Source organism: Henckelia pumila, chromosome 2, assembly GCF_033568475.1.
Source record: "Henckelia pumila isolate YLH828 chromosome 2, ASM3356847v2, whole genome shotgun sequence".
Taxonomy (NCBI): Eukaryota; Viridiplantae; Streptophyta; class Magnoliopsida; order Lamiales; family Gesneriaceae; genus Henckelia; species Henckelia pumila.
Genome location: NC_133121.1, coordinates 155,525,728 through 155,597,816, shown reverse-complemented (window position 1 = coordinate 155,597,816; position 72,089 = coordinate 155,525,728). Strand labels below are relative to the sequence as shown.

At 36.5% G+C, this 72,089-nt stretch overlaps 2 protein-coding genes across 6 annotated transcripts; both read right to left on the bottom strand.

Annotated features, from left to right (window-relative positions):
- Positions 1-13,330: 13,330 nt before the first annotated feature.
- LOC140882360 (uncharacterized) lies at positions 13,331-41,451 on the bottom strand. Of its 5 annotated transcripts, XR_012150203.1 has the most exons (14): positions 41,281-41,451; positions 40,969-41,061; positions 40,461-40,592; positions 38,912-39,751; positions 38,697-38,778; positions 38,530-38,606; positions 30,682-31,597; positions 30,310-30,599; positions 29,469-29,575; positions 23,631-23,781; positions 17,681-17,833; positions 17,356-17,512; positions 16,813-17,082; positions 13,331-13,442 (listed from the first exon to the last, which is right to left on the bottom strand). XR_012150203.1 is itself a non-coding variant. In XM_073288316.1 (13 exons), the coding sequence occupies exons 1-12, from the start codon at positions 41,320-41,322 to the stop codon at positions 17,378-17,380; spliced, it is 3,018 nt and encodes a 1,005-aa protein (XP_073144417.1). In that variant the 5' UTR covers positions 41,323-41,451; the 3' UTR covers positions 16,718-17,082; positions 17,356-17,377. The 5 variants fall into 5 exon arrangements, 4 of the variants coding, with proteins under 4 accessions (XP_073144417.1, XP_073144418.1, XP_073144419.1 ...); XM_073288316.1 differs by lacking the exon at positions 13,331-13,442 and having other exon boundaries at positions 16,718-17,082; XM_073288317.1 differs by lacking the exon at positions 13,331-13,442 and having other exon boundaries at positions 16,718-17,082; positions 38,530-38,603.
- An 18,381-nt stretch (positions 41,452-59,832) lies between these two features.
- Positions 59,833-61,223, bottom strand: LOC140882785 (probable carboxylesterase 17). The gene has a single exon (XM_073288986.1). It carries the CDS (start codon positions 61,083-61,085, stop codon positions 60,075-60,077), a length of 1,011 nt encoding a protein of 336 aa, XP_073145087.1. The 5' UTR covers positions 61,086-61,223; the 3' UTR covers positions 59,833-60,074.
- Between the last annotated feature and the right edge of the window lie 10,866 nt (positions 61,224-72,089).

Below are 72,089 nucleotides of genomic sequence, written 5' to 3'. Positions count from 1 at the left end.
CATTGGTGGAGTTCGCTTATAACAATAGCTACCATAACAGCATTGACATGGCACCATTTGAGGCTCTTTATGGACGTCGTTGTCGTACACCTTTGTTTTGGGACGAGGTTGGTGAGCGGCAGGTGGAGGGTCCTCAGATGATTCAGCAGATGACTGATGCAGTAGAATTGATCCGACGCAGGATTAAGACATCCCAGGATCGACAGGCTAGCTACACGAATACTCACCGCAGGCCACTTCATTTTGAAGAAGGAGAGTATGTATTCTTGCGTGTATCACCTTTTCGGAAGGTGATGAGGTTTGGTCTCAAGGGTAAGTTATCACCAAGATTTATTGGTCCTTTCGAGATTCTCGAGAAAGTTAGAGACGTGGCTTATCGTCTAGCCTTGCCACCGAATCTTTCGAAGATTCATGATGTGTTTCACGTGTCTTTGTTGAGACAGTACGTGGCGGATCAGTCCCACATCTTGCGTCCGACTGAGGTGCAACTAGACCACGATTTGTCATATGTGGAGAAACCTCTCAGGATTCTCGACAGGAAGGACAAGGTGCTTCGTAACAAGCGCATACCGTTGGTGATGGTACAGTGGCAACGCAGAGGTACAGAGGAAGCTACTTGGGAGTTGGAGAGTCGGATGTTAGCCGAGAACCCCGAGTTGTTTTAAGATTTTGTACTCTGTTGTATCGAATGTATATTGTTCAGTTGTAATAAGAGCATTGATTTTGCGTACTATGTTTTCCTTAAGATGTAATTTCGAGGACGAAATTTCTTAAGTGGGGGAGAATGTAGTGACCCGCAATTAATCAAGGTAATTAAGGAAATTAATTACTAAATTTTGCCTAAAATTATTCGAAGTGGATCGGAAGCTCCGAAGCACGGATCGGAAGCTCCGATCGGGATCGGACGTTCCATTGGAGGATCGGAGGTTCCGTTCTGGCTAGGGATGGCATCATCACCGACTTCAGCAAGATGATGTCACTGCTTACGCATGTGAGGTGACATCGGACGTTCCGATGTCACGATCGAACGCTCCGTTCGCGATCGGACGTTCCGATGAGGGATCGGACGTTCCGATCGCCGTCTATAAATAAGGGGTTCGAGCCCTCATTTTGTGCACCGATTTCCCCTCCTTTCCTCTGGTTTTTGAACCTTCTTACTTAGATCTACGGAGTTCTAGGCATCCTATTGGGAATCCGAAAGTTGCCTAGAGATCTCGGCGTCGTAGCGGAGGTGTGCCTAGGTTTTGAGATGATTCTACACCAACGGGCTGACGATGGACGAAGGTATAATTTGGCTTCCTAAAAATATTTAGGAGTATGAAATAGCTTAGTTAAGGCTTTTAGAGCGTTTATAGTAATGCATGGACTTTTGCATGTGTAGACGCAGTAGAGCAGACTTGTAGGCTTTGGACCTAGACGGGTGTGCTAGGAGTTGACCTGCAGTGTTAGAGGTACGTAAGTACTGACCGAGATAGCCGGCATGATATTTATACATATGTGTGTGATGCATGATGTATGTGCTGTATTGGCTATGTTTTACTGTTTTTAGCACATGCATATGTTTTTACGGAGACTGCATCGGGTATGATGTGAGTCATGACAGTTTCTATCAGTCAAGGCAATTCTTCCTGAGGATTTGTGTCTTGGGAATATACGAGTACCACGCGGAGTCGCTCTCTTGCCCGGTACTGTGTATTCCAGGCGCCATGATTAAAGTGATTTAACCCTGATTTTTAAAGTCATGTGCATGCTCATATTTGTATTTATATCATTGCTTCCGTATTGAGCGTAGTCGCTCACGCCCTTTGTGTTTCGTGTTTTGGGACACCTTGTGGCGGGTCAGGTCTGAGGCTGGACGGTCCCGGTGGTTCCCAGCAGGGTTGAGGTTGCTACCGTGCAGAGGTAGTTTGTTAGGGATTCTAATACCCTAATTTCGATTTGATTGTATAAAGAATTATACATTGTTTCTATCGTCGGTTGTATTCTGCCGATTGGATTTGTTGTACTTTGGAATTATCCTCTTTTTAATGCTTTAATTATTATTGCTTGCGCTAATCACTCTGATTAGGTAGTGGATCCGGGTAGGGTCGCTACAAGAGACAACAAGATTTTATTTTATTGATTCAAAAAAATGAATTAGTGTACAGATGGATAAGTACACGGTCTTAAATATTTTTGCACCCTAACCATGTAACTTTAACAGCTCAAGAAAAACCAGTATCTAATGGAAAAAGTGGCTTCTATACGATATATCAAACATATCAAGCACAAATAACAGAAAATTTTTAATTGTTTGAAAAATTTTAGCAGCAACTATATATCAATTCTTGTTCACCAGTGCCCTGCATATTACCCAGAAACCTGAAATTACACTTGTCTGCAAGAGAACTCAATAAAACTCCGTATATGTGGTCAAATTCAACCGAATATCTCATAATAAACAAAGCAAAAATATGCAACTGAAATTGAAAAAAAAAAAAATTTCTCTCTTCACACCAACAAAAATCAACATGAGCTCAACACAAATCGAATAATCTACCATAAATCAAAAAGAAATCGACAATAAGTTCAACTTGTGTTGCTATGGCATGTCCCTCGTCATCGTTTTCATTTCTTTGGATCGTCCCTCTTAAAAACCCTCGTCCTTCATTTTTGCATGTGGATGATTAATTCCTTCGGCCGTGAGGTTTCTTGTATGAGAAGGAGGTGTGAGTTTAGAAGGACGAGTGGATTAATATGAGAGAAGATCGGATGCGTGAGTTTTCTCACTTGACAAGAAGAGGTCGTGAGTTTAGAAGAGGAGGAGGGCGGCGACCGTGTGATTTCTGTGAGAGAAGAAGAGAACATGCCTACAAAAAAAATAATGTTAATAATTTTAGGAAAATAAATTAAGAGTAAAATACTTAAATATGTGAAATAGGGAGTGAAAAATAATTTGCTGGTGTATTAGGGAGTGCAGAATAAGATTCTATGACATGAGGACTGAAATTAAAGTGATGTTTGTGATTGGGTATTTATCACCAATTAACCGTGTAATTAACAGTAGTATTTATAGTGATTTTCCGACCTTTTGTTTTCCAATATTTGATTCTCTCGGTATTATATAATTTGCACAATACAACTTTACTCGATAGATAATATTTTACTCTAAAAATTAGAAATTATACACATCGATTTTTATGTGATATCTTTAAATATTATTTATTGATATCCAATTAATATAATAAACATTTAGGTATTTAAGTTTTCCAAACAATGATTACTTTTGTACCATCAAAATCTATATTAGTGATACCCCAAGAGCTAAAAATGTTATCACCGAACCTGTTTCGAGTATATATGCTCTCAGGAGAAGGAGAGCATAGATAAGGGACACGTATCCCCAAGAGAACACCTCGGGAGATCGGGTGAATGTGGAGGGGACCAAATATAAAATTATATTTTAGATAAAAATTTAATTTATGTGCACATATCGTGTGCATATGTTTACTAGTTTATTAATTAAGGGGGAGAAGGTTTCAAAAAAAAATTAATTAAGGGAGATGAATGAATAGTAATTGAATTTTGTTGGTGCTTTTTTTAATATACCATAAGCGCCCTTAGTTTTGTTTTTGTTTCCAAACTTTGAATTTTTTTCCACAAATCTTTTTATTTTATAATATAATTACAAAATTTATTAAACAAAAACAAACTAAAAAAAAATTCATGATCGTACAAGAACGCAACGCGTACTCCGAAATGTTAGTTTCAATTTATATTAGAGACATTTTATGTATTCACAAAAAACGATCTCACATGTCAATTTTTTGTGACTCGGATCTCTTTTTTGTTCATTCATAAAAAAATATTACTTTTTATGCTAAAATTATTACTTTTTATCGTAAGTATATTGAGTAGGATTGACATGTGTTACGGATTTATCAATGAGACCGTGTAGTGACCTTATTCGGATCACCTACTAATCAGAGTCTTAATAAACATGCAAAATGAATAATCAGAGATTCTGCAGAAAATAAACCAAAATGCTAAACCGATAGAATACAACCGATAAATAAAACTCAAAGCGAAAGAATAATACAACCTAATCGAAATATCAACTTAAACAAATTAACTACAACCTATCAGCCAACTCTGAAATCGAGTCTTGGTCACCAACTACACCCAAGTCCAAGGTAAACCACCTGCAACTGATCCATCAAATGGGGTGTCCAAGAAACAGAATACCATGGACGTGAGAGAACTTCGCTCAAAACGTAAAGCACGAGTAAACATACTGATATGATGCATGCAAAAATGAATGACTAGGTATTTGGATATACTGATCAATCCTGCTCAGACTGGCGCTAAGGTGTGAGTAGTGTTAGAGTAGGTGCCCGTCGAGCCAAGTGTTGACCGATGGTCCTTGAGAGAACTCTTGTATGACAATTTTTATTTTAATAATATTTGACATTATTTAATTTGACACATCTTTATCTGTATACCCATGCTAGTTGCATAGATAAAACCCTTGAATATACAAATAGTAGAAAAAAAATATGAGATGGTCATGTGATGACTATCATGAAACTCATATTTGGAATACTGTATAATCTAAACTCTTCCTAGTCGATTCAGCCTCCACAAAGAAGGATAAAGGTCGCTCGAGTTTGAGACTAGTATTTGCGATTTGAGTACCACATTTCATTGGTAGGGGACATGGTAATGTCCAAGCATGCAAATAGGTGCTCCTTATAGAGTGCACTGAACAACCCTCCCTAAAGGACTTTTCAAATGATTATCACTTATCGAGTGAAAATGTCCTAGTTTATGGTTGTACACCATTAGTCCTTATGACCCGGGACAACATGGAGACTCTATATGCTAGTGCTTCACTTTGAATTGTTTACCAACTCAACTGGGGTCATCAGATGACAATGTTGGGTGTTATGTCGAAACATATAGGAGTCGATGCATTGTAGTCGGAGATTTACCGCTTACCTTCGGGTATGAATATCCTATGTGATCTCATGCATATGTAGCTTGAAATCTCTGATCAGAGTAGGTGGTAATTAAGAAAGGATTTCTTGAATTATACCTTCGATGCAACTACGACATGACACATAGTTATCGATTCAATGACAATTCTTGATAAACCAATGTTTGTCGAATTGGTCGGGATATATGAGTTGAAGAGGCCGTACTATATGCTAACCATAATTGAATGGTTTTTGCAGACACTATCATTTGATACTTAGGGATTCATGTAAGCGATGCCGCTAGACGTTTAACATGATTGGTTGAGTACTATCAAGCTTGAGTTTTCTGAAGTTCTTATTATCAAGGAGTTGATAAATAAGAATGGAGCTATATAGGGTATGCTCATATAAGGAACTTGTTGATCCCGAATCACATGCATGGAGATGTGAACCCACTGCTAGTTGTATCATTGAACCATTGAGGGTCACACAAGTACTAGCTTTCTAGAACCCGTTGAGAATAAAATTAATTCAATGTGTTGAACGACTTATAAAGGAGTTTATATGTGAGATAAATTAGAAGTATGTCTTCTAATGAAGAATAAATAGAAAAGTAACTTTTAATTTGTGAATGTGTTCCTAGATTAAAAGTTGACTTGAATAAATAATTAGTTTTTGTAAATGTGATTTACAAAACTATTATTATGAACTTAATTAAATTAATTCAAGTGTTGAATTAATTAAATACTAGTGGGCCTTGTAGAGTCCAAATAATTAAATTAATTCAAGTGTTGGATTAATTAAATACTATTGGGTCTTGTAGAGCCCAAATAGAAATAGTGTTGAATAATTATTCTACTAGTGGACTTGAATGAGTAAAAGTTGGATTTAATTAATAAAATAAACTTAAATGGATTTGAGTTTGATAATTAATTAAATATTAAGTTCATGGGCCATGTATGTATATGTTTGACATATAAATACATACAATATATGAGAGAGAGAGTGAATATGAAGGGTTAAAAGGACAAGGTGCACACTTTTTTATGCATTCTTTTACTTTTTCCATGCATGTTTTGTCTTTTGTCATAACACACTTTTGAAGTACCAAAACAAGCAATATTCCTCCTTTCATTCTCTCATTGTGGCCGAACACATACATACATTTTTCTCTCAATTTTTGTCTTTCATCTTGGGAGAAAAGGCAAAGAAATTCTTAATGAAAAATGCTTTAAATATTCTAGTACATATTTAGAGTGTATTTAATTTGACTAGCCGTGGACCTAATTGGAAGAGGAGGCCAATTTCGAACAAGGTGTGTTCTTGGATGCTTAAATCCATTTGAGCAAGGTGTGCTCTTGGAAACTTGTAGATAGTGTCAACCCTTTTCAAGAGCTAAGTTGTTCACAACTTGGTTGGAGCCATAAATCAATATTTTGAGATTGATAGGTAAAAATTTCTTAAACACCTTATGGATGTTTAATGTTTTTGAATGATACACACGTGCTCGATTTTTTCTTAAAAAAATTAAACTTGTGCTGCGTTTCCGGGCACGAGAGAACTGATCCCAACAAGTGGTATCTAGAGCCTAGGTTATTCTTTATTGTGTAGCATTTGTTGAATATTATGTTGAAGTCAATTTTTAACCGCATGAGAAAATCATTTTCATCATTTTTGGGGCTGTTCTGTAAAATATTTTTGAGCTCATTGGGCTGCCCCTTTTATTAAAAAAAATTGTTGACTGGAATCCGACGACGGAGCTCCGTCAACGACTATGATGACTTGGGTTTCCAAAAGTTTTTTGGGATATCCAAGTGTCATGGGCCCTAAGTTGTTGAAATTGTGGTGATTGATTTTTATGAAAATTCAAATGTTATATATGAAATATATGTATTTTCTCATAAAATAAATAATTAAAGTAGGACTTTGATTATTTATAGTAAATGGTGATTTACAAGCAATTCAGTTATAAATAAATTAATTGAAAATTAAACAAAGATGTTTGCTTATTTTGTTAATTTAATTTATAATTGTGGCGGTTAGTGATTGGAAAAAGATATATAATATTTGATCAATGGATTATTGTGATAATTAATTGATGGTGTATGATATGTGATATTATACATGAAGGATGATCAAAAGCCCAAGCCCAATTTGCTAGGTGTATGCTAGGATATTTTATGTTGAATGAGTTGAAAAATTATCAAATTTAAAGTGAACTTAGTTTATAGCTCGTTCTCACCCCATGAGATGTATCTCTATTTGCCATAGATATTTTATTGTAAAATATTTGATAGTGAAAGATCAAGATTGGAAGATGGTGGGCCATGATGAATTATGAAGGTCCAAGACATGTAAATATTGAAATCTTATGTAATTGTTGCATTTGCATCCCGTGCATTTTCTAGGATTGAACCTAGGCCCATGTTTGGCTCACACGTGCCGAAATAGTATTGGGGCAATTGATCATCCTTGTTAATTTACTATTTATAATATATGCATGATATATTATAAATACTGAGTATGTGCGTTATTATTTTATAATAACAAAGTTGCATGAATTCGGCAAACATATGAACAAACATGGCGAGCTTTTAAAATTAATGATGAGATCATTTCAAAATTTAAAACCATCATTTTGAATTAGATTCAAAATTTATATCAAACCTGAAAAGGGAAATTATAAAGTTTTTTATAATTTCCTTGTCTTCCATCGAAAATGGTTGGATGATGAACGCTACCCGCGGTCAATGCTCGACTCATATTATTGGGGGGGCTTGAACGTCGGAAAGTTGTGACATCCATTGACATGGTGATGTGAACTACCTGGAACTCCCATAATTTTGACTCATATTATTGGGGGAACTCATGGCGACCGTCCATTAAGGTTCAATAGATGGGTAAGGCTTGACACGTAAAGATGAAAGACGTCATATTATTGAGTCTTAATCAAGTGTAAGAAAAATTTTTACGTAGAGGGTTGCATGGAGATGCAATTGAAAACTACCTTTTAGAAATTATGATTGACTGATATTATTCGGGATCATAATTGGCTAATTGAACCTTACATACTTATTGAGGAAAGGAGTTTCCAATTTTTCACCAGAGGGTAGTGAAAATATCAAAACAATGGGAGCGAAAATTTATAAAGTAAAAGTTCATACTTTATATCTTATTAAATATTTTAAAATAGTCATTAATATTTATTTGTTATTATTTTTCAGTACAAATTTTTTGACATGTCATCAATTCGCAATCCGTTATCTGCAATTGTAAGGCCCGAGATTATTTAATTTTAATCCGAGAATATTTAATTTGAGAATTTTTGGAGTTTAGATTTAAATTCTAATATTCTTAAATTATTTAGGATTGAAATTGAATTAAAAAGGTTGACCGAGGATTGATTTGCAAATAGCGAAGAATTCAGGGGCTAAAGTGCAAATTATTTATTTGAGTGGAGGACAATTTCCATATTTATATGTATATACGTGTATATCTCATTTCTTCAGCAGCAAGAACCGAGATATAGCTCCAAATTCAGATTCCAAGCCTTCTTCTTCATTTTGCAAGCTTGATTTCTCAAGATCCGACCATCCGATTTCAAAACCAGGCATAGTTTTGCGATCCTTGTTGCAAGAGCTTCAAAGTAACATAAGTTTTATTATGTTTCAGCTGGTTTTGAAATTGTGTATATTGAAGAACTCAGATTTTGATCATGAATAAGTGTTCTTGATGATATGAGCTTTACGATATGAAAACCGGATCGAAGAACGAACGCCATTTGAATTTGCTATGAATTTCCAGCTTATGTTTGAAACCTATTCTTACTGATTTTACTGGTTTGTGATGATATATTGATGTTAGGAGGTGTATTCGAAGTAGATATGATTGATAGAGTTGATAGATTTCAGTTTCAGTTATCGATTTTGTACCATTACGCCGCCGGTTCAAGATTTGCTAGAATTTGAATCTATGTGATTGAGATGTTATATGTTTGAGTTCTTGCTGACGTTTCTTAGTTATATATGTACTGTACGCTAACCATAATTGAATGGTTCTTGCAGGCACTATTATTTGATACATAGGGAGTCATGTAAACGATGCTGCTAGACGTTTAACATTATTGGTTGGATACTATCAGACTTGAGTTTTCTGACGTTCTTATTATCAAGGAGTTGATAAATAAGAATGGAGTTATATAGGGTATGCTCATATATGAGACTTGTTGATCCCGAATCACGTGGAGATGTAAACCCACTGCTAGTTGTATCATTGAACCATTGAGGGTCACACAAGTACTAGGTTTCTAGAACTCGTTGAGAATAAAATTAGTTCAATGTGTTGAACGACTTATAATAGAGTTTATAAGTGAGATAAATTAGAAGCATGACTTCTAATGGAAAATAAATGAGAAAGTAACTTTTAATTTGTGAACGTGTTCCAAGATTAAAAGTTGACTTGAATAAATAATTAGTTTTTGTAAATGTGATTTACAAAACTATTATTATGAACTTAATTAAATTAATTCAAGTGTTGAATTAATTAATTACTAGTGGGCCTTGTAAAGTCCAAATAATTTAATTAATTCAAGTGTTGGATTAATTAAATACTATTGGGTCTTGTAGAGCCCAAATAGAAATAATGTCAAATAATTATTCTACTAGTGGGCTTGAATGAGTTCAAGTTGGATTTAATTAATTAATTAAACTTAAATGAATTTAAGTTTGATAATTAATTAAATATTAAGTTCATGGGCCATGTATGTATATGTTTGACATATAAATACATACAATACATGAGAGAGAGTGAATATGAAGGGTTAAAAAGACAAGGTGCACACTTTTCTATGCATGCTTTAACTTTTTCCATGCATGTTTTGTCTTTTGTCATAACGCACTTTTTAAGTACCAAGACAAACAATATTTCTCCTCTCATTCTCTCATGGTGGCCGAACACATACATGCATTTTTCTCTCAATTTTTGTCTTTCATCTTGAGAGAAAAGACAAAGAAATTCTCAATGAAAAATGCTCTAAATATTCTATTGCATATTTAGAGTGGATCTAGTTTGACTAGTCGTGGACCTAATTTGAAGAGGAGGCCAATTTCGAACAAGGTGTGTTCTTGGATGCTTGAATCCATTTGAGCAAGGTGTGCTCTTGGAAGCTTGTAGATAGTGTCTATCCTTTTCAAGAGCTAAGTTGTTCACAACTTGGTTGGAGCCATAAATCAATCTTTTGAGATTGATAGGTAAAAATTTCTTAAACACCATATGGATGTTTAATGTTTTTGAATGCTACACATGTGCTCGGTTTTTTCTTAAAAATTTTAAACTTCCGCTGCGTTTCCGTGCACGAGAGAACCGATCCCAACAAGTAGTACCATCGAAGACTCAAACCACTGGGGAACTCCCTCAATCCAAATCGGACGTGGATCTACAATATCCATGAACACTAGAGTCCGCACGATCCGTCGGCCACTGTGACTCTCAACGTCTAACCGTCCAAAACAAGGGTTGAGCGACCCTATTTGAAAGGCTTATCTCGAAGGAGAAACAGACTCAACGTGACATATGCACATGCAGCATAATATATCAAAGCAGTAAAACATAGATCATGACACATAATATGCAACACATAAGCATACATACTCGTTGGATATCTCAGCCAGTACTTTACGTACCTCAAAAATTGTCTTAGATGTACAAACATCTACCGTCCATCACTTCAAGTCAAGATAATCATGCATCACTAATACTGATCTAAAAAATCATAATTAAGCTAATAGATAATCCCTAATACTAATAGGGATCTCGGACTATAGCTGCGTCCGTCGTCAGCCCACTGATGTTGAATGCCCTGACACAAGAGCAGCTCCACTACAAGCCCCGTAGCACCTTGTTATCGCCCGACCCTCGAGTATAAGGATAAATCCCTAAGAATATACACTAAATATACTAAAACACCTCCAAAAACACACTAATTTTGAGGATCTCGTCACCTATTTAAAGGAAAGGGTTCAGAAGCTCTGAACTCGCATGTCTTCCCCGTGCCGAACTGCATTGTTTGAAAGCTCTGATCTCACCCTTCGGATGTTCCGATCTCACTGTACCCTTCGGATGTTCCGATCTCATTCATGTGTCTGCGTGTCAAAATGCTGGCGACACATCTAGTGCGCGTGGCCTAACTCTTCGAAAGTTTCAATTGCTGGTTCGGTGGTTCCAATCTCATCCTCAGCTTCCGAATTGCAGATGCTTGGTCTGATCACTTCGGACTTTCAGAGCTGTCCTATGGTTCATGATGCATCATGAATCTCAAAGAAAACAAACGAAAAGCACAAACCGACCTCAACTGGAATTCATGGGTATATCCAGTTCTCTCCAGAGCCTCCTTAATTATTTCAAAGAAATACAAACAAATGAAGCCATTTCATTTACATTTTTTTCCAAAATTATATTTTTAATTCAAAGTTAACTTTTCCTTTTTGATCGTTTGTTAGTTTAATTGTCATCACTCATAAAACTAATTTATATTATGCTTTTAAAATTTTAAATTAAATAAATATAGACTTTTATCAAAAGTTAATTTAGAAACCCAATGATTTATAAAATGACATCATAATTATAAAAAAAATGTATTATTCTCAAAATATAATTAAAAACATTTCATTATTTATTAATTTAATTAATAAAATATATTCTTTCAAGGTATGTTTTCTAGCTACGTTTGGTTGGTATGATAGGATTATTGAATGATTAATATATAAATGATAAAAAGAATGATTGAGATAGAAAAGTAATAATGGTGATAAATTAGTATTGTGTTTGGTATGATTTTTGACAATGAAATAAATTTAAAACCTTTTATTTTTGGACAAAATTACCCTTGGAAGTATCTTAATATTATTTATTTTTTGGGATTTTTTTTAAATGGAATTTTACTACCCAAATTCATCAAGTTCAACTGCTCCCTCTTCAACGAGATAAATGTGAGAAATCCCAAAAATCTTCCACAGGCACCACAAAAAATCAGATGACTCATAATTTTTTTTATCAATTTCTTCTTCAAGCGAGATAATGGATTCTGCTTCAAGTCTAGAAGATTCTCTTTTTCATGCCCTCGAGTCGTTTGAGTTTCGTGAATTCTTGTTCAATTTTGTTTTCGTTTTGATTTTGTGAAGATCGAAATCATTTTCTCAAACAAAACCAGAAACCAAACACCATCACAGAAATAAAATTTGTAAACAAGAATTCGATGTTGATTTAATGAGAAAATGAAACGTTCATTTGTCTTGCCAAGTTTATGATGTTTTTGCAAGTTTCTTTTTTATTTTTATTTTTATAAATAGATGCTTTTGCAATTTGAAAACCCTAACGTGCACAGATGTTGTCTTCATCATTTAGATGGGGGAGAGATAGGTTGGGCATTTTTTTTGGATGTTGGAAAAGGGTAGAATTGGAAATAAATTGTGACTAAGAAAGTGATTGTTAATACATGGGGTGGAGGTGAGTTTACTTTCCATACATTAATATGGCTTTATCCTTTCGAGAATGGATTGGGTAAGATAATTAAAAACCCAACCAAACATTAGTTAAACCAGTCAAACCAACCTCAATCCAAGCTAATCATTTGTACCAAACGAGCAATCAACATATAGACGTATGTGGTTTATATAATTTTGTCTAAAACCAAATATTAAGTAAATGATCATTCTTGGGAGAACTCATATATCTGAACACGTGTGTTTCATAGTTTTTGTGCATTTCAATCATTTTTTCAGGACAGAGTAAATTTCTCAAGGAAAGTACGTATTTGTTCTGAAAGTAAACAAATGTAATTAATATAACCTAAAAATAGAATTAGCATTGTTAGGGAATAGGGGTTGCACATAAACAGTTTGAGGTGTTGTCACAAGGTGTTGACAACACCTACAATAACACCTTGAGTAATTTGCAGCGGAATATAATTAAAGCGTAACTAAAATAAACAAGCAACCAATAAACAGACTCAATTGATTTAAGCAAAAGTATAAAATACTCTTGCAGCGCCTCAGGGCAAAACTTCACTAGAAAACTTTCAAAGAGTTTTACAAACCCTAACACTAGTGATTATTGTAAAATTCAATTTCTCAAAACAATTGAGAAAATAAACCATAAAAATAACTCCTAAAAATTCTATTCAAGATAGAATAAATAAAATAGAGTAAGGAGTTAAAAATTTTGATGCCAAAACTTGTATAGACGAAACACTCTTCAATCAATGATCTTCAAGTGTTCTTCAAGCATCAAGTAACCTTCGCCGATTTTAGGTTTTCCAAGATCTTCAATCCTTCTGTCAATATACGTATATGAAGCTCTAGGAAATCTTACGGTTTATCTCCATCAATCTCTTTTTCTTGTGAACGCCTATCTCAAATAAATAGCCCAAGAATCATTCTTCAATATGTTTCCTTGTAGGCGTAGGATTTCTTTTATTTGATCATATGAAATCTACACAAATAAAGAAAGATAAATATTAGATATGATATGATAAATATTCTAATCGTCTTATCAATATCGCAAATAGGAAATAAATCACTTAAATAAAGATTACTTCATGCCCAAGAAAGGCAAAAGATATTAAGTAAATTCTTTTTTAAAATAGGATGATTTTAAGGAATAAAATATTCCTTTCAATCTCTCCCTTTTTGCCTTTCTAGACAAAACACATTTAATTTACAAATCAACTAAACTCCCCCTTAATCAAAACTCTCCTTGAATAGATTCTCCCCCTAAGTATATCCAGAGGTGTTGTCGCGAGATGTTGGCAACATCTAGCTATGACACCTTAAATCAAAAACCATAAGAGCACGGAGAAACACAAACAACAAATTATATCAGAGTTAACACCACAAAAAAACAGTTTTGATTAGGATCAGAAAACAAAAACAATACTAAACAAAAAAATCAAACTAAAAAGAAACTAAAACTAAGATTAAAATTGATTGCTCTCAGATTCCGTTTCTTCTGCTTCGCTTCCTTCTCCCCCTTTTTGTTCAGAAGGGCCAGCTCTGCTTAGTAGTGATTCATAGTGAGACTTTAACCCTTAATAGGCTAGGTCAGCCTTTGCTTGTGCAATCTTCTGCTCAGCGTGCATCAATTGAGCTTGTATGAATACAGGATCAACATCATGAGCAATAGAGGGGGGGAGGGGGGGGGGGGGGTACAAAAACAGCAGTGGCAGAGGAGGTGTTGGCAGCACCTGCCACAACACCTGCGGCATCAGTTGACTCAGACCAAGGAAGGTCTATCTTCTGATTTCCTTTGAGCAATGCAGGTGCGATCTTTAGCAACTCTTCTGGAGCAATAAGTGCTTCATCATCATCCTTCTCAATCTCTTCAGAGAATAGCATAGAATAGATGAGTTATGGATAAAGCAGCTTCAGTGTAGGTTGAACACCATCTGCAAAAGCCATGACTGTGTCAAACACGAGTTGGCCAAAGTTGAATGCAATTCCAGTACCAATAGCATACAAGACATGGGATTGATGCTTGGTAACCACACTGGAATTTCCGGATGGAGTCCAAGTCTTCACGACAGTTTTATGGAGGACAGAGTAAAAAGAAGTGAGCTTGGCTGCTGGCAATTTCTTAGGATGAGCTGGGTAAACAGTGACATGTCCTCCAGTGATGACAGATGTCATCTTATCCATGGTAGGCAGAGCAGCATCATCAGAGGCAGGAGTCTGGAGAAATACATTTATAATGGCAGGGCTGAAAGAGAATATCTGCCCACGCACATAAACTTTCCCATACTTCATGTATCTAGAATCCTTCACAGCTTCAGTGAGATTGCAGTAGAACTCTCGCACCAGTTCTCTGCAATAAGGACCAGCAGTAGTAACAGTAGACAGTATGTTCCTTACCTCGAAAAATCTCACCATGTTCTGAGCTCCATAGCTCTCAACATCAATGTTATGCTCCTCCAAAAACTCTCGATCAGCATAATTCTCCCAGCAATCAGCAATTTCTTTGGAGTAAAAAGCAGATGAATAGGACGAGTTTACCTGATATTCTTCGCCTAAGGTGTTGTCCAGGGTGAAGGCAACACCTTCCTCAGCACCTTCCTCTTCTTCTTCTTCTTCTTCTTCTTCTTCTTCTTCTTCTTCTTCTTCAGAGTCATCAGAATCTGACTCTTCTTCCAACTCTTTCTCAGCATCTGAATCTTCACTCGAATCAGATCTGGAACTATCAGAAGGTTGTGGGCGGTTGTCAGCAAATTCTGCGAGCATCTCCTCGTCTGGTTCATCTTCAGATTTTGGAACAGGAGCTGTAGCAGTGGATGTAGGCTTCTTGCCTTTTGACTTCTTCATTTTAGCCATGAACTGGGCTATTGACATCTCCTCATCATCGGTCATAACAGGAGGAACAGTAGATGTCTCCCCAATAGTAGGAACAGATGCAGGTGCATCTTTCTTATCAGCCGCAGCAGCAACAGGTGATGGAGTTTCTGACTCTGTGGAGTCCTTATCAGAGGAATCACTTGCGGATTTGCTTTCAGCAGCAAATGGAACCGGAATAGCATCTCCAGATGGTTCCTGGGTACTCGATTTTCCCCTTTTTCATCGGACTAGCTTAAAGTCTTCATCAGAGCTCTCATCCCAGAGGTGAATTCAGTGTCCACCAGAGATGATCTTGATGGTTGTCCTTTTCCACGGAAAGCTCGAATACGAATCAAATATTTATCGAGCGGGCTCGTAAAGCTCACGAACATGTTCGGTTCATTTGCACCCCTAATTCTAACAGAAGTTTGTCATACATTTCCATTGACATAATGTATATTTTGTGTCATCTATACTTGCTATTATACAATTAGAAATTTTCAGCTGTCCAACCAATGATGTCCAACTCGTTCCCGACCACTAAAACCCGGTACCGTGTTTTAGTGATGCGAAAATAAAAAAAACAACTAAAACTCAATACCGGATTTTAGTGATCGGGGACGAGGTGGGCAGAAATGGTTGGACAGCTGAAAATTACTCATTATATAATAATAGTTGCATATCAAAGATTTCTTCTCATGTTACACCAAAATTTAACCCACGTCTTCTTCAAGTTAATTCATTTTTCTCTAGCCTCCCTGTGCCCTTTCTCTCTAACTTCTTTCTCAAATGTTTACTCGAAATTAACTTTTCTCTAACCTCCCAGTGCCCTTTCTCTCTAGCTTCTTTCTCAAATGTTTACTCGAAATTAACGTGTGCATTTATAACCAGTGAAAAAAACATAATGAATTAAATGTTTAATGAAATAAGAAAATTAATATTATCATTTCACTTATATAATTATATGGTTATTATTTGGGTGTGTATACTTCACTAATATAAATAAAATTTCGCTGAAATTGACGGTCTTATAAGACAACGATAACAGTATACAAGATTGATATAAATGACAAAAGCAATTACAAATGAGCAACTGTTGCAAGGTATAAAAAGGTTTTCTTTATTTTTTTCGAAAAAATGCTTCTAACTTGATAGTATCTTGTTGCATCCCCTAAAAAATTATCAAAATGGTTAATTATAAAATTTACAGTCCCAACCTTGAGATTCTAGCTCCATCTCTTGTGGATGGTGCTCGTAACGTGAAAGAGAGTAAGGATGGTAAATTATAAAATGATGTTTTTCAAACTCCTAAATTATTGAAACATTTTTTTCTCCTCATGGAGCTGATTGAAATAATAGAACTGGTGGAGAGTCGAGACAGAAAACAAAGAGTCAAACAAGAACTACATAATTGAAAACCTGGAAAGACATCAGTGTCTAGTGTACAATATAAATCACAGGTAATATTAAATGCGTGAAAGAATTATTTAACTACGTACAATTTCGAATTCAAAAATCCTCTCTACTGGCCAACTCATCCAAAAACTTCACATGGAACACAAAACAGGTTTCAAGAACATGAACAGATTGAGACCACCCATATAATATGTGACGTACTTTGCTGATGAAATCCGAATCCATCCAGCTAATCGGAAATTCAACTTACGGCAGTTGGAATTGAACTTTGAATCATATATGAACAATATTGAACTTTAAGAACCATATGTCCTCCAATAGAGATTCTTTTACAAGTTCAAACGCAATCACACCTGATACTCATACGAAATAAGTAAGTAGGCATTCTAGTCTTACTGTAAGTATGAAAGTTTTAAAGCGTCAAAAAAGGGCAATAAAAATTTTAATCAGACGAAAAAAATACAATAATCTTCGCAACTACTTTATTGATAAGAATTCATCAGTTTCTCAGTAGAATCTATTATGTAATTTGATCATCTTCAAAAGAAATTTCCCAGTCGAAACCACGTGAATTAACAACCATTTAACGACATTTTGGTCATAGCAACGCATCATGAGGTACTTACAGAGACATGTAGATGGAGCGATTCAGATTTCAGGACTCAACTCCATTGGATCGTGAAGTTCCTGTATCTTAATAGCTGGTAGACACTTGGACTTCCTCTTCTCCTTTAAGTTAAAAAGCTGTCCAGCATATAAACTCCTTATAATCCAGTAAACTGACTGCATTAGAATCAGTAAGCATGAGTCTGATGTTCAGAGAAGATGAGAGACAGTCGGCCACATTTCTTATATTCACAGAATGTTTCAATTTTTTTAAAAAAAGGAAATATGGGTTTGATTTAATCTTAGGGAAACTGCAGCTGAAGAAAGATTACTTCAAACACTCACCGTCATGGATACATTGTTCTCCAAGGCACACTGCCTTAAGTGACGAGATGCGTGATTTTCGTCTTCGACAACAACCACTCCAATTGAAATTCTTCCTACTTCAAGATTCTGGATCAATCTTTGCAGGGTGTTGAAAACCTGTCCGCCTCCATGCTGGATAGCAAACAAGTCGGCGAATTTAACAAACTATCATCTTTTCCATTGTTTCAATGAGGAAGATTTACATTTTTTGTGTGAGGATTGAAACCTAACCTAACGAACTAAACGTCCCTCGCTGAGGTGAGAAAGATTTACATTTTACTATAATTTAAAGTGTGGTCGATTGGATGGATGGGCTTGAGAGAAGAAGATTTAATGTCATTGATAAAATTCATTCAACTAGTTTGATTCCAAATCCATTCCTAAGCTAATATTTTCAGCTATTTTTTCCTTCCATGTAAATGAATTCGAATTCTTAAGTATTAGATTAGTTTCATACTCATTCTTTCAGGTCAATCACTTAAATCAAATCCAACCAACCCAAATGCCAAGTGTTTTTATTATCCTTTTCTTCTAAAGGAATTGTCTTAATTCAATTGTGATAATGCCGTATAAGTGATACAATTACTTTCATAACGTAATTAATCAAATCTCTCTTTTTGAAGACAAAATAAGGCCATTAAGATCATCAAAAAGTATTTCAGATGTTAATTACCATTAACATGATTTTATTTTAAACAAGGTAGTTTTATATGTATTCCTTACCTTTTCATAATCCTACTGCAATGAATCTAAAACAATTTTTACAAGGAATAGAAAAATGAAAATTTTCTAAATATAACAATGCAATATCGTACGATTTTTCACAATAAAATACTCAACGAGTCAAGAGTTCTACGTTTGATTGACTAGATCTATAAGTATTTATCTTGTAATTCATCTAAATCAATCGATAAAAGAAATCAGATTTCCACTGTCTCTTCTATCTTTTGCGACATGGTACCAGAGTCATTGAACAATCAATGGCGAAGTACGGCATGGCATCCGCCTCATGTGATTCTTCCGACGCACCCTCAAACCCTACCGACACAAGGCTAGAATTTTGGATAACACAGTGTCACGACCACTCCAGCCCATAGTTTCCAGAAGCCCAGGCCCAACAGAAACCAAAACGGCTGCAGATTAGATTACTTTGGTAATGATAGGATTTCCATAATTTTTATATTCTGGTTTGTTCCAAAATAAGAGTTTATCTCATCAATTAGGAAGTTAAATCTTTTGGCTTAGATAGGAATTTTTATCGTTTTGATTTCTTGTTTCTCAAGACATTTTTGTATTATTTATTGGAAGTCCGGGAATGAAATAAAGGTGGAAAGATTTTATTCATATCAAAAGTTTGGAGATCGTGAGGTTCTCTCTTCAACGAGCCTCAAGCTACAATTTTCAAAAATAGCGAGACGAGGGCGAAAATCCCAGAAACACGCTAACACGATAGCTAGTGGGAATTTCCCCGTGAATCGCCCCATAACTAGATCCATTGCAAGTGCTCATAACAACTTGGTATCAGAGACAGGCGCTATGGGGGATTTGCACGCAATTCACAAGAAGCTGGAGGCCTTCATGGCCATGTACAAAGAAGACAAGATCGCAAATGAACAGCGGCAGCGAGAGAATGATCAGCGACAGCGAGAACTGACCAACCGACTTGAGGAGATGTCTCTCCAAATCAACGCATCCAAAACAGAAACCATTAATGACAACATAGACAGTTGCAAGGAATCCCACTCTTCAAAGCCACGCACAAATGAAGGACGGAACAACTCACTGTTCGTTCCCAAATACACCAGGTTGGATTTCCCTTGTTATGACAGGAAGTCGGACCCCTTGGCTTGGCTAAATCGCTGCGAGCACTTCTTTGCGCACCAACACACACAAGAAGCAGAAAAGGTGGGGCTGGCTTCCTTCCACCTAGAGGGCAAGGCACAAATGTGGTTCTGCAAATTAAAGAGAGATCAGCCCGAGCTTCAATGGGACGCCTTTGCAGAACAATGTGATCTTCGATTTGGGCCGCCGATTCGATGCGATACATTTGGAGAACTGGCCAAACTCCGCCAAACCGGATCGGTGGACGACTATCAAGAGTGTTTTGAGGAGTTGCTGGCCCGCTCTTGCTCTTTAACATCAAAGCAAGAGGTCCAGTTGTTCATTGTCGGATTACGTAAGAGTGTTGCTATCGAAGTCCAAATCCATCAACCAACCACTCTTACTGCTGCAATGAACTTGGCAAAGTTGTATGCAACTCGAACCGACAACCCAAAAGATGACGCACATGCGCCCTTGAGTCGCGCGGGCAACCTGCCACAAAATACACCAATCATCAAACGACTCAGTAGAATAGAGTTGGATGATCGACGCTCAAAAGGACTCTGCTTCAATTGTGATGAGATATATGCACCAGGGCATCGGTGCAAACGATTGTTTCTGCTAGACGGTGTCGAGGAAGACACTTCTCCAGAGGAGGAGCACACTGACATCGAGGATTCAAATGAATTTGGAGCCTCTATCCATGCCATTTCAGGCACTCGAGTCGCCAAAACTATGTGGCCGCCTTAGCCACTGAATTGTCGTCTTTCGTGATCGAGGACGATCACGGATCTCCAGAGGGGTGTAATGTCACGACCACTCCAGCCCATAGTTTCCAGAAGCCCAGGCCCAACAGAAACCAAAACGGCTGCAGATTAGATTACTTTGGTAATGATAGGATTTCCATAATTTTTATATTCTGGTTTGTTCCAAAATAAGAGTTTATCTCATCAATTAGGAAGTTAAATCTTTTGGCTGAGATAGGAATTTTTATCCTTTTGATTTCTTGTTTCTCAAGACATTTTTGTATTATTTATTGGAAGTCCGGGAATGAAATAAAGGAGGAGAGATTTTATTCATATCAAAAGTTTGGAGATCGTGAGGTTCTCTCTTCAACGAGCCTCAACCTACAATTTTCAAAAATAGCGAGACGAGGGCGAAAATCCCATAAACACGCTAACACGATAGCTAATGGGAATTTCCCCGTGAATCGCCCCATAACTAGATCCATTGCAAGTGCTCATAACACACAGCCATCCCCATGACAAATCACAAGCTGAATGGCCACAATTATCTCCAATATCATCATTTATTTGTGGAAAGGTCAAGGATGATTTATTATCAGGAGCATATAAATGTCAAGCAAAGGATGACAAGGGATTCAAAGCCTGGAAATTGGAGAACAGCATGATTATGCCATTGTTAATCAATTCCATGATTACCAATATTGCGAAAACTTCTTATTGTATCCCACGGTCAAGGAGATTTGGTATGCTCTAGGGATACGTACTCGTGCAAGGAAAATACTTCCCTACATCACACCTTATGCAGAATACTCACCTCAAGGTTTTTGGTTGTTCTGTGTTTGTGCATATACACCAACATGATTGTGGGAAGCTTGAATGTAGGGCCCTCAAATGCATTTTCTTAAGGTATTCTCCCAAACAAAAAGGATATAAGTGCTATTCTCTGTCACTAAGAGGTATTACACCTCCATGGATGTTATTTTATTCAAAACCGAGGTTTTTATCCCACTTGTGCAATTCGGGGGGAGAGAGTGTCAAGTGAATCACAAAAGTGGGAACCCAACATACCAATCTTACCTAAATTGAAGCCCTTCGAACCCAACACATCAGCCTTACCTCAGTTGGAGCCCTTCGAAACCACTCCACGTGCTTTAAACAAATCAAACTGGGAACCATTACATGTCTATTCTCGGAGAAAACCATCTCATAAAGAGACTTAACAATACTCTGAACAAAGTCAGCAAGCCACTGATGTTACCCCAGAGCCAAAATCCATGGAAAAGATCTTGATTCCCATGTCATTAAACATACTGATCATGATGATAGGCCTAAACCATTGAGAAAAGGCAAGGCATTGTGCTCAACACCTTATATGTAATTTTGTCTTTGTTGAGCACTTATCACCTGCATACCGAGCTTTTGTTTCTAGGATTGATCCGGTATAGATTCAATCAACCATGGAAATTGCCCTTCAAGATCCAAACTAGAAGGCTGCTGCCTGTGATGAAATAGAGGCTCTTGAGTTCCAAGCTGGGGATGATCAACATATATGGCCCAGCATGGGGGGAGTGTTAGATGACATTATAGGTTCACATGGCTGTTAGGATAAGGATTTTGCATTTTTTATTTTAAAGTTTGCTTTATCTTCACTAGATTAGAGTCCTACGTTTGGTTGACTAGATCTACAAGTATGTATCTTGTATTTCATCTTTAAATCAATCAATAAGAGAAACCAGGTTTCCCGTCCCATGTCTCTTCTATCTTTTACGACAAATTTTCCTATCAATTAATGCATGTATTTCAATAAATTCTTTGCCGAACGAGACAATGGTATTTGGTGGAAAAACAGTTGCCAAATATATTTTGAATGAAAAATCATAGAATGGATTTTTTTCAGAGTCACTGATAGATAACCTCATTAAAAGAAAATCACAGATTTAAAAAAAAAAACATTTCAAAATTGCAAAGCAAGGAAAAAAAAAGAACGAGGAGAAGAAGAATATAAAAGTTGCGAATTAAACCAAAAGTTGGGGAAAGTACACTTTTGGTCCTGTAATTTGCACATTTTTCATTTTTGGTCCTGTTAAAAGTAAATTTGCAATTTTAATCATGTAACTTGCATTTTTTTTCATTTTTGGTCCTATTAACATTGAATTCGCATTTTTAATCCTGTAACTTTCATGATTTTTTCACTTTAAGTCATGTTAATATTAAATTTACAATTTTAGTTCTGTAACTTGCATTCTTTTTCATTTTTAGTCCAGTTTACATAGAATTTTCATTTTTTTAATCTTGTAACTTCCATATATTTTTATTTTTAGTCATATTATCGATGAATTTATATTTTTAATTCAATAAATTTCATACTTTTTATATTTTTATTCATAATATATTATTATTTACATATTTTAAAACTTTTAAAATTTAAATGAATCAACAAAAATTCAACTAAAAATTATTCGAAAATTTTTTACACTAAATATCATCTTATAAAATACATAATATAAATAAAACTATTAATCTAATGTGAATCATTTTTTCGGTTTAGTTTTTATATATAATCTGAAATCGAACCATTTATATAAACTATTAATCTAATGTGAGTACTTAAACTTTGGTTAAAACTAAAAAACCATAAATCCAAACTCAAGAAACAAAATACCAAAACGAAAATTGAATTTTGGTCGGATATAAAATTTAAAATAAAAAATTATATGGTTCGATTTCATATTAATATATAAAAACTAAACCCAAAAAAACATGATTCACATTGGATTAATAGTTTTATTTATATTATGTATTTTATAAGATGATATTTATAAGTGTAAAGTTTTTTTGAATAATTTTAGTTGAATTTTTTTATTTAATTCATTTAAATTTTAAAACCTTTAAAATATGTAAATCATAATATATTATGAATAAAAATATAAAAAAAGTATGAAATTTATGGAATTAAAAATATAAATTCATCAATAATATGACTAAGAAAAAATATATGGAAGTTACAAGACAGAAAAATGAAAATTCAATGCAAACGAGACTAAAAATAAAAAAAAAATGCAAGTTACCGGACTAAAAGTGTAAATTCAATGTTAACAGGACTTAAAGTGAAAAAATCATGAAAATGTTAATAGGGCCAAAAATGAAAAAAGAATGCAAGTTACAGAACTAAAATTGCAAATTTATTTTTAACACGACCAAAAATGGAAAATGTGCAAATTACGGGACCAAAAGTGTACTTTTCCCCCAAAAGTTGTACTATACTTCAAAATGTCACTATAGAAATCCATTAGGCTATATAAATTTATTTCTAATGTGCCCGGTCATCATTTTCCAAATTAATAGACCAAGAAAACCCATACCTTTATAATGGTTGAGATACCGGTGAACAATTTTGATTTTCCATGAAGCAAGACGCCCACATTGTTAAAAATGAGAGAATGACTATGATAGCTCACAACTGCATTTTCTTGGGAATGCCATCCACCAATATTTCTGGATAGGATCATATATCTGACGAAAGAATGCAAATACAAGATGAAAAGAAACTTAGAATCATCATATTTCCAGAACATTGCATCATGTGACTCTAAGAGTATGAAGGCATGACATAATCATTGTATTGAGAACATACATCACAAACCAGTTAAAACATCACTGTTGATAAACACAAATTATATTGATTTTTTGCATGTATTATATTGATGTATTCATGCTTATTTAGCATGTTTAATTCTGAATATAGAGAGTTTTGATGATATTTTTATACTATTTCTAGCTTCACCAAGAAATTTAGAAAAAGGATGAAGAAAAATCAATAAGACGACATGTAGACTAAAGTCCAAGAACATGCTGAAAGAACCAAAGAAATACGGAGGACTGGAAACATTGACGCATGGGAAGCACAATGCTATCCCCAAAGCGTGGTGCAAATCGTGTCAAGTCAAACACCAGGAACAAGGAAAGCAAATACCGCAGACACATGGAAATTTGCACCTTCGGCAGTCAGTTCGACACCAAGAAGCACCCCATGATTGCAAGCCACAAAAATGTGTTATTATTTTTTTGATCAGAAACGATAATATTATATAACTAAAGGGTGTAATAATTACAAAAAGTGGACCAAAGGTCCACACAAAGAAGCTAGAAGAAAAGACACCAAGTAAGTTAACCCAAAACTAGTCTCCAATCCCTATACAAATCTGAAACCGTAAAAGATTGAAAATCTGTAATCTTATGCACCCAAGTAGGGACTTTGAAATTTATCTTGTCCAATGGATCTTCCACTGACTCTTCAAAAATGTGTTATAAACATGGGTTAGGCTTACAAGGATGGCATCGGAGTCGTGCTTGCAGCCATTGTCCGAAACCATCCCCAATTTCTGCAGCATCATGTCTGAGCTCTGGGGTTGTAGTGAGAGTAGAAATATGGTTTCACTTATTATCGGAGGATAGGCTACCCAGAAACATCAAAAGTTTTTGTGGGATGCATTGGATAAGGAGCTCTTTTTTACGTACTTCCAGGATCACATAATCATATTTGAATGTATTATATTCTTGCGCTTATGCAATATTTTTTTCCTTGAGTGAGTGTGATTTGTAATCTAGTGTAGCGCCTAAATTCCAATCTACTAAATCGTATGCATAAAAATTAAATAAATATTATGATTATTATTTTTAAGTTTAATTGATTTAAATTCTTTATTTGAATTATGTGTTAATAAAATGTTAATTATTTATTTAAATGATTTTATTGTACTAACTATTTAATTAATGCTTTTAATTGTTTAAGTTTACTTATTTAAATGATTTTATTAAACAACTTATTTGTTTTAATGATTTTAAAGGTTTAAACTTGTTTAATTAAATAATTTTAACTGTCCCGCTTATTTATTTAAAATGACTTGAAGTTTTCAGTTAGTTATATAAATGATTTTAACTGTGTAGCTTAATTACTTCAATGTTTTTTATTGTCCAATTTGTTTTAAAGATTTTTAATCCACTTGTTTATTTAATTAAATGACTTTTAAATGTTCATCTATTTTATGTAAATTATTTTAATCGCTCCGTTTATTATTTAAATATTTTATTTATCATTGTGACATCAAAATGTTTAAGTATTGATTTTAAAAGAATCCTTGAGTTTCTGTTATTTCAGGGCCGGCGGGCGGAAGCGTAGTCGTGAGTTATAATTTATTTTTGAGATTTGTGTAGTAAACTGGAGGAAATTTATTAAATGATTTATTTTAAAGATTTTCGAGCATCGCAAATTATTTTAAATCCTTAATAGTGTGTTTGAATGCCTAAAAAATGAAATTTGGAATTGGATTTGGATTTGGAATTGAAATTGGATTTGGATTTTAAATACATGTAATTGGAATTGGATTTTAAATACATGGAATTGGAATTCAATTTTAGTGTTTGGCAAAAAGTTAAAATATATTTTGGAATTTGATAGTATAAATTTTATATAAATGATATTTTGTAAAAATTTTTTTAAGAAAACTTAAAATTTATAACTAATATATATGCATTTATTATTAAAAATAATTTAATTATTTTCATAAACACAAATCCCATGAAATCTCATGAAATCCGGCCAATTTTATAAAGATTTCACTTAGTTAAATGAAATCCTATGAAATCCCATCAAATATCAATCCCATTTTGAAATCCCGTTTTGCCAAACACTAAAATTGTTGAATATTCTATTTCCTTAATTCCTAATATTCTCTATCTTTGTAATATGAGTAAATTATATTTTAAAGTAGGAATAGATTATTTCCTAGGAATAGATTATTTCCTTAATTTAACTTATTCAGATTTATAAATTAGGTTGTATAATTCATTCATCTTTCAAGGAGAATAATATTCTTTCTCTACAATACATTGTTCTATATTTTATACATGGTATCAGAAGATCCGGGCAATCTCTCGCCATGATCTCGTTCGGCAGTATGGCATATTCCGACGAAGATTCACAGTCCAAACTGCCGCCCACCAACCCTCCAGTGCACCATCTTCCCGACGCCTCTCCTTTTTCTTCTATCACATGCCATAAATTAACCGGCCACAACTACCTCCAATGGTCTCAGTCCGTCAAGATGTTCATCCGCGGCAAGGGAAAGGAGGATCATCTCTCCGGTGCCTCGAAGTGTCCCGCTGTCGGTGATGAAAAACTCAAGCTGTGGACTGCCGAAAACAATATGGTCATGTCGTGGCTCATAAATTCTATGACCCAGGATATAAGTGAGAATTTCCTCCTATACCAAACTGCTGCCGAAATTTGGGATGCGGTTCGGACCACGTATTCATCTCAAGAGAATACGTCGGAGTTATTTCGTTTAAATAAATCACAGCTTGAGTAGGGAGGTCACTTCATTCACGTTTCCAGCCCTTTTCTTGTTTATATTTGGTCTTAAGGCAAGTATAAATCATTTTTTGGGCCACCAAGCAAATATATTATGTTGTATGTGTTGTTTCTACCTTGTATTTCGAGTTTTGGAAACTTTTTGGCAGTTCGATTTTTCTGTTCGAGGCAGCAGGGGTCACTCACGTTTTCTCTGGTTTTGTTGTGTGTTTTGAGTGTTGGAATGAGTCATGATATGATCTTTGAAGGTTGCTTTGTGTTAGAAAATTTTTAAAGTCTTCATGTTGTATTGTTGGTGCTTTTTTTTCGAAATTTTGCATACATGGATTAAGGTCTGCCCTAGCTATGAGTTTTGATCTTGTTTTTGGTATGTTATATTGGTGTTTTGATGATGGTTGTAGTTGGTTTAGGGGCTGGTCGAGGGAAGGGTCGCAAAAGCTAAGGTTCGGTTGTTGGTTGTTAGTGAAGTTATGATTGGTTCGGGTATTGAAAGGGGCTGGTCGAACCATGGGCTGTTCCAGGGGTTAGGGCTGGTCCTAGGGAGGGTCCATGGTGTGCGTGTAAGGGCTGGTTGTAGGTTAGTTGAGGTTAAGGGGTGCAAATGGTTGAATTGATCCTAGGTGAGTAGTGCAGATTTTTTACGTGTCTTTGCTTGGTCTGTCATGCTCGGTTCAGGGGACTGGTTCAAGTGGTCTGGGCAAAGGGTGGTTTGGCCATAGTTCAAGTCTAGGATGTGGTGAACGTGCCGGTTAAATTTGGGAGCCATTCGGTTAAGTTTTGGATAGGTTAAGGGTCAATTAAGTTAAGGTGGTTGTGCAGATTTTGTTGAGCGTAGTTGCTGCCCGGAAATCCGTTTTGTTCGGGCTGCTCGGGTTGGCATGGGAGGTTAAGGACTGATCCTTGGGTTAGTTTGGAGTGTGTAGAATATGTCGGTTCAAGCGGAAGTCGTTTTGGTTAAGGAAAGGTCGAGTTAGGGGTTTTACGGTTTGAAAACTCATTGTAAGTCTTGTTTGAGGAGAAAGGGGAGTTGTGGTTAATTAGCTTAGCCTAGGGGGAGCCACTTAATCATCATATTTCTTTCATCGAAATCATGTTTCTTCCCCTATAAGTCGAGTATTTAAATTGGGTTATTTTCTAGGTGTCGAGTTTAAAAGGTGTTAATTTTTTTTAAAAAAAAGAAAGTTGATGCATGAGTTAGTTAAAAGAAAATTTGAAGTTGAGGCAAGAAAATATTTTGAATGAGGAGAGTTGATTGTGACAATAGACATGCAATGTCGGTCGGGGATGTCTCGGCTCACTTGCCAAATCAGACGCGTAGAGAGGGGCTGGGACACATCCTGATTTCTCTACCAAATAGAGGGGAATTGTGGTGCCGGGAGAAATCTCGGTGTCATTGCCATAGAGGGGCAATGTGGGGCAGGAAGAAATCTCGGTGTCCTTGCCATAGAGAGGCAATGTGGGATCAGGAGAAATCTCGGCGTCCTTGCCGACATAGTACTGCAGCCATTGATCGATCAAACAAAAGAGGGGCAATCTAGGGCCGAGAGAAATCTCGGTGTCCTTGCTATAGAGAGGCAATGTGGGGTCGAGAAAAATCTCGGCATCCTTGGCGGCATAGTACTGTAGCCATTGATCGATCAAACCAGAGGGTCACAATCGAGGATCTAAATTCAGAGAAAAGTTCAAGTTAAAGTTTATGAAAGTTTTTGTTTAAAGGTATGAGTTAAGTTAAAGCTTCAGGTGTGAGTTTCAGTTAAAGTTTCAAGTGTGAGTTTCAGTTAAAATTTCAAGCGTGAGTTTCAGTTAAAGTTTCAAGTTTTGAGTTCAAGTTCAGTTTCAGTCGTGTTGCGATCTTTTATAAGTTAAAGCTTATTTCTGTTTGAGTTGGTTGTTTAAAGAAAAGTTTTAAAGTATTTTGAGTACAGTTATTTTAAAGGGTGTGTGCATGTATTATGTATCTCTCGATATTACATGTTTTATACTTGTTGAACCTTTAGGCTCACTACATTTGCTTGTTGCAGGTTAGACTTTTGATGAGATCGAGGGACATGACTCTTGAGTGAAATGCGATGCGGGCTTGGCACATCCCTCCGACCTATGCTAGTCTTCCGCAGATGTTATTTAAATGTTTAGTTTTGGTGCCTTTTATTTTGTTTATTGGTTAGATGTAAATTTAAGAACTTAAAGATCTGTTTTGTGGCATGTAAATAATTAATCGTTAAACCTTTGGTCTGTTAGCAAATTTGAATTTCTTTCCTTTCAATTCCTTGATCGTTTTTCAGTTGCATTGTTGATTTGTTAAGTCACAAATTTTTGTGTTGTTTGAGACATGTGGTTCGTTAATGTTTTAAAAAGGTCATGCCGAAATTTTTGAAAAATTCTGCATTATTTTAATATCTTTTAAATATTAGAGTATAGAGGGTCGTTTCATCTAGGTTGGCTATTTATATTTTACTTATTGTAAGGACTTTGGTCTAACCCCTCTCCCATGCATGTCGCTCTCTTGCGTTTAATAAATTAAATGAAGAAAAGAGAATAATATTGAACTTTACTAGTAAAAGAGATGCACACACAATGCATCAATAATTTATTCTATTTCAAATAAAAGAGTGAAGTATAATTCATGGAGTCTTATCAGAATTAAGAGACCCAAATTTATTGCGGCGTGAGTAGTGTCTATTTCAATCCTCACCAAGTTATACATTAATCATGTCTATATGCCAACGTTAATTGTTTACAAGTGTACAACTCAAATAGTATATAAACGAAATCATTTTGATAAAGGGAGGCGAGAAAATGCAAGCTAGACAAAGGTGTGGCAAGTACATACTTGTCCTTTGGCAAGATAAAACCTGCTGCAACTGAATCCATAAGCCAATTAACTTTAACAATAAAAGCATTCACCGCACATCCATACAGGAATTTGATTGATTGCATCTGAAATACCAAAAAAAAAAAAAATTTAAATGCCAACCACTATTCACACAGACTGATCACAATAGACCTGCACAATAGACATTAATTTACAAGAGATGTTATGCCCCCCACCCCCACCCCCTCCTGGAATTCCGAAGTGGAAGATTCACTTCACCTGCCGTAACCATTGCTTATGAGAGAAAACAATGTTTTGTAATCGAGATGTCTCTTTCAATTGTCCCAAATTTATTTATTATTATATAACATCGCTACCATTGTACATGTTGAATATAAAATAAAAGGGAAACTGCACAATAAGCATTCTATCACTATCAAAAAGAAAATTAAAACCATCATTGGAAGTTGAATTAGGGACCTCATAGCAAGATCTCGCAAATTAAATTTCACCAACTCTTATCTCGACACAATGCAGGTTAGAGCAAATAAATACTCTTTTATTGAAAGTTGATGCCTCATGCTTTTTACAGTGAACTGAGAACTCATCTCTGGTTGATGCTTAGCATCCTTTTTCCACACCTATTGCAACTGGTATTGATTATAACATAGGAAATATCCTGTCAAAGATGTTCATATAGCGGAAAACACCTACAGACTTTACTTTTTTTTTTCCCTCTCACTATTTATTATCCAGATTGGCAGCTCATACAACTCTAAATAAAGCATATAAATTTGTCCAGAAAATGTATCTTGTGAATATTAATGAAAAATAAATTAATGCCAATTTCTGTACTAACCTTCTTCAAGCATATAATGATAGGAAGGACCTGTGATTTAAACCTAGAACTTCTCTTTCTCTTCAATTTAGTTGACGGTATGTGAGTGACAATTGTGCCTCCATGTTTCCGAATGAAACCCTCAATTTCCTTCTCCTTCAGCCAAGAAAATCCAGTAAGCATAAATTCCATATTTTGAAAGATTAACATCTTCTTTTTCTTATCCAAATGATTTTTTCGAAAAATGTTCAGGTATCTGGATCCATGATAACAAGACAGAGTCGACTTTTTAACAACTTTAGTAGATAAACCTGCAAAAATGGAAAATGCCATCAATGGATAATCACCAGATCGAATCTTACAGGTAATATAAAATTTTAATTTTTTCCTTACAGGTTTTTGGCGTACTGTGGACCTTTTTTTCAATGTTAGGAATGACAGTCTCATTTTCAGAAAAGTGAACATGTTTCAAGGCTGGACGGTGTTCATCACTCAAGTTTTTGCATTTTAACAGCTCGCATTTTGGGACCTCTCTAGTCGGAAGTTTCACACTGTCTTTCTGTAATGCTGCACAAGCACAACTTTGATTTTCTTCACCATCATACAAAGAGTTACTGGTAGCCTGGTGGTACTGCATCGTATGATTTACTACAGGTGGAAAAGTTGAGTTTTTCTCTTTTAGCAGTTCAACCCCACCTTTGACAATATTCTCACCGTTGATAAAAGATGTTTCCGGGACGATCAACTCATTACTGCTATCAATCCAGAGCGATCTTTTCTGATGAGTATCTTTTTCCAGAAAAGTTGCACCTCTGGTGACTAATGTGCTGTACTTTCTAAGGGTGGAGAATCTTCTATAAACATTGTCCTGTGGCTCATTGATATTAGATATTTTCATAGCAGTTACTTCCCCTCCAGGTAAATCACTGTTTGAAGCTGAGGGCCCTGACAAATTGTCTTTTGTATGATCAGTTGTGATATTGTAATGTCTAGGATGAACTTCATCATCCTGCTTTCTAGCTGACAAGGAACAAATATTTTCAGAAATGCTACATGGTACAACAGAACAAAGAGGATCCATGGAAGATGCACTTGAACAATTTACATCTTGAGAAAGCGTAACCCCCTCCACTGCTGTCTTAACAAAATTTTCGGAAGGTACACTCAACTGAGTAGTTATTATGGTCCCTTTCAGTAGAAAGGAGTTCTCATCTGGAGCAACATCCGCAGACTCAGAAAAAAAGCTTGTCTCATCCACAAAAGGCTTTGCAAATATCCGTTTGACAGCACTACAGCAGTTCGCTTCATTCTTTTGTGTGGCAAGTGAAACATAAGAAACAAAGAGAGAGATAAATCAAATGAATTTGGTTCCAAACAACCATATAAATGCAACTATTAGATATTGCCGAAACAACTGAAAAAATTTCTTGAAACATGAAATAACCCGGAGACTAGACATTAACTCTGCTAATGTAGCCATGATAATTCTTCTTTTTCTTATAGCTAGAAATAAAAATAGTTAATTGCTCAAATTCACTCATATAACATCCATTCACAATGAAGATACCACATCCAGAAGCAAAACTAAATGAAACTGTAAAAAAGATACTAGCAAAGAGCTAACTAGCACGAAGTACTTCCAATTGAAGCCTTAAAGTCTTGCGAAAACCTATAAACACTTCTTATTTCCAATAGTAATTAATAAGTTCAATTTTTATACATTTTTTACAGGTTCTTATGATTAGAATCAGGGGATTTTATTGCCTTGTGTAGAAAATATTTAAATTGTTTATAGAACAGATTCTTAATTGTTTATATTTTGTAAATATAGATTAAGAATAGAATTAGAATATTTGATAGGATTTTTTATCCTTTAGAATGATAGGATAATATCTTTTTGTTTCCTTAATTTATGGGATTGTTTCCTGCTGTAATCTATAAAAGATGTAACAATGTATTCTTCAATAATAAGCAGAAATATTTCTCCTTTCTCTGCGTTTTTATGGTATCAAGAGCCTAAGTTTTTTTTTCACGCTCTTTTCACATCTACCACCATGTCGATGGATTCAACAAAGTCAAATACTTCTGATCCCTCGAAAGCAGCTCCGATCGCACCTCTGTCCGGGAGCGATATTTCATCTCTTCATATTACTGCACACAAGCTCGACAGGAAGAACTACTTACAATGGGCACAATCTGTAAAGATTGTTGTCTGTGGACGTGGAAAATTGGGTTATCTCACTGGTGACCTTCCTTCTCCCAAGCAATCTGACCCATCATATAAAACCTGGATTGCTGAAAATTCTATTGTGCTAGCGTGGCTGGTCAACTCCATGGAACCACAAATAAGTCGTCGTTATCTATGGTTCCAGACAGCAAAAGATGTTTGGGATGCAGCCCGTCGCATGTACTCGGATCTCGGAAATACGTCACAAATATTTGAAATTTGGTCCAAACTCAAAGAAATGAAGCAAGGGTCAAAATCTGTAACCCAATACTTCACTGAAATTCAAGATTTGTGGCCGGAGTTGGATCTATTTCTTGATGATCAATCCACATGTGTTACATGCAGCACCAAATTGAAGAATAATCTTGAAAAAGAAAGGGTGTTCGATTTTCTGGCAGGTCTTAATCGGAATCTGGACGATGTTCGTGGCAGAATTGTTGCCCGCGATCCTTTCCCCTCTCCCGAAGACGCATTTGCAGAAGTTCGACGTGAGGAGGTTCGCCGCAAGGTGATGCTAACTGATGATATCTATCCACCTCCGTCAGCCCCTGAAGCATCAGCCTTAGTGTCCAACAAACAGCCTGCACAAGGACCATGACCAAGCAGACGTCCTTGGTGCCAACACTGTAACAAACCAGGCCACACAAAAGACAAATGCTGGGACATCCACGGTAAACCAGCTAGCTGGCAGCCTCGAAAAAAACCTGATGGCCGAGGATTTCACACTCAATCCAGCCAAGAGAAAACTAGTCCAGTGGGCGCTTCTGCCCCATTTAGCAAAGAGCAGATTGCTCAGATCGAGGAGTACTGCCGGCTCCTCACTCAGGGGTCGATATATCCTCAGTCCAGCTCCACCATCGGATCATGCTCAGTTACTCAATCTGGTAAAACTCCTTTGTCTTCATTTCTTCCTGTTACAGACCCTTGGATCATTGATTCGGGGGCCTCAGATCATATGACAGGTGATTCACGTTTATTTTGTTCATATTCTCCTTGTTCTCGTCAAACCACGTTAAAAATTGCTGATGGGTCTCTAACTCCTGTTGCTGGAATTGGCAATATCAGATTGTCTCCACTGGTTATTCTCAAATCTGTTTTTCATGTCCCTGCCTTGAAATGCAATTTGATCTCTGTTAGCAAAATTACACTCGATAATCATTGTGTTGCTAAATTTCTACCACTGTCGTGTCACTTTCAGGACCTACTTTCGGGGATGACGATTGGCAATGCTAGGATTCATGATGGACTCTACTACTTTGAGGATACTTCAGTGGGCACTCCTCAGTCCCCGATGTCTGTTGTTACTTCTGTTTTTCCCAATTCTAGTATTAGGAAAATAATGTCATGGCATTACAAACTTGGTCATCCTAGTTTTTTGTACTTAAAGCGTCTGTTTCCGTCTTTGTTTGGTAATACAACTCCTAATTCCTTTCAATGTGAAGTGTGTCAATTAGCTAAGCATACTCGTTCTTCTTTTTCTCCTACCCCATATACTCATTCTGCTCCATTTACTTTAATTCACAGTGACATGTGGGGGCCATCACAAATCACCACGTCTCATGACAAAAAATGGTTTCTCACTTTCATTGATGATCATACACGGGTTACATGGGTTTATCTTCTTCGTGACAAATCTGAAACGTGCCAAACATTTAAAACCTTTCATAAGATGATACAAACCCAATTCCAAACCAATATCCGAACTCTTCGCAGTGATAATGGAAAAGAATATTTTAACTCCACCTTGGGAAACTATTTGTTGGAACACGGAATTATCCACCAAAGTTCATGTGTGGATACTCCCCAACAAAATGGAGTTTCTGAACGAAAGAACCGTCATCTCTTAGAAGTGGCTCGCTCCCTCATGTTTACCATGAATGTCCCAAAATATTTGTGGGGGGATGCCGTTCTTACAGCTGCCTATCTCATTAACCGCCTTCCAAGTCGCTCACTGTTTTTCAAAACACCTCTATCTCTTCTTCAAGATACATATCCACATCTTACCCGATCCCATCACCTACCTTTACATACATTTGGTTGCACAGCGTTTGTGCATGTTCACGCTCATCAGCGCAGTAAACTTGATCCCCGAGCTTTAAAAACCGTCTTCCTCGGGTACTCTCCAACTCAAAAGGGTTATCGGTGTTATTGTCCTCGCACCAAAAAAACATATGTCTCGTGTGATGTAACTTTTTTTGAAGATGCTCCCTATTTTCCCTCAACTTCACTTCAGGGGGAGAATACTCACAATCATGATGAAGCTCGTTGTTCCTGGGACACTATTCCCCTGCTTGATACTACTATCGATACCACCGTCATTCCCACAGCCATTCCTTCACGTGATCACCCCCAAACCCATGATACTTCCACTTCAAGCAATGATTTCACTCCAAATCACAATGAGGATTCGGAATTAGGGGGAGTTTCAAAGGGTCAGCAAGAAATTAAAGTCTACTCAAGAAGAGTTAAACCTCAAACAAATAGAGAAGTCCTGGATCCTAGTTACAGCCATGAAGAGGAACCGGTGGTAGATCCTCAGTCTTCAAACAAATCAGGTACTGTTCTTGATCTTGACACCCCAATTGCAGTCAGAAAAGGTGTAAGATCGTGTACCAAGCATCCTATCTCCAAGTTTGTGTCATATTCTAATCTCTCACCTTCCTTTCGTGCTTTTACCTCGAAAATTTCCAATATATTGATTCCCAGGTCTATCACAGAAGCATTATCTATCACTGAGTGGAAAGCTGCAGTTCTTGAAGAAATGCGTGCCTTGAAACAAAACAGAACTTGGAGCTTGGTAGAATTACCTCCCGAGAAAAATGTTGTGGGCTGTAAATGGGTCTTCACAGTCAAGTATCACGCAGATGGTTCTGTTCAAAGACATAAAGCACGCTTGGTAGCCAAAGGCTTCACTCAAACGTATGGGATTGATTATACTGAGACTTTTGCTCCTGTTGCAAAATTGAATACAATCAGAATACTTCTATCGTTGGCAGCAAACCTTGAATGGAATATGCAGCAGCTTGATATAAAGAATGCATTTCTGAATGGGGAACTCGATGAAGAAGTTTACATGAGTCAGCCTCCGGTATTTGAAGAACCAGGGGTAAAAACAGTGTGCAAACTAAAAAAATCACTATATGGGCTAAAACAGTCTCCTCGTGCATGGTTTGACAGATTTTCCAAAGCAATAAAGGGGCATGGATTCGTCCAAGGTCAATCAGATCACACTCTCTTCTTCAAACACTCTACAAAGGGGAGCATCACCATTCTGATAGTCTATGTTGATGACATTATTCTAACCGGAAATGATGGTGAAGAAATGGAAAAAATCAAGATGATGATGGCAAGAGAATTCGAAGTCAAAGATCTAGGAGCACTGAAGTATTTCTTGGGAATGGAAATTGCTAGGAGCAAACGGGGTATCTCAGTCTCCCAAAGAAAATACACCTTAGATCTTCTACAAGAAACAGGTATGTTGGGATGTAAACCAGCCAAAACCCCAATTGAATTAGGAGATAAAACAAAATTTTTTGAAGGAAGACCAGTTGACAAAGGAAGCTATCAGCGCCTAGTAGGGAAACTCATTTATCTCTCACACACTCGTCCCGATATTGCTTTTGCAGTAAGCTTAGTAAGCCAATACATGCATTCACCATGTCAAGGTCACCTCGATGCAGTATATCGAATTCTGCGATATTTGAAGCAAACTCTTGGGAGAGGATTATTTTTTGGAAAGACTAACGATCGAAGTGTGAAGGCTTTCACTGATGCAGATTGGGCTGGCTCCATCAATGATCGAAAGTCGACCTCTGGGTACTTTACGATGATATGGGGGAACTTAGTAACATGGCGAAGCAAAAAAACAGTCGGTTGTCGCATGAAGCAGTGCCGAAGCAGAATTCAGGGCTATGGCTCATGGGGTATGTGAACTAATCTGGATAAAAAGGGTTATGGAAGAGTTACAAATCCAGTTTGAAGGTCCTATGAAACTGTATTGTGATAATAAGAAAACAATCAGCATAGCTCACAATCATGTTCACCATGATCGAACTAAGCATGTTGAAGTGGATCGACACTTTATTAGAGAGAAAGTGGACAAAGGAATCCTTTGTATTGAATATGTGCCTACATCTCATCAACTTGCAGATCTTCTTACCAAGGGATAATCTGAACAAATTCAGGAGTTTCTTATCGGCAAACTTGGTCTCATCAACATCTATAGCCAAGTTTGAGGGGGAGTGTAGAAAATATTTAAATTGTTTATAGAACAGATTCTTAATTGTTTATATTTTGTAAATATAGATTAAGAATAGAATTAGAATATTTGATAGGATTTTTTATCCTTTTAGAATGATAGGATAATATCTTTTTGTTTCCTTAATTTATGGGATTGTTTCCTGCTGTAATCTATAAAAGATGTAACTATGTATTCTTCAATAATAAGCAGAAATATTTCTCCTTTCTCTGCGTTTTTACCTTGTATCATTTTTTACACTAATTTTAGTAATTTCTTGAACACAGAAAATATGGATTAGTTATGGAAAAGAAGCGGGAAAATGGAATTTTACAGCAACTCGTGATACAGTAACGTGTCATATGTTATACATCATGGTGCAAGGGAGATTTTAAAGGTATCAGCAGGATGTGCTACAGCAAAGAGATGGCACCACTACACCAGAGCCTGCAGAATCCATGCGAAAAGGAGAAAAGACGCACACTTTTTTGGTCGATTCGATGCAATCTATTGTTGCCTATATATCAAAGAGTATTCACAGAATAATTGCATTTGAATATATAAAAGATATCCTTGAAGGAAGCACAAATTCTCATAGACCTTTTCAGCTCTTTCGTACACAACAGATCTAAGATAAGGTAAGAAAGAAAAACAAGCCAAGGGAAGCAAGTATAATTCAGGGTTCAAATTGGAATGAATGACAAAGGAGATTTCAGAATTGATTCCTTACTTTTCACTGTTTACTTCATTTTTGGATTGAATATGTTAAATGGGTTGAGAAACAAGATTAACATTACTTAAAGAATTTGGATGTTGAAATAATTTTATCTTATCAAGATCAAGGTAACTATTTAATGAATTTATAATTTGATTATTATTATCTGATTGTTCATGAAATTTCTAAGTGCATGTTTATTATTTTTAATATTTTTAGAGATTAATCACCTATGAGTGATTTTATATATCATAACTAATATCCAGAGATATAATAAGAATGTTATAGAATATCTAATGCCCTGGATTTAAATTGATATCGAGTGAGAAATTGAATGTGTGTGTATGATAGTTATAGATTATTTAATCGAAAGCTAGCATTTGACATAGAAGTTAAATATCCTAAACAAATTCAAAAATATTTAAATGCTGTAAATTAATATTTGATATAGCTCGAAAGAATATATATTAAATAATATTGAAAAACCCACCATTAGGAATACGCACAGATCTAACTAGATAAAATAAAATAATTATAGGAAATTCAAGCAGGACACAAAACCTTGATAATCGGTTTTCGTTGAATTTTCCATTGCAATCCTAGATTTGCATTGTCAAAATTATAGTAGTTTACTTAATTAATTAGCTTATTTCAACTTCATGTTTTAAATATAGCTGAAATAATGCGTGATTGGTACTTAGTTCCCGTGGAAGTACAAGCCATTATTAATCCCTGTACCAAAATTTTTCACCCTACACTTGTAGTTTTAAATTATGCGCAAGTTTGAATTGATAAAATTTTATTTTATATCAATATGGTTTTTTAAGGCGGTGAGCATTTACTTCTAAGTAAATTCAGTTTGATCAAAACATATCATTTGTATTTGTTTACAAACATTAGGAAATTCAGGTTTACTAAGAAATAAAAATTTTGATTCTGACACAAGATTGAGATATAAATTTTTGTGACAATGAAGGTGAACTAAGTTCTATCCAAAGAGCATAGAAACATATTACTGTGATCTGAGCGTGAGGATGAAAGTCAACTTGATTTAGTCCTTACCTTCCATGTCCAACCACCAAACCAGCGGCTTTGGAACCTGTCTTGAATTTTATGTAATGAGTTATGATATTTTTCTGCTGATATCAGAGGAAGTAAATTATATTCATGATAATTTTGCCAAAGTAAATAACAAAGTATGATTCAGAAATTCAAAGGAAAAACGTTACCAGTTTTATGAAACTTCTTGTTCATGGAAGAGCCAACATTTGTTTCAGTTATATTGTTTTCATCCATGGCTGCATTGGCTATCTGGTAATTGGGAGGCAAACCAATCCATGAGTCGTATGAAACAAGAATTAAAAACTCATCCATGAAAATTTTGTTGTGTAATAAAAAACTGGCCGAAAAAAATTTCACAGCCCACGAAGAGGTAATAATAAACCTGAATCAAGTTCAAGATTTTCCAAACCTCTTCCGATGCTTGTACATGATTTAAGTAATCATTATGTAGCTCCATATCGTCAATGCCCAACCCAAAAACCAGATTTTCAGTTGCTTTCTTTTCTGTGTCACCATCAAAACCGTCTACAGCCAAATCATTTGTTAATTGTGTATCATTTGCTACACCATCTTTCATGTCATGTGTAGAACTATCATCATTAGTACAACAATCAGTGGCAGAAGCACCAGTCTTTTCATCATATTCAAAATCTAGTGTATCCTTAACTTGAGATGCATTCAACTCAGTCCTGTGCAACTTGTCAAAATGAATACCGGTATCTTCATAAGCACTTTCCATGGCTATATCATCCAAGTCAGATAAATTGTCAATATCGCTAATTTTGTCAAGTGAGCTACAGAACTCATTTTCAAGGACTTCTAACCGTGCTTGTTTCATCCGAACAGAAGCTTCAAGTGCAGCTGAAGCAGAAGGTTTCGCTGATGAATCATTCTTGATTACATCATTAATCACCAGTGTTTCAGAAGCCGCAATGCAAAGTTCTACAGTTTCAACAAAATATTCAGAGAATTTCACATTTCCACCACACTTCAAAAAACCATCCCGGTTAGGATGTCCACCAGATTCAACTTTTGGAGACAACTCCGTGGCACCAGAATTATGAAACTCTATCTGGCTGATGGCCTCTTGACGTAAGATCTTTGAATTATCTTGATGTGGTATCACAAAATGGCAATTGGACTCTGTTCCAACAACATCACTAACTGGGGTAGATATCTCGTAGTTACCATCTGATGACAGATGAAGATCATATCTACCAACCTTCAGAAAAATCACATTGTTAGCTTATGTTTTAGTGCACAACGCAACACCATTAGTAAATGTTATATAAAGAGTAGATTTTGACCAATGCCACATTCCAACAAGATATGTCGTAGCTGAGAATTTGGTAAATGATGTGAATCAAACAACAGACGAATCCAGTAACATCACGACCAAAAAAAAAAAACTATCAAGATAACAGCAGAGACATCCATGACAAAACAAAACTATACCAGAAACAGACAAGACACGTGTCCATAAAATATTTGTGATTTCATATCGATGAATTTGGCGACGATAAAATACCAATTTACTTAAACAATTGAAAAATGCACAAATAGACATGAAAGCATTTGTATTCTCCGAACCAATGACAGTTACATCTATTCTTATCCACCAGAAATGAATCCTGATAGAAGTCATGTATCTGTTTCAGAAATTAACAAAAGCAACAGAGAAAGTGCAATATACTCAACGAATTGTCTAACTTGTTTGTACACATTGCTTTTGAGTTGCACACGCTACCACAAGGATAGCATCTTATAAATGTTGCGCCTTCAAGAAGAATTTTTCTCAGGCAATATGTAAATAGAAATTATTCTACTTGCAAGTTGAAACTGAAAATTATAGATTATGAGAAAAACATTCAACAGCATTTGCATTATAAGTAAATTAGCTGAAAATAAAACCAAGTTCCGTAAAGAGTTACATTATCAGCTGATTGAACAAAGCTCGAGGGTGAACTGTCAGTCCCAGATAAAAATAACTGACTAATCTTGCATCCACCGCATTCTCTTGATGACTCTGCGTTGTTTATCTTTGTCCCAATAATTTGCAACTCCTATTCAAATACAGTGAGGGAAAATTGTAAATTATGAGGATTTTTTAAATAAAACAGCATGGACTGGTTTCTATTCTTTATCACACATTATCTTCCTCGTGATAACAAATAATACATCCTTTCACCAAATCAAACTCCCAAAACATAGTTCCACATTTATTAATCAATACAGTTCAAGCTTCAAAATCTTATTTGTGTTCGAAATCGAGAAAATATTGATTTAATAACAAGACCATCGATCTTTAACACCAAAATGGACAAGTGTTCACATTTCCATACACAGGAAATTGCCAACCCCAAAACTCATCAGTACTCCTATCAAACACAGCAGCCTAACAATTAGACATCGCAAAATGAAATTCAAGCATTCAAAAACCTCAATGCGCCGCTCAAAAGTGACGTTGACGCCCTCCACTTTGAATCTTTCAAAATCACATTGCTGAAGCCACGTCGGTAGCCAGACAGCATCCTGCAACAATAATAAATAATTGGAAAGAAATACTCCGCGTTCACTCCACTTCAGTAAGCACAAGCAGATGCAAATCTCTACATGGTGCTAACCAAATACAAATACGAAGAAACGCATCTTCCAAGACCAAATCAATAACGATTAACAAATACATGTAATTTGTAGAAATCATCTGAAATAAGAGGACAGAATTCAAACAGCAATAAAGAAAGAACGTGCCTCTGAAAACTGAGGGGGACGAAATCCATGTGAGCTGCCCATTAAGTAATTCTAGCGCAGCACACAGAATCTCCGTTCACAGCAAATAATGGCGGAAATGTAGTATTGAACTGAGGAGGGTTATTGGCGCCAAATTGGGTACTCACGAGTTTCCATGTTTTTTTCGATAGACTCCGCCTATGTATTAATAAATTTAACCATTAGATGTACTATTAAGTTCGTGTATGCACAAGTATGGTGAAATTTTCCTAAAAAATAGGTTATAAGTCGGCTTGATGTTGCTTAAATAATGACTTGTGTATTGATGCGCACGTTGCGCGTTTGTATAATATTTTTTTAATTAATTTGATTTATATTTAAAGAAGAGTAACATCATAGTTATAGTGATAAAAATAGCGAGAGACTAAGCTGCAATTTGAAGTGTTTAACAATAAAAAAGAAAAAAAGAATTGTAATTAACTACCATGTAAGGGCTACTTTGGCAACAAAAAAAAAAAGATGTACTCTTTTGTCTGATAGACACATACTTTATATATAATATAGATATAGATAATAATTATTATTATTATTATTATAATAATAAATTATTAATTAATGAATTATATGGGATAAAGGAAAAAAATGACAGGTGATCGAACATCATATCAAACATATACATGTATAATTTTCAAAAAAAAACTTGACATATTAGAAACATATCTTTCTTGCAAAGTTTTCCAGAAACGAAACATTACCTACAAGCATGGAAATTTTTTTAATTTCTTTTATATTAGTCCCAATGAGTGACATCATGTAGTAACTTGATCCGAATCGCCTACTAATCTCTCGTTAAGCATGCAATTATCTTAAAAAGATAAAAGTAATCAGGAAAAGTTCGAAAATGATAAAACAATAACTATAAGAGTCAAATCGACATAATACAACTAAAAACACATATATGTCAATACAACCAAAACCAAAAACAATGTATCAAAACCAACTGAAACATAATCCAAAAAAAACCTCATCGGATAATTCCAGATCCACAACTGACATTGTCTCGTCCAACCTAAGAAAAAATCAAGTAAAAACCCAAGACATGACCAAAAAATCGCCCAGAGTTTGAGTATACAAACCTATATGCACATGAAAATGGCGTGAAGTTCAAGATAGAACATCATTCTCAGACTCAGCGTCGTGAATGAGTAGTACCATCTGGGGTCAAGTCCGCTATCGTGGACAAACCCGTCTTACTCACCGTAGTCTCGATCTTCATCATAACGGTGACTCCCAATTCCTCATCATACATCAAAACATATAAGGTTAAGTGACCCTACTATAATGACTATCTTGAAGGAGATGTAGGCTAAACATGCTATATACATAGTGACTCAACCTCGATCAACAACTAAACAGAACTTTAAGCATGCGATTAACTTAAGTGGAATATTAATTCAACAACTAACCCGACAGAATACAACAGAAAACCCAAGTAAACATTAGGTAAATTATACAAACTAATCGAATAACGAAAACAATAATTTATCCAAACTAATGGCAACCTCTACATCCAAGCCCTGGTCACCTACTACGCACAGGTCCAACTCCTGAGTCACCTGTAACTGGCTCGTCGAATGGGGTGTCCAAGAAAATAACAAGATGGATGTGAGCGACTAATGCTCAGAACATAAAGTACGAGTATACAAACTGACATGATGCATGCAAATGACTGAGTGCTGGTCAACTGACAAGTGCTGTGAGACCTCGATTCTAATTATCTAATCAAGAATTAATCCTATCAATAATCATAAAAAGTTCCAAGAGATAAATCAATAAAATATTTAGCGATGCACACCTTACATTCGGCGACGCAAAATCAAGTCGCGAAAAGTAGAGTTTTTTTTTTTTTTTTACACAGGGATGGACGCGCGGGTGCGCCTAACGCCCTGTCCGGCCTCCGAGAGAGTGCAGGACGCGCGGGCGCGCATGGCCTGCTGTTTCTGCTCCAAATATGACTCCAAAAGTGTAATATCAAACCCATAAGGACTCTAACATGATCCAACTAATATTTTTCCAACAACGAGGTATTCAAATACATAAAAAGTGTAGAACATGCATCCATTCTAAGTTCCACAATCCAAAATACAAAATCGAGTTCGAATACAATCTAAGTTCGATTACATATTCAACTTTTACAAAAACAAGGCTTCACTTTATAAACTCGACCACCTAGCCATGCGATCTTTGGCTCGGTCTTGCCCTACCTGTTGCCAAGCACACATACAAGGACAAGACAACAGCCGGATAATCCGGTGAGAATAATATTTCTAGAAAAGAGACTAAGCATGCAATATAAAATAAGCATTTCAAATCGAAATACATCAACTTCCAGATATTCAAATATCAACCATGCAATTTCAAGACAAATCAAAATGAAATGCATGTCTTTAAAACTCTTGGATTATCAAGTCCGGATAATCACAACATTGCTGCTTTTGCTTTTGGGATCCCGCGGATGAGATCACGTAAACAACTCACCGACTCTTCCGATCGAGGTGGTGCTACGTATCTCCATCCTCTAGACTTTGGTGCGACTATAAGTAGTATGCTAGCACTAGGTGAAACGGCTACACCCAGGCCACTCACAATATAGCCCCCAAAACGTCTAACATAAAAGGGCCGTCCTGCCCACTGAAATCAAGGATTTTTAGCTCAAGATGAATGCAATGCAAACATAACTCAATCAACTAAATTCGAGTAAAAACAAATAACATGCAAGTATGTGATTCTTTGGAACACTCGAATCAAGTCGGATTCGAGTCACTCGTTCCATTTCAGTCTAAGTCATCTTATACCTTTCTCAAACGTCGATGCTCCAAACCTGGAAACAACAACGATTCCTCAATCAAGATTCCATCAAACTTTCTCAATCGACTATAAGAAATCGATACTATACCGGCTATAATCTTCAAAGCGATTCAACTCCTGAAATCTCACAATTCAACGGCCTTCGAACGAATATGTACGGAGGTAAGAGAAGATCAACAATGACGATCAAACTCAATAGCCAAATATCATCGACTCAAAACGGTTCAAAATCCCAATTTCAAACCGGCGGCATAACGGCTATATTCTAATTAAACCGGAATCGCAGACAGCATCATAACAACGATATCAACTCAATACAATGCCCAAACAACAACAAAAGCTCAAACCCAACAAATCTAAAAATTTCTCATTTTCGAAAATGGCTTCCAAAAATCATAACAAATCCGAACGACGCTCTATTTCAAAACCGACAGAGAATAAACGATCAGAACTCTGTCAAGATCAACATACTCGAAACCCAATCGATTCTAAAAACATCCGAAAAATAGAATGCATTTGATCGTAGAAAAACTTACGACAGAACGAAGCTCTCGTAGCCTGATCGCTAATCTGCCTTCAGAATTAAATTCCAACGGACGGATCGAGCTCGGGGTGAAATCTGGAAAGCTTGGAGTCGGCTCTAATGGAGGGAGATGGCTTGTAGGGGAAGGAAATTAAGAAAAGAAGTCAATCCCAAGTATAAATATCTATTAAAGTCCAAAATTGCATTTTAGTCCCTGAAATTTCAAAAATTTGCAAAATAGACCCTGATCAAAATCAAGTCGCCTCTTGAACTCTGAAATCTCCGATTATCTCAAATAAAGTCAATTAAGATAAAATCGGGGCGTTACGATTCTCCCCCTCTTAGAAAGGATTTCGTCCTCGAAATCAACACGGTTCCAACGCGAACTGTGTCTCTCAAATTACTCCTTCAAGTCCGTCAATCGTAAGTCGAATCATTCTCGTTAGAAAATCCTTCTATGCTCAGTCACAATCGAATCATCTCTGGTTCCAACTCAAGGCATAACATCTAAAGTTTGACTTTTCTGATCTGGCTATCCGTCGTTCTGAGAATATTGAACTGAATAAGTTGAAATCAGACAACAAAATATCATCGAAGTCCTTGCCAAAAAAACGAGTGCATCAAAGATCTCTGTCTAAACTGCCAGACTTCAGCCAAAACATACTATCTGACAATTTTCTGACAGAAATCTAACATCTGATCATGTCTAAGAATCACTCTGTAGGGAAAACACGGCAAATCCATAAAAAAAGATAGTATATAAAATAAGATCAGCTCAAAACATCAATTGTTGCTTACAATTCCTCAGATAAAGATTCAAAGTCAGAAATATCATACAATCTAATCCTCTTATCTGCCTCCAGATCAGTTCCGTCTGCGAAAACAAATATTCCAACTCTTAAGATTAGAAAAGATCACGTAAATCTCCTCATAAGACAATAGATAACAGATATTCTAATCAATAAGATCGCTGCGAGCTCAAAGTCCAGATTCAGACATTGAGTCTTGAGCGTCTTCCGATGTCTCGATGTCTAGACTAGAGCAAGATTCCTCTGAATAATAATACATCCCAAAATCTCGATAATAAGAATACCAAGTACTGAAAGATCTTCAGCATCGAAATCAGTATACCGGAGCGCTGGTCGACAAAAATTCCATCACCAAATCATAAAATCGAGGAAGACAACTTGATCCAAACATAATTCAGACATCGAAGAATAGCATACAACTGTTCGGCACAAAATCTGCTATAAAATCCTTAAAAGCTCTAAAAGATCAGTACAATTCTTATTCCAAACAGATAAGAATCGTCGATAAGAATTCCTAGCTTCCACTAAAACTTCTGAAAGACCGGTTAATGGAAAGATTAACAACACTGCTTAAGTGTTCGTCAATTCAAACGACTCAACCAAAGTTTAGAGGCACGATAAACACTAAACAAATTCTTCAATAAGAAGGCAAGAGACTCGCCAGTATTTATCATTCAATTAGAGTAGGAAAACCAAAATCGAACGTTTACCTGTCATGTCATTATCGGGTGCAGCCTGAGCCTGCGGATCCTCAGTCAGAGCAAAAGCTCGTGCCTGCTGTCTGGGAGGCTGGCTCGCATACTGATTACCTTCCTGTCTATTCTGCTGCTAAGGTTGGAAAGAGTGGACAGTAGATTCTTGCTTCTGAGGCCGAGCTGACTGTCTCGAAGAACTTCCACTCTGTGCTTGCTCAGGGACACGCTGAGGACACGTTCTTGCAAAGTGCCACGCCTGGTTACAGATATGATAGCTTCCAAAAATACCTCTACACTGATCACTGGAGTGACGCCCTCCGCAATTGGCACAAGACATGCCTGACTGACCCGAACTTTGTCCCGATCCATACTGCCTCGAGCCACTAGAGCTCGAACAACTGCCTCTGTGCTTCTTAAACTGCTTCCCCCTCGAAAGATAGTAATCCTTCCTATTACCTCCACTGCTACCACCTTCAGAACTCGGTGGTTGATTCTGAATTTGAAAAGATTGATTCTGGTATTGGGATGTTTGGTTCTGATATTGAGAAGTTGTGCCTGGAACTGTCCTTGCTGCTGCTGAGGCACAAACTGAGCTCCTCTCTGTCTCCACAAACCTGCTTCAGCTCCTTTTGCATGATTCATGGCATCCGCAAAATTATCTGGCCTAGTAGTGTTTACCAGCGTGAAGATATCAGGGTTCAGGCCATTAATGAACTGGTCGGCTTTAGCTTCTTCATTGTCGGCAATGTGCGGTGCAAAACGCAACAAGCTGTCAAACTTGGCTACGTACTCCTCAATGTTCAAATTCCCTTGTCTCAGATTGGCAAACTCGGCTCCCTTGTCCTTTCGGTACGAAACTGGGAAAAACCGCTCATAAAACTCAGACTTAAACAGATTCCAGTTAATAGTTGTACCTCGGTTCTCCATGGATCTCTTCGTCGTGATCCACCAGTTCTTAGCAACACCACGAAGCTGATGAATGACCAACCTGGTTCTACGGTCATCAGAATAGTCAAGGGAATCAAACAACTGATCAACGTCATCCAACCAACTCTCACAGTCAACTGGATTCTCTGTACCCAACAACAACGGTGGATTAAACGACTATAACCTCTTCAGCAAGGTTTCCATAGGAGTCGCCGTAGCATCCATCTGAACAGTTTCAGTGCTAGCTTTCTCAGTCGTAGGAATAACTGGCAGTGGGTTCCTATTAATAACTCGTCGAGGACCCATCTGATAATCAAAGGTTAGGACACAAGATATCTCAATCGCTGCAATTCGGTGCCCCTTACAACCTCTCAGAATTCGGATACCAGTTGATAACAAAACAGTTATATCTCAAGTAGATCATGCTTTATAATTTAAATCACATAGTCATGTAATTCAATCAATTCTCAATTAATAAAGCATGCTCGCATGGTATTTAAATAAATCAAATTTAAATAATTCAATCACATGTAAGAATTCAATTCATGCGGGCTCGATCTACCCCGCTCACTTTTAAATTCAGTCCAAGAATCTTATTGCTCTGATACCACTTAATGTGAGATCTCGATTCTAATTATCTAATCAAGAATTAATCCTATCAATAATCATAAAAAGGTCCAAGAGATAAATCAATAAAACATTTAGCGACGCACACCTTACATTCGGCGACGCAAAATCACGTCGCGAAAAGTAGAGTTTTTTTTTTTTTTTTTTACACAGGGATGGACACGCGGGCGCGCCTAACGCCCTATCCGGCCTCCGAGAGAGTGCAGGACGCGCGGGCGCGCCTTTCGGGCTGCGCGGGCGTGCATGGCCTGCTATTTCTGCTCCAAAAATGACTCCAAAAGTGTAATATCAAACCCATAAGGACTCTAACATGATCCAACTAATATTTTTCCAACAACGAGGTATTCAAATACATAAAAAGTGTAGAACATGCATCCATTCTAAGTTTCACAATCCAAAATACAAAATCGAGTTCGAATACAATCTAAGTTCGATTACATATTCAACTTTTACAACAACAAGGCTTCACTCTATAAACTCGACCACCTAGCCATGCGATCTCTGGCTTGGTCCTGCCCCACCTGTTGCCAAGCACACATACAAGGACAAGACAATAGCTGGATAATCTGATGAGAATAATATTCTCAGAAAAGAGACTAGCATGCAATATCAAATAAGCATTTCAAATCGAAATACATCAACTTCCAGATATTCAAATATCAACCATGCAATTTCAAGACAAATCAAAATGAAATGCATGTCTTTAAAACTCTTGAATTATCAAGTCCGGATAATCACAACATTGCTGCTTTTGCTTTTGGGATCCCGAGGATGAGATCACGTAAACAACTCACCGACTCTCCTGATCGAGGTGGTGCTACGTATCTCCATCCTCTAGACTTTGGTGCGACTATAAGGAGTATGCTAGCACTAGGTGAAACGGCTACACCCAGGCCACTCACAATATAGCCCCCAAAACGTCTAACATAAAAGGGTCGTCCTGCCCACTGAAATCAAGGATTCTTAGCTCAAGATGAATGCAATGCAAATATAACTCAATCAACTAAATTCGAGTAAAAGCAAATAACATGCAAGTATGTGATTCTTCGGAACACTCGAATCAAGTCGGATTCGAGTCACTCGTTCCATTCCAGTCTAAGTCATCTTATACCTTTCTCAAACATCGATGCTCCAAACCTGGAAACAACAACGATTCCTCAATCAATATTCCATCAAACTTTCTCAATCGACTATAAGAAATCGATACTATACCGGCAATAATCTTCAAAGCGATTCAACTCCTGAAATCTCACAATTCAACGGCCTTCAAACGAATCTGTACGGAGGTAAGAAAAGATCAACAATGACGATCAAACTCAATAGCCAAATATCATCGACTCAAAACGGTTCAAAATCCCAATTTCAAACCGGCGGCATAACGGCTATATTCTAATTAAACCGGAATCGCAGACAGCATCATAACAACGATATCAACTCAATACAATGACCAAACAACAACAAAAGCTCAAACCCAACAAATCTAAAAAATCCTCATTTTCGAAAATGGCTTCCAAAAATCATAACAAATCCGAACGACGCTCTATTTCAAAATCGACAGAGAATAAACAATCAGAACTCTGCCAAGATCAACATACTCGAAATCCAATCGATTCTAACAACATCCGAAAAATAGAATGCATCTGATCGTAAAAAAACTTACGATAGAACGAAGCTCTCGCAGCCGTGATCGCTAATCTGCCTTCAGAATTAAATTCCAACGGACGAATCGAGCTCGGGGTGAAATCTGAAAAGCTTGAGAAAGCTTGGAGTCGGCTCTAATGGAGGGAGACGGCTTGGAGGGGAAGGAAATAAAGAAAAGAAGTCAATCCCAAGTATAAATATCTATTAAAGTCCAAAATTGCGTTTTAGTCCCTGAAATTTCGAAAATTTGCAAAATAGACCCTGATCAAAATCAAGTCGGCTCTTGAACTCTGAAATCTCCGATTATCTCAAATAAATTCAATTAAGATAAAATCGGGGCGTTACAATTATCCCCCTCTTAGAAATGATTTCGTCCTCGAAATCAACACGGTTCCAACGCGAACTGTGTCTCTCAAATTACTCCTTCAAGTTTGTCAATCGTAAGTCGAATCATTCTCGTTAGAAAATCCTTCTATGCTCAGTCACAATCGAATCATCTCTGGTTCCAACTCAAGGCATAACATCTAAAGTTTGACTCGTCTGATTTGGTTGTCCGTCGTTCTGAGGATATTGAGCTGAATAAGTTGAAATCAGACAACAAAATATCATCGAAGTCCTTGCCGAATATCCCGAATAGCCATCCAAGAAACAATAAAAATGATGTCCGGCTAATCTTTCCAATATTTGATCAATAAAGGGGAGGGGAAAATGATCTTTACGGGTGACGTCATTAAGTTTTCTATAGTCAATGCAAACACGCCAACTCGTAATAGTTCTAGTGGGAATCAACTCATTATTCTCGTTCTTCACAACAGTAATCCCACCCTTTTTCGGAACACTTGTACAAGACTTACCCATTTACTATCAAAGATTGGGTAGATAATACCTGTATCCAGAAGCTTAATTACCTCCTTTTTTACCACTTCTTGCATGGCGGGATTGAGACGCCTTTTAGACTGGGTAGATGTTTTGTGATCGGCTTCCATCATAATCTTATGCATGCACATGGAAGAACTGATCCTTTTTATATCTGCTATACTCCACCCAATGGCTTTAATATTGTCTTTCAAAACTCGAGTCAGCTTTTGTTCCTCATCCCTTGTCAAAGTAGAAGAAATGATTACAGACAGTTTATCATTATCAAGCAAAAATAAATACTTCAGATGTGAAGGGAGAGGTTTCATTTCAAGGATCGGGGTTTTTTCAAAAGATGACTTCAGTACTCTTGGTCTTGAGAGTGGTTTGACGGCATCCAAGTACTACACATATTCTTGAATCTCCTCATTACCAAACTCTCTTAGAGATGAATGGGTCAAGAAAACCTCCAAAGAATCTTCACAAATAAACTCCTGCACATCACACTCAACAACCCCATCAGTAGCATCAATTTGAAAACAATCAGAAACATTCTTGGGATATTTAAGAGAATGAAATACATTAAATACCACACTCTCATCATTCAACCTTAGAACCAACTCACCCTTTTGTACATCAATCAAGGCCTTCCCAATGGCTAAAAATGGTCTATCTAAGATAAGAGGAATCTCACAATCCTCTTCCATATCCAACACAACAAAGTCCAGTGGGAAATTAAATTTGTTAACTTTTACTAAGACATCCTCTACAATCCCCCTAGGATATTTAATTGATCTATCACCCAAATATATAGGAATTTTAGTTGGTTTCACCTTACCAATTCCTAACTTCTCAAAGCATGAATAAGACATCAAATTTATGCTTACGCTAAGATCACATAAAGATTTGCTAAAAATGAATTTCCTGGTACAAAGAATAGAGAAGCTACCAGGATCTTTAAGCTTCGGAGCTAATTTATTTAGTAAAATTGCAGAACATTCCTCCGAAAGCTTAACTGTCTCAAAGTCCACCAGTTTCCTTTTGTTTGATAAAATTTCCTTTAATTTTTTTGCATATGAGGGCATTTGAGCTAAAGCTTCTACAAACGGGATATTCATGTGAAGCTTCTTAAAAATTTCAAGAAAGTTAGAAAATTGATTATCGAGTTGCAATTGCTTTTATCTTTGGGGAAAATGGAGAGAATTGATATCAATATTAGCATTAGAGTTTAGAGGCTTACCTTTATCCCTTGAATCCTCACCCCTCTGCTTTGGTGATTCTTTCTTCTTGTCAGCTTTTTCAACATCAACATCCTCCTTCTTCAATTGTTCAGCTACTATGACTGCATTGACGCCCTTCGGATTCTTTTCTGTGTCACTAGGTAGTGAGCCTAGAGTCCGTGTAGCGCACTGATTCGCCAATTGTCCCAATTGAGTTTTCACTCCTTGCATCATAGCATCATGATTTTGCCATCTCATCTCATTCACAGCTATGTATTTTGCAAGCATATCTTCCAGATTTGACTTGTTCTCAGATTGTTTGAAACCCGGTGGCATAGAAGGTCCAATACCTTGTGGAGGTTTAACCGATTGTTGAGGAGGTCTTCCTGCCTTTGCTTTGCAGGATGCTGAGGAGGATTGAAATATTGTGGCTCAGCAAAATTTTCAACTTGTTTCCACCCAAAATTCAGCTTATTTCTCCAACTTGGATTATATGAGAAACTAAATGGATTATACTGTTGTCGCCCTTGGTTCCTCACATAATGTACCGAGTCTCCCTCAAACAATAGCAGTACTTTATAGAATGTGTCTCGTATGAATGAAATTCTACTCAAATATCCACCAACTACCTCAGTTCTTCCTTGGACTTGGACTTGATTCACCTGTTTTAATGGTACTGATTGATTAGTTTTCAGTTGTGCCACTTGGTGTGTCGGTCCATAATGTTTTGCTGTGATTGATGTTAAAGCATTCATCTCAAGAAATCCGACTTTCTTCTCTCTTCTGCTATCTTGCCAACCCACATAATTTCAACTATATTTGATATGATTTCGAGTGATTTGTTATAGTTTTTCATACATGCTGCCATTGGCAGCTGCATCAAGCATAGATCGTACAGATGGATCCACCCCATAGTAGAAAGTCTCAACCTCTTGGCCTATTGAGAGACCATGTCTAGGACATACTCTCAACATATTTTTGAATCTTGCCCATGCTGAATTCAGTGATTCCCCATCCTTTTTCCTAAAAGAAGTGATTTCATTACGCAGTTGTGTAACCTTAATTGGTGGGAAATACCTATTCATAAAAACTTCAACCAGACCATCCCATGTAGTAATAGATCATTCTGGTAAATCTCAAAGTCACTCCATTGCTTCACCTTGTAGAGAACAGGGAAATAGCCTCAGCCGAATGACATCAGTAGTCACGCCATTGAATTTGAAGGTGTCATAGATTGACAAAAATTGTTCCAGATGAGCATTTGGATCTTCGGAGGGAGACCCTCCAAATCTGACTTGCAGTTGAATCATCATGATGATGGATGGTTAAGCTCAAAATTATTCGCCTGAACTGAAGGGCGAACAATGCTAGATTCATATCCTCCAATCAATGGTCGATGAAGTTCCATCATAGTGCGGTTATTCTCGTCTTGAGCCATATCTTTGGAATTCTCTTCAAATTATGGCTTGTAATTAGTATCTAACTCCTCTTTAGATTCAAATTCAAGAGCCAAGTTATTCTGCCTCTGAGCTCTACGTATGTGACGAAGAGTTCTTTCAATCTCCAAATCAAGTGGCACGAAGTTTTTGATGTCTCAAGCACGGCTCATATAACATGAGCTAAACTTATGAAATCAGAACAAAGTGCGCAAATTAACCACTAGATGAAAGAAGAAAAAAAATTTATTCTTAAATAAATAAATAAACTAAAAACTGTAAAAATAAAAATAAAAATAAAAGTCTAGTCTCAAATAAATAATTGATCCTAATAGTAAACCAATATTCCTCGACAACGACGCCAAAAACATGATCGACGATTTTTGTTGGAAATTCTAGTAAGAAAACTAGGTCAAGCTATAATAAAATTGGATTGAGTCCAAGTCGATCCCACAGAGAATATTGTTTAATTACTAAGATATAAATTATTCAATTTAATCTAGGCAAATCAAAATGAAGGATTTTTATGAATTATTTAACTAATTGAAATAAAATAAATTATTCTAAGGAAATATTTTTAATTAAATTAAAGAGCAAAATTAATTCAATACGAATTCAAGTTTCAGGAAAATGACCAGGAACGCACAACAGGACCAAACATCAATTATTGCCACGTATTGGATTTAATCAAGCAAGAATTACCTACATTCACGATGAAATTCCCTAGGATTATTATTAATCTATGTCTAGAATTAACAATCATATTTTATTTAAAAGTTCAATTATTTTTAATTGAATTTAATTAAACAAAAAATCATTCGCAATTATGGAATTTCAGCTTTCGCCTAAAATCGCACACTGAAACCGAATATTTTTTCTAGTAGGTTTAATAATGTGTTGATCAATATTTTTGGAGCTACTTTCAATCTCTTCTTTTTCAAGTTATGATCGAAAAACAAACATGCAGTTAATTGACCAAATAAAATGCAAGAATCTGTGTAAATATTAATCAATAAGCATAAAATATATCAAAACATCAATCAATCTAAAACATGAAAAAAATCAATAGTTTGGCCCTATCGTGGCCCCGGTTAAAGAACGACTACTCCATAAAATAAAAACTAGACAAAAATCTAATGTTTGAATTCATGATTAATAAAATAAAATAAGAAGGATAAGAAAATTCTCAACGATGGTGCACAGATATTGCTTCTGTCGTTCGTTTCTTCTTTCTCCCAAGCTATAGCCGTCTTCTGAAAATTTGGCAAAAGTCCCCCAAGGACGATAGAAGATCAGTTGAGAAAGGGAAAAAGTCAGTCGAGAGGAGAAGAAGATCCAGAGATGAAAAAAAATTTTACAAGAAGAAATATGAGGCATTAGTAGCTGAGAAATCAAGGCCAAGTGGGCTGATAGTGATAGTGAATCCTCATAATGAAATTGCTCCAACAAGTCTAGTGAGGATGAGGGACTAACGCTCACTGCAAACACCAGTTCTGCTCTTAACCCTACCTCAAACCTCCGATCTCGTCCAACCTGAGGCCTGCTCCGTCGAATAGGGTGTATAAGAAATTACAAAAAGGACATGAGGGACTAACTCTCATAACATAAAGTACGAGTATACAAACCAATATGATGCATGAAAATGGCTGGTTACTTGTCAACTATCAAGTCCTTCTCAACCTAGGAACAAATGAGTGTGTAGTACAATCTAGGGTAAATCCCCTGGGTAAAATCCCCACACTCATAAAGATCACCGTTGCGTCTGTTCCCGTCATCACAGCGTCTGCCGATGTCCGATCGTAAAACAAAGGTGTAGGGCTGAGCGACCCTACTCGAAAGGCTATCTCAAAGGAGATATAGCTCAACATGATTATACATGCAACATGATATAATAAAGCAGTAAAACATGGATCAAGATACATAAAATGCAACATATAAGTTCTTACATACCTTTCTAAGGCAGTCCTAGCAAAATAAGTCTAGGAGCCAAGCCTACAAGACAACAATTATCATATCACTAAAACTGATCTAAAAGCCTTATTTAAGCTAATATATACTACCAAATTCTAATAGGGATCTCGGACTATACCTGAGTCTGTTGTCAGCACGTTGATGTTGAAGACTCCAACTCTTGGGCACGGCTCTGCTGCTACCTAGCCCTAGATTGAAATGGCCAAAACCCACAATATAGAATGAAAGAAGAGAGAATCTTGTGAATTTTCAAGTTGGAATTGAGCCTCAGATTACCTATTTATAGATGGAGTTTGGACCTTCCAAACCCACTTCGGACGTTCTGATCTACGCATACATGCAACATTCTGAACTTCTTTGATCAAAAGCTCCGAACTACCCTTCGGACATTCTGATCTCATGCATGCATTGATGTGTCTAGTGCATCTTGACACCTAAGGGAAAGCTTAAGTTCGGATCTTCCGAACTCTAGTCGAGATCTTTCGAACTCTGACATGTCCGTGTGTGTTTGGCACCTCATACTCTACATGGCCTAACACTGATCAGACCTTTCTGTAAGGTCCAAAAATCCACTAAACTCGCTCACGGTAGTTTTAAAATGATTTTAATGATTTTATGCCTTTAAATTATTTAAGTTATGATTATATGATAAAATTTCATGATATGTTTATTTTATGTTTAACATTTTTGATCTAGTTAATGGTTTCAGGTCGAGTTTGATTCTGGACTCACGGGACGAACCTAACCTACGAACGAGGTGATAGAGCGTATTTTTACGAGCGTTTTAAGTATAATATTGATATGTTTTAGATAAACGAGTCAAAAGAGATTTTTTAACAGTCGAGCCGAGGACGCGTGATTGACTGCGTTTTAAATAGTCGACACACGATACAAATTTAGTGTTGAAAACAACACGCACCTAACCCATGCCCCTCTATTCAATGGCGCGCTTGTTCCCCTATCCCATCCCCATCACGTTTACCCCATATTTCTTCAAACACTTTTCCTCTTATTTGTTTCTTGCATCGGCTCCTTCAAGATTTCATGAGTCCAAGCTCCAAATCTCGCTCGTTTAATGGTTAGTTCGTTGCCGAGAATCCGGATCAGCTCTATTAGAGCCGTCAATTTGGGTTAGACCTGTCGGGTCGGCCCGTCCCGCCACATAATTTAAGTAGGTTGGGTTGAAATTTTTTCAACTCAACTAAAGGTGGGCCTAGGTGGGCCAACCCGCCTTGGCCCATGACCCGCACGAGTTGGCTCGCGGGCCTGGAGAATTATTATTTTATTTTTATTTTTATTGTGATATATGTATTTTTTTAATGAAAGTTGTGAATTTTTTTTGTATTAATTAATTTATATAAAATTTACACGTATGAAATCAATAATTAAAATTTTTATATTAATATTTATTTATTTATTTATAATTAATTATAATAATTTTTATTTATTTTTATTTGTAGTGAGCCAACCCGCGGGCCGGCCCGCCTAACCCACAAACCACTTTGGGTTGGGTTGGGTTGGGTTGAGGATTTCCAGCCCGCCAGGATGGTAGGCCGGCACGCTTTCGACCCGCCAAAAGGTGGGTTTTTTGTGGGCCGGCCCGCCCCGCCATGGGTTGGCCCGTCTGACAGCTCTAAGCTCTATCTACAATCAAAGCAAGTATTTTTTTTAAATGTTTTGAAACCATCATTCAAGGTATAATTATTTTGATATGAAATGATGTGGGTTGAAGTACTTAATGCATGAATTTAAGAATTTCAAGAACATGAAGTTATGATTTTTTTTACGAAATCGTGAAGCGTAAGTCGTTTTTGTCAAGTTCTTGAGTTTGATTCAAGAGATTCATGTTTCTTTTAAGTTTTGATGGGTTCTTGAGGTTTAAAGGGAAGTTTTATTTGAATTAAATAGCAATATTAGTAGAAAATATCATGATTTTAAAGTATTGTGTTAGTTTGAGTTAAAAATTTGAATTGTGACATGTGTTTGGTGGCATCGGATTAGCGACACTAGTCAGAATTTTGAAGATAAATACTAGTGTTCTAATCCAAATAATATGAGGCTAATTTTATTTGAAATCTAGATTATTTATCTACAACTTTCATGATTTGTGTTTTGTTCAAATCATTTTGAATGTTTGGCCAAAATCGCCCCGAAAAGTGCATCAATTGTTTTGAATTTTCTGCACTAACCAATCTCGGGAGAATGAGCATAACTGTTTACTGAAAATCCAATTAGGGTGCAGTTTACGGAATTGGAAATCCAAGATCAAGAGATACAACTTTCATATTTATCATTTCTCCAAATTCTGGGTGAAAAAAGTCGAAACATCAGCGTCAACATGCTGCTTGTGCACATAGCCAGCGCGCCAGCGCCTGATAAGTGGCGCGGCCGCACATGCCCTTCGAATTTACAATTTGTTTTGTGTTATTTTAGGGTCCTAAATTCATGGTTATGATCTTTTAGGGCTTCTAAAATATATTTAAGAGTTTCTATGCAAAGATTTTCAAGTTTTAAGGTCAAGAACGAGAAGAACATCTCACGTGGATTGATTATGCCAAGTATGCAATTACATGTCTAAGTTCTTTCTTGAAACCTATGTTCAATATGTAAACATGATTTTAATCATGCATGAAGTTATCGAGTAAAGTTTTATGAACATGAAATGAAAGTTTATGAAGCAAGACATGATGATGATGATGATGATGATGATGTTCATGATGATGTTAAAGTATGAGAATGAACGACGATGTTATGGTGTTATATACTTGCAAGTACAACATTTTGATGTTGTATGTGACGTTGTGGTGGAAAATGAGATGATGACTATGGGAATTGACTCTCCGGGATGAGCTCCGGAGATGACGTTCCAAATACGGCTCAAGAAGGGAATGGCCCTTCGGGATGAGCTCCGGGGGTGTCCATTCCAAACACGGATCAATGATTATGGGAATGACTCCAAGGGATGAGCTCAGAGGATGATTGTTCCAAATACAGCTCAACGATGGTTGCCACAATTTCATATATCACATCTCATTCACATGATTTCAAGTCTTAGTTTCAACAAGATTTTTATTGCATTTTCTTGCTGAGTCTTTAGACTCACTATACTTGAATTATGTAGTTAGTGCAGATGAAGTTTATGCATATGTTGATGAGTTTAATGCTGGACATGAAGACGAGCATGCGGTCGGGTCGTCGGGAGATGCATGAGTGTGTGGAGTCATATTTGTTTTAAGATTTTGTTGAGCATCAAACAATGTATTTTATATTGGAAACGAGTTTTTATGTTTGAGATCTTGTTGTTTGGATTTTTTAAACCTTTTACATTGTGTGGTTGATTAATGTATGTTTTAAATTTTAAGAATTTTTATCGCTTCCGTGTTTATGTTAAGTTGTTTGTCGAGTAGCGTCCCCGTGGTTTCGAGGGACTTACAGTTTCGACCTTGGGTTTTGACCTTCTGAACCTCCGTATGATTCCGAACTTCAAAAAGCTACTTCGGTGCTTTCGAACTAGAGTTCAGATCTTCCAAACTATTCGGGGGTTCTGAAGCCTTGTTTTATTATTTATGATCCTATTAAACAATTGGTTAATTAGAATAAATCTCATAAAAAGAGTGTGGGTTACTGCAAGTATTGGCCTTGGTGATCTTCATTGGTCCATCTATGATGACATACCACATATCATCATCTTGGGCAGATAAATGAGCGTTCATGATTCTAATCTACCAATCGTCATAATAGTCTCTGGAAAACATCATAATTTTGCTGAATTAAGCCGTTTTTTTAATAAATGTTGAAAACGATAATCAATCTCGCTCTGATACCACTTGTTAGAATTTGGAAAAGTGTTTATAAAAGGAGGGGGTTGAATAAACACTTCCAATAAATTCTTCTATATACGAATCGAATTCAGTTGGGTTAGAAATTGAAATTTAGTGATTCTCGCGAGTCAACGTCAGTTGGCTAACAAAAGGTTGTGCGGAATAAAGCCTAACTTACAGATAGAACAATTAAGCAGGCTAACTGAATAGTGAAAATAGGATGCTAATTGAAATGTAAAGACAAAAAATGTTTTTATGGATTTTCGAAGACTCGAAAAACTCCCACGTCATTTCTTTTTCTTTTTGGAAAGGATTTTAACTAGAATACTGTAGATTGTTCAACAAATTTTCAAAATCTCAGTTCAGTTGGGTACTCTTAATACTGCCTAACTAAAACTCCTAGAAGTACTTCTTTACAACTCAAACATTATACAAACTGTTACAAAAAAAATATGTACAATGTAAACTCTTAGCACAGTTCATCATCAATGATCAGATAAAAGTTCTATGTAAAGTGTGATTGACTACTTGATATTAGGTTAGCTCGTGAGTTCTTGAATACTTTAATTTTTACTTCGAAATAGAGATTCAAGAGAGCTACTAAACTAATCTTGCTTCTATTTATAGCAGTCAAATTCCAATGGTCACGAATTTCAAAATAGATCCGTTCCATTTAAGGTGGTAATTGTATTTGTCTTGTCCACGTCAGTAGTCCTTTCTGACAATAATACACATTTAGTGCGCTTGGATTTTTGATCGTTAGTTAGGTACGGAAAAACTTATCCAATATCCAGCTTTCATTATGAGAAAAACCGATGTCCTTTAGACTAATTACAATGGACACTTTTGTACTTTAGAGATTTTCATTTGAGTTCAATAATCATTTTGGTTGACTAGTTTGGTTAGGTAAACCCACGTTTAGCTTGTGGACTTAATCATTCAGTTCGATCGACTTGATTCAGTTTGGTTGGTTCATGTTTTGCCTTAAAGTTTGTTAAAACGCCAAAAACCTAATTGATCCAACAAACATGCATATATACAAATATATTAGTCTTTAAAAATATGAAATAATTAGGTGGGGAGTAATTTTGTAAAAAATCAGGTCTTTCAAAATATGTAAAAATCATTCCCCTCTTTAAAAATTATTATTTATTTATTTATTTTGAATGCATTAGGGAGATAAATTTAAAACTTTACTCCAAAATGAGAAACAATATTTCACGAAAGCAATGAACGTACATAGACAAGCACACTACTCATTATTGGCTATGAAATTAATACAACGATACACCACAATATATATTTTGGAAGCTTGTGTTTGGTACATCCTAGCTAATCCTATACGCAAGAAATTCAGTACTTGAACATTTGGTGGAATACATTAAATTAAATTATTACCTGCAAATTAAAAGACCACCCGATTCAATGATTTTGGATAAATAGTTTGATGCGTTGAAAAAGTAATTGAGTTTGAGCAGAAACGTGAGGATCCATGTCCACTGCAATCTTGTTCAAGTAAAAGCTGTGCCCAACTCCATGGCTAACCAACAGCTCCACGTCTTTCTTCGCCATTTTCATGGCTTCGTAGAACTCCATTTCCGTGTCCAGCATCAGGTCCTGCTCCGCTATGCAGTACAAATACGGCGGCAGCTTCAGCTTCTCAAGAGGCGGCGCCGCCTCACCCATCGGGCAACAAATCGGGTGGTCCTTGGTGGCGCCCTCCGGCAGCGCCAGGCTCAGGAACTTGTCCATCATGGCTATCGTCAGGAACGGCGTCTCCGGTTGCTCCAGCTCCGATTTGCTCCGCTTCGCACGGCAGAAGCCTGGGTGGATTGGTATGGCGCCGGCCACTGATAAGTCCTCCTGCCCTGCACTCGCCGCCACGTGGTGGACTATGTTTCCGCCGGAGCTGTCACCGATGAGAAAAACCCGACCCAAGTCCGCGTGCTCCTTCAGCCATGGCTCTTGTGCCTCGCCGCGTGCGACGGAGCGGAGCCAGTGGAGGGCAGCGAGGCCGTCATCGCAAGCCGCGGGGAGGCGGTGCTCCGGCGCGCGACGGAGGTAGACGGAAACCACCACGGCCCTGGCGGCACGAGCCAGAGCCGTGTAAACAGCATAATACATATACCAGTCGGCCTGGCTGATGCAGAATCCTCCGCCGTGGAAGTGAAGCAAAATGGGGAGTTTCTGCGAGTCATGATCATCATCATCTTGTACTTTCTGTGGTAGGTAAATCCGCAGTTTCAAGCCGGATTCTTGATCGGAGTTGACATCAGCTACGGCAACACCGTCGACGAAGTGGCGGTGTTGCGGCACGGGGTCCGACATGAACTTGACTTCCGGCGGGCCGGTCCATGTCCTGTCGACGGAGCCATCTTCGAACACCGTCAGCCACCCTGAAACTTCATCCATCACTTTTTTTCCTAACACCATTGCTGTTCTGATAATGATAAGTGTTTTAATTTCTTAGGTATTTTATTCCCAATCTATCCGCAAATTTATAGTGGGAGACATGATCATGATAATGAAAATTATGGGTAAATTGCATTGGAAAGTTGGGCTTCCATTTCCTACTAATTTCAACGAAATTGAGTTGCTTTCTTCTTCTTTTGTGCTTTAATATTATATATGTTTGAATTTTCTTTCTATTATATTTTATCTTTTAATAATAAAAAGTAAACGTAATTGAGAAAAAAATATTAGTATATTTTAGAAATTATTATTTTACGGTTACTTCAAGGGTCTCATATTTTTTTTGACAGTATTTCAAAGGTCTCATAATTATTAATATTAAGAATGTAATATAACTAACTTCACAAACACGGCAATACTAAATATGAATGGTTTTTTTTGTGTATAGGAAATTGAGTAGACATATATATGACCTCAATTCATGCGAAACACGATGGGTCAACCACTATCAATTCATGCATTTACAAAGAACTTCTGTTTCAAGTATGCTAGATATCGCCCACGGAGGCATATACGAGTTGGTAAGGTTTGAGGTGATGTGTGAAAAAATTTCTCAGCGTTGCGAGTTCGATTCTCGTGTGGAGTATATTCCCTGCTGAAATATTGTGGGGTATGGTCTTGAGATTGACCATGTTGCTCTCTCCCTCATATCTCTGCCGCTCGTGCACATCCCTCGATTTAACTCTCGCATGAGCCAATGGGCCTTTGACTCATGTGGGATGAGGTTTTCTTCGGAATCAACCCTTTTTTTTTAGGTGTGCTAGATACCAAATGTTATTTATGTACTTAATGATTATTATTAATTTTCAATTAACTTGTAACTTTATTGCAAAATATTAATTATGTCATGCATTATAAAGTTAAGGGAAAATTGCAAATTTAGTCCTGTATGTTTGTCACTTTGCGATTTTGTTTATCTATGTTTTCATATTTCAGTTTTAGTCCTGCATGTTCTGATTTTTGGCAATTTTGGTCCTTTTTATTCGAAAATGCTTACGTGGCACTGTACACGTCAGCTCCACATCAGCACTAAATTGATGCCACGTCAGCGCCACGTCAGAAAAGGACTAAAATTGCTAAAAAATAAAGATAGCGAACTAAAACTAAAATTTGAAAATATAAAGGACTGAAATCGCAAAGTGACAAACATACAGGACCAAAAAAGCAATTTTCCCTAAAGTTAATCAACCAACTTGAGAAATTTTTAGACATCCAATAGAAAGATGCAGGGAAAGAACAAACAAACTTGGCAAGGAAGTGCGCTACAATATTGGTCGTTAGTCTAATATAAAATAAAGAAATAATATTTATTTCATAAATAAAAATATATTTAACTTCTTGATTGTTGGAATATCGTTTTTCTCGTACCCAAGATGTAGTAGAAGTTTTAAAATTTTAATTTTGACATTCAAAATTGCTTGAAAACTCGTAATTGACATTCATATGATGTTTTGAGATAATACCTTTGGTGAATTAATTCACCTGACACCAACTATTTCGGGATTAGCGGAAATAGTTCTTGTTGTAATTTCCTACGAACAATCAACTTGATAAACACCTTTCTTCAATCTCTAAATCAGATCCGCGACCGAATTGCTTGTTCTTCTTCAAACTCGATCGCACTAGAGAGATAGGAAGAAATTTATCGTTGAGATATATAACAAACAAGAAAACGTCAGTCAAATTTCTCTATCAATTAAAGAAAAGTGGCCGATTTCTTTTTCAGAAATTAGAGAGCTTCTTTTTCGAAAATTGCACACATATACATATATCATGTATATTTCTTAATGAGCAAGTTTTTGTGTTAATATATCAAGTACCATTGTATATTATTACCATATATACATATATAACATGTATATGTATATATATTATTCCAAACATAGTTGCATACGTATAAATTAATATATGTTTCATACATAAACACGTTACATACATATATATATATATACATATATATATATATATATATATATATATTATGTATATATATATTTAATTAAGCTTGTATATGTATGTATATTAATATGCATGCACGTAAATGTATATATATATGTATGTATATGTATTTATATATATGCTTTATGGGCCCTTCTAATCCAAATCCAATTAGAAAAAATTAAATAAATCTCTTTTAATTAATTTTGCATGATGAACTTATACTCTTACAAGTACATTAATCATGCATCCATTACACTGCTCTCATCATATTCTCGATCAATGATCCAAGATCATCAATGTGACAACTTTAACTTGCTGTTATTTTGATGCGCATTTTAATTTTCGAAATAACTAAAGAACAACTGCTAATTTTGGAACACTTTCACTAAAATTAGGCAGGTGCATTTAAATTAAATTTCTATAAGCTTTTATAAACTCATTAATAAGCTTATCGTTTGATCCAATCAAACTTATTAATTATATATTCAACTATTTGAATTTATTATCTCAACAGAAACAGATAAACCAGTGCTTGTGTAACCCTCAATGGTTCAGGGATACAGCTAGCCGTAGGTTCACAAATATTTGTGATTTAGGACATTGTCCTTTATGCCGGATTATCCTAACTCACCCCATTCTATGCATCAACAACTTGATCATAAGAATGTCAGAATTCATTTCTGATTGGACCCATTGAATCATGCTAAGAGCTTCTAGGAGCATCGCCTCCATGATTCCCTAGGTATCACTGATAGTGCGTGCAAGAACCAATTGATTATGGTTATCGTATAGTATGGTCCCTTCATCTCATATATCCCGATCGAATCTGTAACCATTGGTTTATCGAGGGTTGCATGTGAAGTTCGATAACGATGTGATGCATCTTTGAGAATACATAGTGGCATTGCATGTTCAACTAAAAAACCACTTTACCCTACTGCATATCTTATACTCTGGCCAGAGATTCCATGCACTACTATCTCATAAAATCAAATATAATATACACACCCGTAGGTGAGCGGTGAATTCCATACTACAATTCACTAGCTCCTACGAGTGTCGCAACTGTACCCAATCTCGTCACCTAATGACCTTCATGGAGTCGGTAAACGAGTCAAAAACAGTCCTAGCATGTAGAGCCTCAGTGTTGTCTCGGGTAGTAAGGACTAATGGTGTACAACTATAACCACAGACTTATCCACTCGATGAATGATAACCACTTGGGAAGTCCAAGGGGCTGTAGTTCAGTGAACTCATCGTATGAGCACCAATCTGTATGATTGAAAATCTCTATGTCCATACCAATGAAACGTGGTACACAACATCACAGATTCTAGTCTCGATCTTGAGCGATCCTTATCCTTATTTTGTATAGTATCCCGATTCCATTTTACAAGATTAATTTGCTAATCATGTTTAGATTTAATGAAATATGATTAAGGAATTTTATAACAATCTAACGGACCAAGGAATTGGGTCCAAAACACCCAAAAATGCTTAATAGGCTTATTTGGGATCGGGAAATTTGGAGGATCCGAGCTGGGTTCAAAGGGTCCAAACCAAATTAGAGCCAACAAAGGAGTTCAGAAGCTACGGGGCAGATCGGAGCGTCCGATCATAGTGCCTTAAACGTGTCAACAGAAATTGAACATGTAGCTGCATGCATGAGATCGAAGCCTCCGAAGGGAGATCGGGGCGTCCGAACTTGGCCGATCGGAACGTGACACTCATGCACAGATCGGAGAGTCCGATCCAAGGATCAGAGCGTCCGATCGAGGCCTATAAATAGGGGTCGAGATGGCCTCATTTGAATGTATTCCAACCTCTCCTTGGCCCATCTTAGCTCATTTTTAAGGGCTTTTGGGTATTCTTATTTTAAGAGTTGGAGCAGGTAGTAGTTTTTATATAACGGAAAGTGTCCGTAGTAGTGGCCAAGAGGTAGAGCTCTGGCGAGGTGTTTAGGAGTCGTAGCTAATCTTTTGAACTGAGAATTTGTTAATCTTTGAGAAAAAATGATAGGATGAGTACAGTACTCTGGTATTCAGTCCTCAGAAATATTTATGCAGTATTTCTGGGATTTCATTTTCAGAATTTGATCTAGCAAGTGATTAATTTTCAATGGATACTAACAGGATAACATCAAGGGCTTAGACATGGAAAAAGGACAGCATCTGAGATTTATTGTTACCAGATCTAGCGGGATTGTGGTCACTAATTTTACGAGATGTCTATTGAATGTGTTAGGCCATTGATATATTTGATTCAGTAGGATCGAGTAAGGGGTTAGCTAGATTGTATTAATTTGGGGACTTCACCAATGAGGGAAGAAACAGTTTTGTTCATCTAGTAGCACAAGTCAGAATTCAGTAAGGAATTATTATTATTATCCGTAGCAGGATAATAAGTATCCTCATCTTCAGGTGTTATCTCAAGATATGAGTTAGATGTCACTATTCAACTAGGAAAATTAGTACTAGGGATTGTACTAATCAACTTTTGAATCAATAGAATTAGCATCGGTATTTTCAAGATGAGAAATTGAAGGGTTCAGGGAATCAAGAATTGTGTACAACGACGTTGTCACATGTGTTAATGATATGATAGGGTATTAGTCATATTCGTTATTAGTAGTAGAATCTTTTTGATATACAAAGACTTGTATACTCAGTTCTGGTGGAAAGATATGAAGCTCATTGTGTATCAGTATGTTACTCGATATTGGGTGTATCAACAGATTTAGACTGAACACGACAACCTGGAAGTTTGTATCATAGGTAGCTATTCCTGATTGGAAATGAAAAGTTATCACGATGGATTTTGTGACTCATTTGCTAGTATTCTCGAGAAATTATGATACTATCAGGGTTGTGGTATATCGACTCACCAAGGCAGCGCATTTCATTCCGTGTAATCGAGACTTCACTTTTGACAGTAAGATTGATTACACATTCAGGAATTGTGAGTTTTCATAACATACCAGTAAACATTGTCAAAGAATGAAATTTCAGATTTGTTCCAGATTCTGGGGGAGTTTCTAGTATGACTCAAGGAATACTAATCAGAAGCTTAAGTATGCAATAATCTTAATTAAACAGCGGCCAAAATATTCAAAATTCATAACTTAATTCCAATTAAGCCCTTAATCAGTCCTTAATCATGTTTCATCACTTAATATTGTAAAATGAGACTGGTTACTACATTCTCAACCACTTAAGATTTGATTTCGATGTAGTGACCCGAACCATGATCACTTACTAATCAGAAGCTTAAACATGCAATAATCTTAATTAAACACAATTAGATAATACACAGCGGAAACTAAACAATTATGCAAACCCAAAGTACTTAATCTGTAATTATTACAACCATATCGAATAAAAATTCTCAATATCCAAACAAACCAGCAAATACAACAAACGACCCTGCTGAAACAACACCTACTAGCTTCCAACACCTATAACTAAGTCTTCCTTGAGCCTCTTGCTCCATCCAACCTAAGGCATGTCCTGTGGAATGGGGTGTCAAAGAAACACAGAAACATGGACGTGAGCGAACTACGCTCAGCATGAGAGTATGAGTATCCAAATACTATATGAGAATGGATGCAAGTGTCCGGGATACCAAGACTCAATGTCAAGAAAATCTGTTCAAAACACTCAGCGGCAAAGTATGTAGCACTCTGTGATGTCACACTAGGAGGTGGCTCACATACCCAACAGTGGATATTGGTAACCTGATCACGGGTTTACGTGTCCAACCATTCACTAATACTTAGGGTGAGTACCCTACTACAAGCTATCTCAAGGATAAAAGCTCAATATGATAATGCATTAAGCATAATATCGTGATAAAAGATATGCAGATAAAATCATGCCATATAATAATGAAACACATAAGAAGTGCATACTCATTCTGGGTATCTCGAACAGTATTTTTGTACCTCAAAAATATCAAATAAGCTACACCAGTTCTACTGTCCAAGCCTATAATCATAAGATTACTATATCACTAAACATCATCTAAAAGTCTTAACTAAGATAATAGATACTCACAAAATATTTATAGGAACTCTGATTACACCTCCGTCCGTCGTTAGCCCGTTGTTGTCAATGACCCCAAGGCTTGGGCACAACTCTTCTACGAATCCGGAGATGCCTCGCCAAGGCCCGCCCCTCGCCAAAGATGTCTGGAAGCCCCTAAAGCAACTCAGAAGTTGAGAGAGAAGTTGGTGAATTGGAAAAGAAAATGGGCTCGCAGATGCCCTATTTATAGGTGGAGATCGGAAGCTCCGAACTCCCGATCGGACGTTCCGATCTCTACATGCATTCCACGTTCCGAACTGCCCTGATCAGAAGCTTCGATCTCTACTTCGGAAGTTCTGATCTCATGCATGCATCTGTGTGTCAAGAAGTTGGCGACACGTCACTACTACGCATGGCCTAACTCTTCGAAAGTTCCAATCTCATTTTTGGACGTTACGAAATCACCCTAAGCCTCCAAAATGGATTCTTGCTTCCGAACTCACCTGAGACAAAATATTCAAAATTCATAACTTAATTCCAATTAAGCTTTTAATCAGTCTTTAGTCATGTTTCATCACTTAATCTTGTAAAAATGAGATTGAATTACTACATTCGACCTGGAATCAATAATGTCAGCATAAGATTTTCCTTCGTCATGCACATCAATGGAGGAAGGTTATAATTGACCAAAATAACAGGCCAACAAATAGATCAGGAACTAAGGTCACCGAAAGGGTTGAATCCATCTGTTGCAATGCCAAGGATGAGATTTCTAGGATCCGATGCAAAATCTGGTGACTTATGATTTATTGTATCCCAAGCTACTGAATCAACTTGATGACGACTCATATGATCTTGATTCTTGTGGTTGGAGTGCCAAATCAACTCTTCAGCCTTTTTTTTTTGAAGTAAACATCATTTCCAATCTTGGTATTACGGGAAAATACCATAGCACCTTTCGGGATCTCCTTTACAAAATTTGTCGTTGACTTTGTCCACTTTCATCTTGAGGAACCACACTTTGGACACGAGTCCAAATCTTTAAGCTCCTTCCTAAATAGACAACAATTGTTTGGGAAAGCATGGATCTTCTCATATCCTAAATCAAATGGTTTTAACAACTGCCTCATCGAGTAAACATTTTCTAGGAGTGTTTTTTTTTTTCTGGAAGCATATCACCTAAGATCTTAAGGAGCTCATTGAAACTATTGTCATTGTGACCATTAGTAGACATGTAATTTTATAATGTGGCGACTACTGACAAGTTCATGTAAGTTGTACAACCAAGAAAGAGAGGAGATTCTGCATCTTCTAATAAATCAGCAAACACGTAACATTTTGTTTTACACATAGTGTGTCCAACCTTTTCTTCAGGCACAAAGACATCCTTATACAAGTGATATGCCTCTCTACTTTCATCCTCTATCTGAACTAATCCCGAACTACCTTCTCCTTGAGATTTTGAGTTATAAATTTCACCATGGAAGACCCAAACAATATAAGAAGGATCGAACCCCTTAATAATTAATTAGTTGTATGCTTCGTCAAATTTCATATACTTCTTATTTTTGCAACACTTGCAAGGACATAAGATTACTTCACGTGTTTTGACATAATTCCTAGCTTGTGCAAGAAATTTTTGTACCCCTTCTTCATACTTGGGTACAAGCCTTGAAGGTAGATGAATCCATTCCTTATCCATTTCGTAAATCAACCAAACCCTAGCGTACAAATACATGCCTTCATGATTCCTTGTAGAGTTTGAATATCCGCCAGAGAATTAAAATAAAATAAGATTTGTATACTTATTTAATATTAATATACATAAAAAAATTCAATAAAAAATGGGGGAAGTGTAACGCCCCAAATTTATCTTAATAGACTTTATTTGAGATAATCCGAGATTACAGAGTTCAAAAGCCGACTTGATTTTGATTAGGGTCCTTTTGAAAATTTTGGATTTTTCAGAGACTAAAATGCAAATATTGATTTTATTAGATATTTATAAGGGATTTGACTCATCCATTCACTCCATCCTCTTCCCAAAACGTCTTCTCTCCTCCATTGAAGCAAGAAACGTTTCTTCAAGCTTTGGAATTCTCCGATTTTGTCGATCCGTCCGTTAGAAATTATTTCTGAAGGCAGATTAGCGACCACGGCAGCGAGAGATTCGTTCTATAGTAAGTTTTTCTACGATCAGATACATTCTAATTTTTGGATGTCGTTAGAATCGATTGAGTTTCGGTTATGTTGTTCTTGACAGAGTTCTTATCGTTTATTCTCAATCGATTTTGAATTAGGACGTCGTTCGGAATTGTTAGGAATTTTGGAAGTTTATTCTAAAATTTGAGTTTTGAGATTTGTTGGATTTGAACCTTTATTGTGGTTTTAGCATTGATATGAGTTGTTTGAGATGCGGTACTGCTGTCTGTATTTCTGGTTTGATCAGTTATAGCCGTTATGCTGCAGTTTGAGTTTTGGAATATCAATCATTTATATTGATGAGATTTTGGATTTAGGATATTGGAATTGAGTTTGAATGGTTGAATTGGATGGATTGACTTTGGAATTTTTTTATATCTCCTTTCAGATTCAGTTGCAGATCGTGGAGTCTTGAATTGACAGAATTCGAATCGTTGAAGAAGTGATCAAGGTTTGGTATCGAGGTTATTCTATTTCCTTGACTTGTATCAAGTGATATTTTGATTGAGCCTTTTGTGTTTGTAGTTTGTCCGGATTTCAGCTACGCCAATCAAAGAAGAGGTAAAAGATGACTTTGGAATGGAATAGGACGATTAACTCGAATCCGGATTGATTCGAGTGTCCTAGGGAAAATCACATACTTGCATGATACTTGAAGTTTATGTTGTTTGTTGTTTGATTTGCACTTGCATTCATATTGAGACAATTACCTTGTTTTGCGGGTTGAGCGACATTGATTAGCATATTTTTTACCAATTGTCGAGAAAAACTCTCTATAGGCGCCCAGAGTCTAGAGGAGTAAAATATGCATCGTCCACCTCGATCGGGAGAGTCGGTGTGTTGGTGATATTTTGTCCTCGGGATCCCAAATGAGAGAAGAAGAACCTTTACCTTGTTATTATCCAGACTTGATAATCCTGGTTTTAAAGACATGCGTTGCATTTTATGCATTTGATTTGGAGTTATTGACATGCTATTGGAATTCTTGTTTGGTTGTTTCATATATCGCGTTCGATATATTAATTGATATGCATGTTTGTCTCTTCTACTGGGAATTGTATTCTCACCGGATTTTTCCGGCTGTTGTCTTGTCTTTGTATGTGTGCTTGGCAACAGGTGGGGCAGGACCAAGTCAGAGATCGCATGGTGGTTGAGTTGATAGAAGTGAGGACTTGGTGTTTAGAAGTCGAATATGTAATCGAACTTAGATTGTATTCGAACTTATATTTTATTGTATTGCATTGAATAAGCTAGACTGAAGCATGTTCTACTAGTTTGAAATTGTATAACCCTAGAACTATCTTGTATTGAAGCTTGTATGATGTTTGGATGAATTATGTATTGGTTTATGCATGATTTGGATTGAGTTTGGACAAGTTTTCTGCTGTATATTTTTATTTCAGAACTGTCACCGATCGATCGGTAAGATGTGACCGATCGAGCGAGTGAGTTTTAGCCAAGTTTTTGTTTTTCTGAAAACTTGCCCGATCGATCGATAAGATCTTATCGATCGAGCGGAGCACTATTCACAAAAAAAAAAATTTTGTTTTATCTCTTGGACCTTTTTATGATTATCGATAGGATTAATTCTTGATTAAATGATTAGAATTGAGGTCTCACATTAAGTGGTATCAGAGCGATAAGTTCTTGGTTGAACTATAGTGAGCGGGGTAGATCGAGTCCGCATGAATTGAATTCTCGCATGTGTTTGAATTATTTTATTGACTTATCTAAATTCCATGCGAGCATGCTTTATTATGTGAAGATTATTTGAATTGCATGATTTGTGATTTAAATTGTAAAGAATGAATTATCTGGTATATAAACTGTAATTGTTTTCAATTGCAATTGAATATTTATGAGATAGAAGAAAATTGTTGAATAGAGATTATGGACACAAGATGATTGAGATTGAGATTGAGATGTTTGTGTCCTAATGCTCTCGAAATTGAGATATGTGTTCCTCGATGAATTTTGAACAGGAATCTTTCTGCATTGGAATCCGATTGAACGAGGTTGTTCTACGACTGAAGAATGGACGTTACTCCGACGCCGATGGAAGCCTTGTTGATGAGGTTCCAGACCTTTCAACCCCCAACCCTGAGGAGTACAGAGAATGCGGTGGAATGTGTAAATTGGTTAGAAGAAATCGACCAGTTATTTGATTCTCTGGAATACAACGATGACCGTAGAATGCGGTTAGTTATGTACCAACTGCAAGGGACTGCCAAAAGTTGGTGGATTTCTAGGAAGACGGCATTAAAGAATCAAGGCTTGGTTGTTTTGTGGAGTTTGTTTAAAGCTAAATTTCTTAGGCAAATTCCGTTCTAGAAATCGACCGTGTATAGAGGAAGTAACACTAGGGGTCTTTTGCAACCGAGAGGAAAGTCATTCAAGAAGTATGGGAGTAGTGCTTCTAGCTCCAGCGGATCAAAACAGTGTGGTTCCGGACATAGTTCAGGATCTTTAGGTGTATCATGTAATAATTGTGGAGGTCAACACCTCAGTGAGCATTGTCTCGGAATTTCTGGATGCTGCAATATCTGTCATCTACCAGGACACTTTGCTAGGAGATGTCCTCAAAGTTATACCAGTGGATCCCAGTCGGGGAGTTCTTTTAGACCAATGGTTCAACAGGAGAGACAAGCTCGTGTGGTTCACTCATTTCAGCCGCCGCAACAGAATCGACTTAGAGGCTCTTCGATCATGAATCAACCTCCGATTCAACAAACGTTGAATCTTGCTCTCAATGAGGATCCGCAGACTTGTGTTGCATCCGATGATGACACATCAGGTAACT

Bases quoted from the DNA above. Each gene is read 5' to 3' on its own strand.
- LOC140882360 (XM_073288316.1), bottom strand. From the start codon at position 41,322: ATGGGCAGCTCACATGGATTTCGTCCCCCTCAGTTTTCAGAG. The intron at 40,593-40,968 runs GTTTTTGAATGC...GTATTTGAATAG, and splicing joins CTTTTGAGCGGCGCATTGAG to GAGTTGCAAATTATTGGGAC. The intron at 39,752-40,460 runs GTAACTCTTTAC...ATTTTTCTGAAG, and splicing joins TTGTTCAATCAGCTGATAAT to GTTGGTAGATATGATCTTCA.
- LOC140882785 (XM_073288986.1), bottom strand. From the start codon at position 61,085: ATGGTGTTAGGAAAAAAAGTGATGGATGAAGTTTCAGGGTGGCTGACG.